This window comes from Osmerus eperlanus, chromosome 19 (genome assembly GCF_963692335.1).
Source record: "Osmerus eperlanus chromosome 19, fOsmEpe2.1, whole genome shotgun sequence".
Taxonomy (NCBI): domain Eukaryota; kingdom Metazoa; phylum Chordata; class Actinopteri; order Osmeriformes; family Osmeridae; genus Osmerus; species Osmerus eperlanus.
In genome coordinates, this window is record NC_085036.1 from 4,433,316 (window position 1) to 4,505,404 (window position 72,089).

At 41.2% G+C, this 72,089-nt stretch overlaps 3 protein-coding genes and 1 long non-coding RNA gene across 4 annotated transcripts; 3 read left to right on the forward strand and 1 right to left on the reverse strand.

The window, feature by feature from the left end:
• Positions 1–8,575: 8,575 nt before the first annotated feature.
• On the reverse strand, positions 8,576–15,409 carry ets2 (v-ets avian erythroblastosis virus E26 oncogene homolog 2). Its single transcript, XM_062485672.1, has 10 exons — positions 15,200–15,409; positions 14,158–14,227; positions 12,770–12,890; positions 12,233–12,352; positions 11,672–11,872; positions 11,456–11,530; positions 11,096–11,296; positions 10,657–10,908; positions 10,304–10,422; positions 8,576–10,166 (listed from the first exon to the last, which is right to left on the reverse strand). Exons 2-10 carry the CDS (start codon positions 14,218–14,220, stop codon positions 9,951–9,953), a joined length of 1,368 nt encoding a protein of 455 aa, XP_062341656.1. The 5' UTR covers positions 14,221–14,227; positions 15,200–15,409; the 3' UTR covers positions 8,576–9,950.
• A 10,769-nt stretch (positions 15,410–26,178) lies between these two features.
• Positions 26,179–28,817, forward strand: LOC134039546 (uncharacterized). Its single transcript, XM_062485458.1, has 3 exons — positions 26,179–26,752; positions 26,972–27,732; positions 27,893–28,817. Exons 2-3 carry the CDS (start codon positions 27,460–27,462, stop codon positions 28,670–28,672), a joined length of 1,053 nt encoding a protein of 350 aa, XP_062341442.1. The 5' UTR covers positions 26,179–26,752; positions 26,972–27,459; the 3' UTR covers positions 28,673–28,817.
• A 7,550-nt stretch (positions 28,818–36,367) lies between these two features.
• LOC134039602 (uncharacterized) lies at positions 36,368–40,362 on the forward strand. The gene is made up of 4 exons (XR_009932802.1): positions 36,368–36,581; positions 37,191–37,218; positions 39,820–39,896; positions 39,990–40,362. It is a non-coding gene; the product is annotated as an uncharacterized LOC134039602 (long non-coding RNA).
• A 6-nt stretch (positions 40,363–40,368) lies between these two features.
• Positions 40,369–42,230, forward strand: LOC134039601 (uncharacterized). Its single transcript, XM_062485565.1, has 4 exons — positions 40,369–40,941; positions 41,182–41,349; positions 41,591–41,686; positions 41,905–42,230. The coding sequence occupies exons 1-4, from the start codon at positions 40,444–40,446 to the stop codon at positions 42,214–42,216; spliced, it is 1,074 nt and encodes a 357-aa protein (XP_062341549.1). The 5' UTR covers positions 40,369–40,443; the 3' UTR covers positions 42,217–42,230.
• Positions 42,231–72,089: the final 29,859 nt, after the last annotated feature.

Below are 72,089 nucleotides of genomic sequence, written 5' to 3' on the forward strand. Positions count from 1 at the left end.
GTGAACGGTGTAGGAATTACAATACATTTTATATGTGGCCCCCCCCTTTTTAAGGGACCAAAAGTAATTGGACAATTGGCTGCTCAGCTGTTCCATGGCCAGGTGTATGTTATTCCCTCATGGGAGTTCGTTATTTCATTGACAAGGAGCAGATAAAAGGTCTAGAGTTCATTTCAAGTATGGTATTTGTGTTTGGAATCTGTTGCTGTCAACTCTCAATATGAAGTCCAAAGAGCTGTCACCATCAGTGAAGCAAGCCATCGTTAGGCTGAAAAATCAAAACAAACCTATCAGAGAGATAGCAAAAACATTAGGTGTGGCCAAATCAACTGTTTGGTACATTCTTAAAAAGAAAGAACGCACTGGTGAGCTCAGCAACACCAAAAGACCCGGAAGACCACGGAAAACAACTGTGGTGGATGACAGAAGAATTCTTTCCCTGGTGAAGAAAAACCCCTTCACAACAGTTGGCCAGATCAAGAACACTCTCCAGGAGGTAGGCGTATCTGTGTCAAAGTCAAAAATTAAGAGAAGACTTCACCAGAGTAAATACAGAGGGTTCACCACAAGATGTAAACCATTGGTGAGTCTCAAAAACAGGAAGACCAGATTAGAGTTTGCCAAAAAACATCTAAAAGACCCTGTACAGTTCTGGAACAACATCCTATGGACAGATGAGACCAAGATCAACTTGTACCTGAATGATGGGAAGAGAAGAGTATGGAGAAGGGAAGGAACTGCTCATGATCCAAAGCATACCACCTCATCAGTGAAGCATGGTGGAGGTAGTGTTATGGCGTGGGCATGTATGGCTGCCAATGGAACTGGTTCCCTTGTATTTATCGATGATGTGACTGCTGACAAAAGCAGTAGGATGAATTCTGAAGTGTTTCTGGCAATATTATCTGCTCAGATTCAGCCAAATGCTTCAGAACTCATAGGACGGCGCTTCACAGTGCAGATGGACAATGACCCGAAGCATACTGCGAAAGCAACCAAAGAGTTTTTTAAGGCAAAGAAGTGGAATGTTCTGCAATGGCCAAGTCAATCACCTGACCTAAATCCAATTGAGCATGCATTTCACTTGCTAAAGACAAAACTGAAGGGAAAATGCCCCAAGAACAAGCAGGAACTGAAGACAGTTGCAGTAGAGGCCTGGCAGAGCATCACCAGGGACGAAACCCAGCGTCTGGTGATGTCTATGGGTTCCAGACTTCAGGCTGTCATTGACTGCAAAGGATTTGCAACCAAGTATTAAAAGTGACAATTAGATTTATGATTATGGTAGTTTGTCCAATTATTTTTGGTCCCTTAAAAAGGGGGGGGCCACATATAAAATGTGTTGTAATTCCTACACCGTTCACCTGATTTGGATGTAAATTCCCTGAAATTAAAGCTGAAAGTCTGCAATTAAAGCACATTTTGATTGTTTCATTTCAAATCCATTGTGGTGGTATACAGAGCCAAAATGATGAAAATTGTGTCAATGTCCAAATATTTATGGACCTAACTGTATATGTCTCCTATATATGTGTCTTCTGTATTTGTGCAGCAGTACAAAAATGCTATTTAGCAAAATAAATTATTTAGCCTTCACATTGAATTATTTCTTCAAGTATTTTTACATTACTTTAAAAAAATGTTGAATTGTGCCTAAGACTTTAGCAGGGCATTGTGCATTCATAGAAGTTGCTTAACATTTGATACCACTCCTTTAAAAGTTGGAAATGCAGAGACTGCATTTAGCAAAGCAAGAGAAAAAACAGGAAGCAAGTGAAGAAAGTGGCTGTGCACAGCACACATTTACAATTTTATCTAGAGGTGTAAGATCTTTAGGATGCTCAGCTTCACACATTTAAATTGCAATGGTACTTTGAAGTATGGTGTACCTATTCCTTGCCTCACCAATAATTCTCTCTACATTAATTCACCGTGTGTACGTGTGGACTCCAATTCCACTTGACCAATTGCTTTTTCCCTTTAGTAGAATCTGGGGTCTTGAGCTCAGCATTGTACAAACCAACTGACCCTGCCACATCAATCAACTAAAATCACATCACTTGGGTTGAACTTATCCAAAAAAACACTGCTCACAGTCAAGTATTTGTCAGATCTTCTGCCTCCGCATCCTTTCAATATAAAATAAAAAAGTTCCTTGTGTTGTTCTACCAATAAGATATTTTATGGTATGATGATGCTTGTATTGTCTGTGCTGTTGCTTGTCTTTGGGCTTTTTAATGTAAATCTCAAAGCAGTCTATAATACATGCACATTTTTGAAATACCTATCTAAACACCATGGCTATTGATTGCTGAAGCTCTTGTCGATCTGGCCAAAACAACCACATTTTAGAGCCTAGAGCTAAATGTCTGTAGTATTTTGAAATGCTCTGCTGGCTGTTGGAATGGATATTTGGGTGTGCTCACAGCTTCGGCGAGCACAACCATTGTTCTCTCACATATATATTATTGTGAGAATGCTGTTAAGCATTCTCACTATTGTTTTCCTGTTTCTCTTTATTATTGATCCAACTTCTTAGTTCTTCCGTTGGTTTTTTGTCCTTTAACTAGTCCTACATACTTTCACATATTCCTACAATTTTGGTATCAAAACGTTCAGCTCCTTCAGGAGATGTGTGCTATGTATTTTGGTATTTCTTTCTTTTATATTTTTTAAGATATTAAGGTTTTAGTGCAAATTATTCTCCCTTTAAAAGTTATGGTAAATCCTTTCAAATCATTAAAAAAAGCTTCCTCCTCTTTCAAACTTAACTACTTCAGCATACTTTCAGATAGAGACACCATTCAACCTTCTCAAAATGTTCACAAGACATTCAGCTATTCCCAAATGATTCAGCTTTTTCAAATTTTCAGCCAATTTTGAATTATGACAGTTTCAAATACATGAACATTTTTGCTCCTTCTTGATTTTTATGAACGAGCAGCCAGCAGAGTGGCTGGTCTTTTTCTGATATTCAACTAAATTGTCAAACAAATTCCTCTAACGTAAGAGCTCACATTTACAGATTTTCAGCTATGAGCCTTGAAGCGAGAGCAGCCTTTCAAATTCTCTCACTAACTTCAATGGAGAGGTGGGTAAAATTCGTCAGAGAAAGCCGAAGGAACAAGATTTTGAAACTGCCGATAGAGTCGTATTTCTAACCACACATACATATAAAGGACATCTCTGGTTTCGGCAGAGTCTTGGGTCTCCGAAAATATCCTTATTTTTTGGATTGGACTTATAGTTTAGCGTCTAGGTTAACTTGTTTGAGGTGTGGATGCTAGGTAAATTTCTGTTATTCTCTCTGCCCAGCTCGTTAGCGATCACAGCTGCGCCATCACCGTGGCAACCAAATAGACACGCACCATGAAAGCAGAATTTGGTACACGTTTTTGAAACTGCCGGTAGAGTCGTATTTCTGACCGCACAGACATATAAATATCTCTGGTTTCGGCAGTCTTGGGTCTCGGAAAATATCCTTATTTTTTGGATTGGACATACAGTTTTGCGTCTAAGTTAACTAGTTTGAGGTGTGGATTCTAGATACATTTCTGTTATTCTCTCTTATAATCGAGCTAGCGCGATGGCTCTCCATAACTAAAAACGGTTCGACTTTTTTTCCACAATCGACCAAATTGGCCAAACAAGGTATGTACATTGAGCTTAAAGTGTACATAATCTAGCTAGATCGTTTTTATTTTTCCAAGTTTCACAGAAATCTGCAAAAATCGAGGCTCAAGACTGTCATAGCTGACCGTCACGAACAGCCAAACCGGGGTCACGTACCGTTAAGTGTTTGCTGCAGCTGGCGTTAATCCTACGAACAAACGCTTCGTAACTGGAAAGTTTTTACTTTTAATTGACGATATTGAACACAGATGTTAAGTAACTTGTCTTTACTCTAAATATCTTCTCAGTTTTCAATTTGAAGCAGTAAATCTAACACAGTAGGAATTCTCCCACGACATCCGCTCGCTCCGCTTCGACTAACAAATATGTTTTCTCAGTCCACCATACATTAGACGAGCTAATTTTCAGATTTCAGAGATTTCAGATTTGAAATATTATCTTTTGTTTTAAAGTTATGGCTATTCTAGTGACACTACGACTGTCATCATAGCTGCCACAGAACGGCGAAACCAGGTCATACTGTACAGTAGCTGGCTACGTTCTTCCTGCAATAACTATCATTCGTTACCTACAAACAAATGCTTCGTAACTGAAGAGTATTTACTTTTTATTGGCGATATTGACAACAGAGGTTAAGGAACTTTACTTACTGTAGAAAATCTCCCATTGCATCCTCTCTCTAGCTTCGCTTCGGCTAAAGTCAGATGGACGACGATGCATGCATTATTCACGCCTACGGTGTTAATACAGTCTGTACAAATACCACTTTGACATGCTTGCAAGAAATGATCCGCTGGTTAGATGTAGCATGATCTTATTTAATACCCACAATACTGTAGTTCATCTTTTTTTGCAGCAGCATTTTAATCTGAGTTCGAGTAGCTTTTGCAGTTGCACAACAAAGTTACGTAATGTGACGAGATTGAATTTAAAGTATAACAAACTCACCAGGGAAAACGGCAACATCGGCAACCTTGCACCATGGATTATTATTTTTATGTCATCTTTAAATTCAGTGTCTGAACAGGACTGGGTGTGCTGTGCAGGCACACATGATTAGGGATGGGTATCGAGAACCGGTTCTTGTTTAGAACCGGTTCCCAGTTCCTTGGAATCGTTAGGAAAATTCCTTATTGATTCTGTTAACGATTCTCTGTGCCGTTGCGCATGCGCAAACTTTGATAGTTTATTCAGACAGACTGCAGCAAACATGCCAACTAGGAAAAAGCGTTCTAAAGTTTTGTTGTATTTCACACGACAATATGACAACAACGCCACTTGTAACGCGTGTAAAAAGTCTATGTCGTCGAAGGAAGGAAATACTACAAATATGAAGAAGCACACACAGCATGGAATGAAGTTACTGGAACGTCATGTGTTCGATGCATGCAGCAGCGCAGCTAACGTTTGCGCTTCATCTCTAACTATCTAAGGTAGAGCTAAACTGCTCAAAAGTGATCACAACCACTTGTTACTGTGTGAAGCAATTTGCCTTTATTGTGTGTAGTCGATCTAGTTATCTTCTGTCCCGTCGTTTGAAGCATACATTTTAGCTCCGGCATTCGTCTCCCATTAGTATTGATCTTATTGATCATTTCACGTGGCGGCGTGTGTTATCAGCAAACGTTCGCGTGTCCCATTATTAAACTGAGCATAATGATTTTTTATCCATTATTAAACTTAGCATTTTAATTGTTTAACCTTTTAATAGTCCTGTTAAATGTGCTTGAAAACGCCTAAACAACATACCCAAAGTACATTGAAAGCTGTTGTTGAACCATTTGGAGTACATGCATGTAAATGGTCTCTTTTGAAAGGTGACACTGAAGTTATTTCCCCTGTTGTTAGGACCCCTGTAAGTCCTACTGGTGTTGAGTAATAGAAGCTTGAACACAAGGAAACTGAAAGTTTCTATCTCCGACTAGATTTTGTTTTGAAAACAGAGGCCTGAAGAGGCCTAGAGGTGGTAGGTATTAGCTCATTTCAATGAGTGAAACATACAGATGCATATAAATGAAATGTTCCCCTGAGCTGTAACAGTAAAAATGGACACCAGAGACAGCAGACAGTGAGCTCTCCAACTAGGCTACTTCTAACACATTAGCTACCATTTCACCAAAATACTATCATTCTACACCGAGTAGCCAAATATCAATTTAGCGGTTTGCACTAACTCATAGCAGAGATACCTCTGGAAAATGTATCTAGTATAATTATAACAAGCACACAGAACTGAGTGATGAACTGCTGGCGGCGGTGTATGGTCCAGGTGCGACCGGAGGATGAACGGCCGGAGGGGCGATGCTCGGTACGGCTCCGCGCTGCAAGAGAAGCCGTGTGTTGGTGAACCCCGTCTGTCTCTGGTCCATGTTAAAACTGTCCGCCGTGAAATGGTCAGTGCAGAGGTGGCTGTTGGAGTTTATCCGAAGCTTTCCATGAGCGTGGCTCTTCACAAAATCTATCCACCTATTTTTCCTTTCATTATCAATAGGGAACTTAAATGGCGTTGCAGCGCAGCTGGAGTTATTGCATCCAGGGAAGATGCAGTTGCGGGTGGTGGGAGACATCCTGAAGCTAGCTAGCTAGCTGATGTAGGCTACAATAACAGTACAGCAGGAGGAGCCATTCAGTGATCTGACGTAGATAGGGCGAAATGATGTAGATAGGGTGTTTTTTGGCTCCGCCCATTACAACCTGATCTGAAAACGGAAGAGAAACTGTTAGTCGGTTTAACTCCACATTTCAGTGTGACAAAGTTTTAGCGCTTTGCACATGCTTTCAGGAACTAATTTCACACGTATGTAATGTACTTAGAAGCAAAACATGGAATTTACTTTACAGGATCTTTAAACCCTCAACTTTTTCTGCTAGGACTTTTTTTTCAGCCATTTAATCAATTCTGCCTTTTTTTCCAGCAAGTTCAAGTCATTCCAGTGTTGTCCTTTTACCTTCAAATTCGTTCAACCCAGACTTCAGCAACTGGTTTTCTGCTAAATTTTCACATTGTCCTGCAGCTCATCTTTCTGAATTTTTCCCCTTTATGTTTTGCATTTTTCTTCTTCTTTCCTTCTGTTTTCTGCCTTCATCTTGCTCCACGTCCTTTCAAAAATACCTTTCACAGCAGTACCTTCCAACTGCCAGTACTTTTGCATTTTTCTTCTCTTTTCTGTACTTTTTCCCTTCATCTTGCTGCAGGTCCTTTCTAACATACATTTCAGGCCTTTTGAAACTCCAGCAAATAATTTTCTGCTAAATTTTCAAATTTTTATGCATTGTTTCTCTTTTTGCATTTTTCTTCTCTTTTCTGTAGTTTTATGCCTTCGTCCAGCTCCACCCCCTTTCAAAAATACCTTTCGGGCGCTTTGAAGCTTCAGCTTATAACTTTCTACTAAATTTTCACTATTTTCAGCTTTTTTAGCATGGTCAGCTATCCCCATTCAGGTTTTCAGCATTCTCACTGCTGTTTCGCAGGAACAGCCGTTTCTAGTTCTACATAACATTAAGTCATTTAGGAGACGCCCGTATCCAGAGCGACTTACAGTAAGTACAGGGACATGCTACACTTTCCTTTTGTATTTTGAATTGCACATTAGCAGCAACAAATGTAGGCTATGCTTTTAAATCTATGCAATCTTCATAAATAATAAGTAAGCATTTTTATATAAAATATACAGAAATGTCAGTTGTAAAAATTACAGTTAATAAACGGACCCATCTTCAACCGATGCAAGCAAGCACACCCTACAATTTCCCCAGAAATTGTACCCTCTCTTCGTTAAGATACAACTAATCAAAGAAAAAAGAAGCGTCATTTTCAGCCTCATGAGCATTGATAACAGGAAAGAGACATGTTTGAACCAGTCTGGAGGGATGACATCACAAATATTAACACTACTTGGCATATGTTTAAATTCCTTTCTTGCCTTGACTTTTTCATGATTATTTTCAAAAGCCAGTTAATCATATGTTATGGATCTAATAATGTCATTCAAACTAAGACTTTCCTCCCTGAGGCCATTGCATTCCCTCTTGTATCTTTCAATCAGCCTTGCATGATGTGTTGTCACACTGTTGTAGTTCCTCCTCAGCAGGCTCAGTTTCTGGCACTTAGGATAAATTGAGCATCCATAACATTTTGCTCTTCCACACTTCCTTTTCTGCATTCTGCAGTGCTGCTCATACCTTTCCATGTCATGCTCCTTTTTCCTTTTTTTGGTGGCTGGTGTGTGGGAGAAGATCCATGGGACCCAGTAAGGGGACAGCAGGTCATCCAATCTGGCACCTATCCAAAATCAAGAGGCTAAATGTTAATTACATAAGATTTGATTGACCATTCCAATTATGCAGTCCTATACTGCATTCTCATTCAATTGTGCAAACATTTCTACAATGTTTTTTTTATAACATTGGGCCTCTGGAGGTAGATTTGTGTCTTTATGTTGAGTGCAAAACTTTTTGCATTGCAAACAAACAAAACAATATGCAAACGAGAGCTTTAAAGTTTTTAAATGACCAGAAAAAATGTATTCCATCAAATATGACCTAATAAAGATTAAACAATATGCATGTCAATCAAACGTAAATATATTTCAAGCACCAAAACTGCTTTTTAAAGTTTGAGAGCAAAGAAAATGAACATTTGCACACAAAAACGACTTCCATTTAACAGCATTTAACTCCTTTGGTCAGGTCAGGCTGTCTAATGGTTTGCTCTTGGCGCCATTTAATTTTTGTTATGACCATTTGTGTCTTATTGTCGAGTGCAAAACCTTTTGCATTGCAAAAAGAAAGTCAATTTTTGCTGAATTTCACCACTTTTGCTTTGGTTGACATTTTCTGTAGGACTTAGGTTGCTAAGTGTTGTTAATTATTGCTAATTGCTTGCTAATACTTAAGTCTCTTTTTTGGGTTGAGGTTTTTTTTTAATAGATTCAACATCATATAAAAATAAAGCTTTTATTAAACTGTCATGAAGCCATGTTCAATTTGAAAACCACAGGCTCATTGGCAGTGGTATTAAAGAAAAGCTGTCAAATAATTAAATCTTTTAGACATGCCAGTAACATACACATTTTAACTTACAGTTGACAGGTCTGTGGGCTGTATTTATACATATTGCCATATGTATGTATGACAAGACACAATGTTCACGTGACATTTCAAACATCCCCACAAAAGCTTTTCACTCGCAATCTTGATATATAGTATTACGAAAGATACATTATCTAAAAGATGTAAACCTTGTTCTGAAATTCAAAAATAAACAGGGTGAACACTATCATTAACCATAGATAATGACCCTGCTAAAATAATTCTGTCCTCACACAAACAACTTTTAAAGCCGATTTGAACTTTCTGCACATATTCAGTGTATATTTGTTACAACAATAACAAAACAAATAGCAAAAAAACATACAACAAATTACAAACATGGTTAAGAATATATTATTTACAATACATCCACAAGTCGCTTTGGCCACATGGAATATATTTAACAATCAAGGCACAAATTGATCCCTTGATAGACCAGCTACAATCCAGACAAAATAAATTACTTATTCATTTGCTACACTCTTACATTCAATCTTTAAAGAATATGTGCCTTTTTTACACCTTACGCATATTGCATAATACGAGACATTAAACAAGCTATCTCAAATGCGGCAGCATATCTCGCATTCCACTTGAACAGTCACAGGCTTGTCAGCAAAAACAATGCATTATAAAGTACTCTGAAATAGTAAAAGGCAATATTAGCGTTTCCATAAAGTCAGAAATACACATTCCGCAAGTCCTTTCTAAGGGCATGAGGGCCACAATTCCAAAACAAGCTCCTTTGGTTATCCCCTATAATTCACAGTCAGTAAATATGTGCACATTTCAGAGGCTGTAAACTTTATACATACATGTACGAGGCTTTTGCAAAACAAATCTTATTACGTTACATTGATCTCCTGTCCACTGAGACTGCTATAAGATTGCAAATGGATACAAATCATATCCATTAAAATTACATCTTGCAAAGTGGCCCTAAAAAGGAATGCTGGATTTCTAAATTGGCCTCCCTTTAACCACAAAGCCCGCACAACTATGCATGCTGTCCTAAAGAGCCAAGAAAGGGACTGCCTCTCCAAAATAGACCACATTCTGTCTGTACCTCAGTGTAGTGACAATGAGTGCTCAACAGTCACCTGCTCAGAGACTACAAATGACAGCCAGTTGGGCTGTACCATTAGCAACATAATGTATGGGGATGCATGGGTTAATGAAGCAACTCCATATCCAACCCTTTCCCCTTTAATAAAAGTAGAGTTGATTCAGTCCTCAGTGTCAGGCTGGACTCCCAGTATGATATGGAGCTCCTCAGCAGAGTAGCCCAGGAGGTTGTGCAGGTCGCATACAAAGCGGTAGACATAACGTTTTCCCGAGGTCTTGTGGATAATGTGCTTGTCATAGTAGTAACGCAAGCCACGGCTCAACTTCTCGTAGTTCATCTTAGGTTTGTTTTTCCTTCGGCCCCAGCGACGAGCAACCTGGAGGAGAGGAGAAGGAAGGGTCAAGCCACACAATTTGTTTGGGCTGGTTAACTTGGGACATTTGCATTACTCCATCTAGTTAGGTGTACTACAAGAAACGGTTTATCAATGCATAAAGGACAGGAGAAACTCACCTCATCTGGGTCAATAAGTTTGAACTCCCAGCCATCTCCTGTCCAGCTAATGATGGACTGGCAGCTTTTGTCTGTCAAGAGCTCCAAGAGGAACTGCCAAAGCTGGATGGGACCACTTCCTATAAAAGAGACATGGTCAGAGGGTCAAAACGTGTTCAATTAGGTGTGTGATTAGGCAGCAAGATTTAATCAACCAAACTGTGTGAAAATGTCAAACTGAATCTAACAGAGAAACATATTGCAAGTTGGCAACTGGAGGCCTGAGGGTATTGGGATGGAATCCATTCCAATTGATGAGAATAATGGTAAATTTAAATCATTAATAATTAAAATAATCTGGCTCGTGAACTCACCAGTGAACCCTGCCAGGACGGCAGCTGGTATCACAGGCTTGCCCAGTTCCACCGGCTCATTCTTCTCTTGAATGTAGTCTTTGAAGGACAGGCCCTGCTTTCCCAGACTCAGGGGCGTGTTGTTGTACTCATCGTCAAAGCTGTCCTGAGATGGGACCCGCTGGGTGTCCGCCAGAGACGAATGACTACCCCAGGAGCGCAGCCCCTCGAAGCTGTCCACACTCTCCAAGGAACTCTGGTCTTTAGACGAGACTGCAGGGACAAACAGAAGCAACGTTTAATAGCAGGCTAATAAAAACACATTTTAAGTGTAAGCAAGCCAATAGTATGATTAAGAAGCATTGCTGACATGTGTACAGGCAACTTGTAAACAGGTATAAAAGAGTCATTCTCTAACAACTTGCTAACTGTAAACTTATAAAAAACTTGGCCTACTCACAAGATTTGGGAGTAGCGCTTGTCGTGGAGTATTCGGGGCTCCTAGTGATGTAGCTAACATTGACAGTGCTCAGCTGAGGCTTTGAGAACATGGAGAACTCCTGGTCTTGGAGCAACACGGGCGTCTTATCAGTATTCTCAAACAGTTCCCTCAGAAGACTGCCCGTGCACTCAGGCACCCGCATGGCACACTTGGTAAAGCCTGTGGAGGGCAAAACAGTAATATATGAACCAATTTAAAATGTATTTATGATGTTATTTTTGAAGTGGAAGGTAAATTGCTTTTTTTCATTTTGGCTTTGTGGACAGCTGTTTTTCATTTTCTGTTGATTTTGTAGTGTAGTGTATCGTGTTTACTTACCAGCAGAGCTCATCCAGTTATTAACTGATGGGACAATACTGCTGATAGTTTTACAAGAATCCTTTTCCTGGCAGTCTGAAGTGAAGTGAAGAAAATATGATTTATAAGTTATCTACATCAAGGTAACTAGTGCATATGGGTATTTTACATTTGAAGTGTTTCATATACAGATAGACCAAAACATACAAACAAACCAGGATTCATTCCTGTTTTTACCTTTCATCATCTGGTCCAGGTGCTCCCACAGGATGTCACCAACGAAGTCGGGAGCTAGCTCCAGGAAATTTTCCTTGCCCAGGTCACACAGCTCCTGACCATTCATGTCAAACTTGAAGAAGTTGACATTGGCCAGACTGAACTCACTGGCTGCCCAATGGAGCCACTGAAGTACATGTTGCTTGGTCCACTTGCGAGGGTCTGAGAGGTATAAGATATTTAGATAAATGACTAGATTAAATTCTGTGAAGACATACCTACCTAAATACAAATATATACATTTTGGGTGGAGAAATGACTTTCACAACAGTGAAACACAAGAATACATTGTAAAAGTATAACTATTTCAATTGAATCCTAAATAAAAATAAAACTGATGCAAAACAATATGCTTGACACAGTAGAAACCATAAAAAATTATTTTATTTTATCAAATTAACACAATGGAAATAAGCACAATGCGAGCCCTTTATATCAACTGGAAATACTATGTTCAGAGAGATATGGCGGAGAAAAGAAAGGTTATCATATTATGGAAAAACAGGTGAGGAGGTGACTCACTGTTGGAGATTCCGCAGCAGCCCTGCACCTTGGAGAATCCACTGAAACTGTCCTTGAGTGCCTGACTCATCACTGCCTTGCTGCATGGGGTCAACAGAGGCACAGAGCAGGGGCCAAGGTCTGGGAGAGGACCAAAGCAAATGTAAGTTTGTTCAGAAATAAACGTGTTATCTCAACTGGCATTGTTTTAAATGTGGCACTGTATTTACTGTGACACAGACGTTCAACTGGAATAAATACCATTCTACTAAGAGTAATAGGACTTTATCAAATCATGAAAAAAAAATCTGTATTACCTCTAGACTCAACGAGAACATAGCCATTGTATTATCTCACATATGTATCATAGTATCATAAGTGTCTGCTAATCATTGACCCTTGATATGCCATAGACTTTGTGTACACAATGTCTGGTGAGTAACTGACTAATAAATGACTAGTCCAAGTTATGAAGTGTTTTGGTTTGGCCTGGGGTGATAAGTGTATGGTGTCATAAGGGTGACATGGCGTTAGATACTAAGGTAGGGGGTGTGCTACCGTGTGTGAGGGAGTCCATCCCAGAAGGAACCTCCTGGAGTGATTGGTCTTCATCTGAAGGCAGGAAGTACCCCGAGAACAGGGACATGGGGTCGTCAAACAGGTCAAATGCTGTCTGTCGCTGTGGATGGAAAAAAGCAGAAAAACAGGCTTTAAAGGAATCCTTTTACAAACATGTACTCTAACTTTACCATATACTTCAGACATGTATAACCCCGTCCTGATGACCAGTTGTCAAAATAAGCCACAAACATATCCACATCACTTGTGAAAACCTCATTCACCTCTTCAGGGTCACACCACTGTTATCCTAGATAAAGGCAAAAGATAACCAAACAGGCGCGGAGAAAAAAAAACTTGGGCACTCCCTTTCTTTAGAAGTAATCTGTCATTGCTAGTCAAACACTTAAGTCCTTTCTCATTCCATGAACCGCTGGGAAGAGGACGCCCAAATATGGTCTTTCCTGTTCTGTAGACGCTCTCAAAGCTTCCCTTGAGGCAGCTGGCAGCGTTTCAGTGCAGAGGGTTCATGACACAGCGTGGGCGTCGTCTTGAAGAAGAAAAAAAAAGCATTCTCTCTTGTACTCCATCGCCTTCCCTTCACCCTCTATCCCTCCCTCTTTAAATCAGGTTAAGCAAACCAGCCTCTTCTTTAAAATTCGATTAACCAAGAGGGAGACATTTTTAGAACAGCTTTCTCTTTCCTTCTGCTCTGTCCTGTCTCTGTGTGTAACATACTCATGTTCTTGACATATTCCAGGTTTGAGCCTCACAATAAGCTTTTTAGAGATAATTGAGATTTGAATTAAGTAAAAAAAAATCAAGTTTCATTGGATAAAACTTTCTGCTCAGTGAATACAAAACTAACAATTGAACTGAAATTGGCTCCAACAATGCATGTGACAGTCCGGTGACAAGTCAGTGTGACAGAGTAGCAAAAAGTTCAGTAAATGTAGCCCTCAAGGTTTGAAAGCTGCTCGCTCGCTCTGTTGCCAAGGGGACTAATTGAATTAGATGGAGTATAAGAGGAACATACTGAGACTGTACTCATTCTATATCAAATGCTTTGTCAAATTTAGTCAGTCATCTTTGACAGTCTTGCTAAATCTTGTTTTCATGTTTTAGTCATTGTCAAATGTGTTCCAATTCAATGTACATATTGATAACTATCGGCTATCACTGCAGCCATTAAATATTGGTTTGTTTCCAACGGCACTCTGTTTGAAGGACACAGCTTGTCTATGGATTTGGGGTACAGCAACATGGACATAATACTACAACTCTACTATTAATAATGAACTTGTCATACAACAGTTGAGTGAAAGTACATATCTGGCTAAAGCCTGGTTAGGTTGCGATTCTTCAACTTGGTTGACGACTGGGCTCACCTTGAGGCTTGAGCGGAAGCCACTTGACAAGGGGGCTACCTGGTCCATGCTGAGGTCACACATCAGGAATCTAGAGGTGCATTCAACAGACAGGCCTGATTAGTAGTTCATGCTGAATGTAACAATGATGACATCACAGATGGTAATATACATTTACATTTAGTCATTTAGCAGACGCTCTTATCCAGAGCGACTTACAGTAAGTACAGGGACATTCCCCCGAGGCAAGTAGGGTGAAGTGCCTTGCCCATGGACACAACGCCATTTGACACGGCCGGGAATCGAACCAGCGACCTTCTGATTACTAGCCCGATTCTCTAACTGCTCAGCCACCTGACTCCACCTGAATATAGCTAGGTGTGACCTGAAATTTCATGAGATCCAGGTATGACATGGTCTCTCTATAATGTATCCATTGTCATTCCATTTTTAGTTATTCAGTAACCTAATCTGATTTAACATGAGGCACGTTAATGTACATAGTCTTACTTTCCAGATCATATTTTCAAGTCAAGAATGAACACATTTTATATTTCACACTATTTCTTATTACCTTGTGATATACATTATACACATTCATTATGTTGTTGTAGCCTACATCAAATTGTTGGGTCGATTAAAAAGCATTATTGTGATTATATTACAGCTACAGATAAGACGCATAATTCCCTCATTGGTCATTGGTCACAAGTTTAATGGATCCCCGAAATGACCCAACATACATCGTCACTGGTGGGTGGTCCTTCACTATTATATTAACACCCGAAAATCCAATGTGTTCAACATAGATAATCCAAATACCCCAAATTACATTTGTAAAATGTAGTGCTAAGTCTTTCATGAAAAGCTTGATTCTGTAATATAATATTTGCTTCCAATAAGATGTTGTGGTAGGCTAATATGTGTAGAAGTATAATGTTTACCCGCATATATATATTTCATAGGTTAAAATCCTGAACATGCATGAAAACCAAACCCGCCAATCGCAGTAAAACGCAAGGGCGACCAACAGCGAGTAACCGTGTCGAAATCAGAAACCTACCTGTTGAACTGATCGACTGCTTCAAATATACACACGGACAGGCAATTTAGGCTTCTTTGTAATCCTTTAGGTTTTGGAAATATCGGCTGTGATCTTGTGTTGTTTTATTCCCTTTCCCAATTTTCTGCACAATCAAAATAATCCAGTTTTATATCCTTGTGTTTATGTTTTGTCTGTGTGTACGTGTATGGAGTGTCTTGATAACTAAAAAGTGAGGTAAGACAGGGTTTTTTGCTCTTTTCATAGTGTGTTGAGACGTCGTTGGTAGGCGGGGCGAGCAATAGCCCATGCCCTTCTGTGTTTCATCACGCACAGTGGAAAATACATTGTATTCAATATGCGAAAACGACTCATACATTTGTAAACATACTCTTTATGTGCATGTATCAAACACAATATGTATTCTGCAACAGAAGCAAACAGTGCAGCTGGGAGTCACGACACCTATGATGAGGTGATCAATCATAACAATAAAAACTAGAGAGGGTACAATTTCTGGGTAATTTGTAGGGTGTGCTTGCTTGCGTCGGTTGCAGAGGGGTCCGTTTTTTAATGACATGTTTACAACTGATATTTCTGTATATTTGATATTAAATGCATACTTATTATTTATAAAGATTACATAGATTTAAAAGCATAATTTTTTTGCTGCTCATTTACAACTCAAAATACTAAGAGTGAAGTGTAGAATTAAATAGTTGTCTTCTCATTTCCCCTGCAAGAGGAAATTGTGATCGGCTATATACAGTAGCAGCCTCATAGTTGAATCAAAACGAATAGGCAGAACGGTGTAAACAATTACCTAATCTCTATGACTTAAACGTCCTTTTAAAGATCCTGTAAAGTGGAATTAAAAACGAGTTTCAAGTTCACCACACCACAAAATAATATGTTATTAACTACCCATCCAAATTCGAATGAAAAAAAACACCGACAAGTATGTTAAATTAGGCTTTGAAAGCGTAAGAAAATCAGCAGTCTTCTCTGTTCGAGACTGGGGGGGCGTGTCGCTTGAAGGAGCTGAACCTCGGCCCCCTCGCTGGAAGGCGCCGCCTCTCTCAAGTAAGCTACCTACGAACCTAACGGACGCTACGTCAAGCCGAACAAAACAGTATAGAATTAGAATGTATTTGTTCAATGAGTGAAACATACAGATGCATATGAATGAAATATTCCCCTGAGCTGTAACACAAGAGTAAACATTTACAGCAGAGACAGCAGACAGTGAGCTCTCCAACTACTTCTAGCACATTAGCTACCATTTCACCAAAATACCATCATTCTACACCGAGTAGCCTAATATCAAGTTAGCGGTTTGCACTAATTATAGCAGAGATACCTCTGGAAAAGTTATCTAGTATAATTATAACAAGCACACAGAACTGAGTGATGAACTGCAGGCGGCGGTGGATGGTCCAGGTGAGACCGGAGGATGAACGGCCGGGGGGGCGATGCTCGGTACGGCTCCGCGCTGCAAGAGAAGCCGTGTGTTGGTGAACCCCGTCTGTCTCTGGTCCATGTTAAAACTGTCCGCCGTGAAATGGTCAGTGGCGCAGAGGCGGCTGTTGGAGTTAATCCGAAGCTTTCCATGAGCGTGGCTCTTCACAAAATCTATCCACCTATTTTTCCTTTCATTATCAACAAGGAACTTAAATGGCGTTGCAGCGCAGCTGGAGTTCTTGCATCCAGGGAAGATGCAGTTGCGGGTGGTGGGAGACATCCTGAAGCTAGCTAGCTAGCTGATGTAAGCTACAATAACAGTACAGCAGGAGGAGACATTCAGTGATCTGACGTAGATGGGGCGAAATGACGTAGATAGGGCATTTTTTGGCTCCGCCCATTAAAACCTGATCTGAAAACGGAAGAGAAACTGTTCTTCGGTCTAACTCCACATTTCAGTGCGACAAAGTTTTAGCGCTTTGCACATGCTTTCAGGAACTCATTTCACACGTATATAATGTACTTAGAAGCAAAACATGGAATTTACTTTACAGGATCTTTAAGTTTTTCCCTTCTCGTGATATTTTCAGGCATTTAGCCTACTCATACGGCATTCATTTATTAATAAAGAACCCCCTCTGAAACTTATTCTAGCAACAACGTTCCCGGCAGTAGCTAGCTAGTGCTATCTCAGATGGAATTGCGATTCAAACAGTACCATCTGCTAACTGAAAATATGCCCACAAAAACGTAAATAAGCTTGACATTTATTTAGGGTGAAATCGCTAATTCATAAAAACCTTACTGGTAGCGATCATTGTCAGTAACAACGCAAAATGCGATCCATGTGTGGAGATAATTTAACTAGAGAGGGTACAATTTTCTGGGGAAATTGTAGGGTGTGCTTGCTTGCAGATGGTCCGTTTATTAACTGCTATTTTTACAACTGCTATTTCTGTATATTTTATATAAAAATGCCTACTTATTATTTATGAAGATCGCATAGATTTAAAAGCATAGCCTACATTTGTTGCTGCTCATGTACAATAAAAAATAAAAAAAGTGAAGTGTAGCATGTCCCTGTACTTACTGTAAGTCGCTCTGGATACAGGCGTCTGCTAAAATCAGGGCCGGATTAAGGCAATGGGCTTTAGGGGCTGCAGCCCTGGGCCTCGCGACCAGGGGGGCCTCAGGTTGCCCGATGTCGAGTGAGTCAACGGCACCGCGCATAACATTAGAAACATTCAGAGTGAAAACAAAAATAATGTGCGAAAATGGCCGGTCAAAGAAAGCACGATAATGTGGCCAAAATCCGCGATAGGACTGAGCTCGAATAGCTTCGGCGACTTTTTATAAAATGGCTGTCAATCAAAAGGAGATGCAGTCTTTCGACAGACCCTCCAATCATCACGCGGAAGCCCAGCGTCCAGGCCAGCCCACTCCTCCATTCACCCCCAGAGACGCTGAGCGTCCGTGGGCGGGACATAATCGCAGTATTTATCCAATGACCGTATAGTTTCGAAGCACTGAAAAAATCTGTTCGAAGCAGCCCCATTGAAATCCATTGAAGCTGGGCTTCAACATGGAAATGCACTGTGACGCTACTGGACTGTATGAGAAGGAAATCAGTCAGTCGACCTGCTACGTAGCTGATTCTGAACGAACTCGTCTTCGAGATGAACGTGTTCTTAACGCATTTAAAATGTTAACAAAATAGTAAATATTCGAGCATATTTTTTTTTTTATACTTTAGGGCAGTCTTAAAAAAATTGCCACTGCATACAACACTTTTTCTGCTCACGATCATTTCACTTTCTCTCAGCCTACTGCATTGATCGGTCCACCTACGTAAACACCTTCCCGTAATCAACGGCGGCACCACTATTTCGACCAGCGTAGTGCGCGTAGTGCAAGCGTAGAGTTCGGTGGAAAAAAAATCGAAGGTTCAGCCGAAACCGACTCCGTCAAAAAGCCCAATATTCGGCCGAAACCAAATCCTGGATTCGGTGCCTAGTCAATAGAGCATGACATACTGCGCCAACTGGACTTTGAAGAGCTCATTGATGAGTTTGCATTAAGAATGAGCAAAAATGGGCCTGTTAATATCACTGATGTGATGATGGTGAGTCACATGTTTAAACTGATCATATTTATAGAGTGGCTCTGTGGACTTTAAAGCACTGATGTGTCAGTGCACCTGGGGTTGGTTTGTGTGCGTGTCACGATGTGCGTCGGGGTGATATAGGGGCCTCATCCTGGTAATTAGCCCCAGGCCTCAAAATGTCTTAATCCGGCCCTGGCTAAAATGACTAAATGTACTGTAAATGTAGAATGACCTTAACCTATATGACTAAAAAGTCACCTTAAGTTTTTTCCTTCTACAGTACTTATATTTTCAAACATTTAGCCCACTCATATTGCATTCATTCATTAAGAACCACCTTTGAAACAAGCTGAACCCCCTTGAAACAAGCTTGTCTAAGTAACAACGTTCTCACCAGCAGTATTATTAGCTGGATGGAATCGCGATTGAAACAGTACCATCTCAGCTAACTGAAAATATTCCCCCAAAAAACGTAAATAAGCTTGACATTTATTTAGGCGGAAATGGCTAATTCGAAAGAAGTTTGCTGGAAGCGATCATTGTCAGTAACAATGCCAAATACGAGCATTTGATCTTAGACTAGAACCGTGCACGGTGGAGAAGCTGACCTCAGTAAATTGTGCTACTGTACGAGCAAGCTAGCCTAGCTGCTGTTGCTAGCCAAAATTAAGGGGATTGTTTGACTGCGCCGGAAATGAAAAACGTTTCTTTTGACATCAAGTTTAGGCTGTGGCATTGAAGACAGCGACGCACCACACAAACTTGAGTTTAAATACATTATTTAATGTGACATTACTTACTGTACATGCAAGTCTTGATTTGCTTAAATGTAACCTACATGTGCTGCTAGTACACCACGGCACGATACTCGCTGTGCAACAGCACATCTATGCACGTTGTATCCATTCGGCGTTGCTAACGTGTGCTGACGTTATGACGTAGGCTAGCACTGAGTACCCTTTGTTGACAAAAGGCTCTTTTTGCCACAAAAACTTAACCCATGTGTTGTCTTCGGGTCATTCTGACCCATCAGTCATTGTGACCCACCGTCATATTGCAACAACTTTACCGCATACAAAAACAAAGTGAAGCATTTTCTTTTAACCGTTGGGCTGTCTCAGACCCCCCACATTGCGAAGGTTAAAATATATATTTTTTTAATTTGTTTTCGTATTGTGTAAAATTGGGTAAACACAACGATGGTTCGTTATGAACCTTTGGGTCATGTGACCCAAAGGCAGGACAAGGGTAAGTTAAGCCTAAACCGTGCAACGGAACGTAAATAAAAATACAAGCAACTCAATCGCTACCAAGACGAAACTTTTGACACCGACGTTGTCTGTGTAGTCCAAATATTGACGGATCCTTAGGGGGGCAAAAATAAATAATAACTAGAAACGGCTGTTCCTGCGAAACAGCAGTGAGAATGCTGAAAACCTGAATGGGGATAGCTGACCATGCTAAAAAAGCTGAAAATTGTGAAAATTTAGTAGAAAGTTATAAGCTGAAGCTTCAAAGCGCCCGAAAGGTATTTTTGAAAGGGGGTGGAGCTGGACGAAGGCATAAAACTACAGAAAAGAGAAGAAAAATGCAAAAAGAGAAATAATTCAGAAGAATTTGAAAATTTTGTAGAAAGTCATTTGCTCAAGTTTCAAAAGGCCTGAAATGTATGTTAGAAAGGACCTGCAGCAAGATGAAGGGAAAAAGTACAGAAAAGAGAAGAAAAATGCAAAAGTACTGGCAGTTGGAAGGTACTGCTGTGAAAGGTATTTTTGAAAGGACGTGGAGCAAGATGAAGGCAGAAAACAGAAGAAAAGAAGAAAAATGCAAAACAAAAAGGGGAAAAATTCAGAAAGATGAGCTGCAGGACAATGTGAAAATTTAGCAGAAAACCAGTTGCTGAAGTCTGGGTTGAACAAATTTGAAGGTAAAAGGACAACACTGGAATGACTTGAACTTGCTGGAAAAAAGGCAGAATTGATTAAATGGCTGAAAAAAAGTCCTAGCAGAAAAAGTTGAAGGTTTAAAGAAGGAGATGGGAGATGAATTCTGTTCATATTTTGAATTCTTTTTCAATCCTTATAAAATGAAGTCACCTAAAGATGCTAAATAAGTAGAGAAAAGGGAAAAATTAGCAGAAATGTAGTTGCTGGAACTCTTTTCAAAGCTGGAAAGTACTTGTGGAAGGACAGTGGAACAGTTAAGAGCGTTGGCCAATCGGATTGGTTCCTTGTTTCTTGTAACGTAGCAACCATTGGTCATTGGCAACATTTCTAACCTAGAATCTAGGTTTCAGGTTCAAGGTGGAGGAGAAACTAATCATGTGTAGGGATGCGTATTGATAAGATTTTAACGATTCCGACTCCTTATCAATTCCTGCTTATCGATTCGATTCTTTATCGATTTTCTTATCGATTCTCCCCTCTACAGCCAACTAGGTCTGTGCGTCCTGCACCCCTCCACACACACACACTCGTTCTAAACTAATTTCTCAAACTGGCTTTGACTGGCTCTGAAATGAGCTAATACCTACCACCTCTAGGCCTCTTCAGGCCTCTGTTTTCAAAACAAAATCTAGTCGGAGATAGAAACTTTGTTTCCTTGTGTTCAAGCTTCTATTACTCAACACCAGTAGGACTTACAGGGGTCCTAACAACAGGGGAAATAACTTCAGTGTCACCTTTCAAAAGAGACCATTTACATGCATGTACTCCAAATGGTTCAACAACAGCTTTCAATGTACTTTGGGTATGTTGTTTGGGCGTTTTCAAGCACATTTAACAGGACTATTAAAAGGTTAAACGATTAAAATGCTAAGTTTAATAATGGATTAAAAATCATTATGCTCAGTTTAATAATGGGACACGCGAACGTTTGCTGATAACACACGCCGCCACGTGAAATGATCAATAAGATCAATACTAATGGGAGACGAATGCCGGAGCTAAAATGTATGCTTCAAACGACGGGACAGAAGATAACTAGATCGACTACACACAATAAAGGCAAATTGCTTCACACAGTAACAAGTGGTTGTGATCACTTTTGAGCAGTTTAGCTCTACCTTAGATAGTTATAGATGAAGTGCTAACGTTAGCTGCGCTGCTGCATGCATCGAACACATGACGTTCCAGTAACTTCATTTCATGCTGTGTGTTCAAATGCTTCTTCATATTTGTAGTATTTCCTTCCTTCGACGAAATAGACTTTTTACACGCGTTACAAGTGGCGTTGTTGTCATTTTGTTGTGTGAAATACAACCAAACTTTAGAACGCTTCTTCCTAGTTGGCATGTTTGCTGCAGTCTGTCTGAATAAACTATAAAAGTTCGCGCATTCGCAACGGCACAGAGAATCTTTAACAGAATCAATAAGGAATTTTGCTAACTATTGCAAGGAATCGATTCACTGGGAACCGGTTCTAAACAAGAACTGGTTCTCGATACCCATCCCTAATCATGTGTGCCTGCACAGCACACCCAGTCCTTAGGCCGTAAGGTGAACCCTGTTATCGTTTCAACCCGCTCCACAGTCTGGCATCTACACAATCTTTAGCTCATAAAAAAGAACGAGTCCTGCTAAGCTACCAAAAAAAAGTTTGTCGCTGAAATTCCAGTCGATTGTCGATGCGTCTATGTTTTATGCAGAACTAGTTTCTTCAGAGCGTAATATGATTTTGGTGGCACGGTTCGACACGTGATCCTTCTACACCAATAAGGTAGCTGCTTTTTGTCAACATGGATGGATATGGTTGTCAAAGAGGATGGGACCTTGCACGTTAGTGTTTCCTATGTTTATTTTGCCGTGGCGGCCTGCCACGACTACATTTCTGCCGCCATGGTATCAGAAATAGGGCTGTACAAAATTTTAGGACGTCTATGTGATTGTTAGAGTGCATGTCGGAGAAATTTTAGGACGTCTATGTGATTGTTAGAGTGCATGTCGGAGAATAGCATGGATACGCGCTTCACACCGAAGTTGAGATTGTATGTTGTATGTGGAAATAGTATGAAAATATGTGCAATATTACATTAGTTATTAAACTAGGCTATTACATTAACCTGGGGGGGGGACAGACTTATGTAATTGTTGTAACATTCATTCATTCATTCTTCCACAAATGAAAACACTGATCAACCATAAAAACAATCGTAATGAAAAATATGAAATATGATATATAAAACTGTACAAAACAGAATAAGGAATAACAGATTAAGGACACTCGGCCCTCACTGTCAGTGTCAGGACAGTTATCTCCCAGTTCCTCAGTTTCTTTTGTGTTGGCACAATTACAATAAATATTGGCCGGGTTTCCCAGATTCGTTAAGAAGCTCTTAAGCGCTAAGAGCTTCTTAGGAGCGTTCTAAGAGCGCTGTGAAAGAAGGACGTGTTTCCCAGAGTCGTTCTTAGCTTCTAACATTTCTAACAGATCTTACATTTCTAAGGAAATGTAAGATCAGCCTGACCCACTCTTAACAGCCTTCTTAGCGACCAAACGCTCACTGCAGCTGCATCAGGGAAAGTTATATCTGACACTCAAAGGAATACTAAAACCATGCGTGATGATAAATGTGCGCCCACAGCTGCAGAACAAGAAAAATAATAGCATAAGAAGAAAAATAAAGATATAAAAATAAATAATTGCCCATGTGTTCCTGTAGCACACAAATAAAATGAATCATCATTACTATCACTCATTATGTTTTCACACACATTCGGCATATGCATATGAGTTTACATTAGCTATAAAAACATCAACAACCCTGTGGTATTTCACAGATATCAGGGAAACTGACAGGTGTAATTGAACTCGGCTGGAACCTCATCAAGAGAGGCTCCACTTGCTAGTCTATATAAAGGCGTTGCTGAAGTCCACGCGTGTGAGACACCATGGCTGCAATACAGCATATTCTCGCTGCTAATCAACAGCGTCGCCGTGCGCGAAGCCAGACAGTTTATATAAATGCCTATGTGCGTCAGCACTTCTCCCCACTGAATGTGCTGTCGGACCGGGCTGTCCAGTCCAAGTACCGGCTTCCCCGTGTGGAGATCCAACGCCTCGTCAGAGGGCAACCCGATGCAATTTTGCCCTCAGCCCGGAGGTGCAGCTCCTGCAGAGCTTCCTGGAGGTGGTTGGGGACGGCACCGGCCTCAGCAAGGCATCGGTTTGAGTGTGGCAGCCGTGACACCGATCCTCCTGCGCCATGCCCGGACACACATCAGAATGCCCACCATACGGGACGAGGTCCGCCAGGTCCACCGTGGATTTCATGCCATGGCTGGGATCCCCCGAGTGATTGGTGTCGTGGATGGCACACTGATCCCAATCCATAATCCCTCCCTGGTGGATCCGTGCTGGATTGGGAGGAAACATTACGCTTCCTTCAACATAGGGTGCCACCCCCCTACTCCCAACATTAAACCCACTACCATCACACAACCCATACCAACTATCATGTAGGCTATAGGGCAAGATGGATAGCTCGGTCAGCAGGGAGCTGAAGAAGAGCGGCTACTGACTAATTTTCAAATTTTACATTTCAAATTGAATTTTGGTATCTATTTGCTGGGGCATGTTTTGAAAATTAAATCTCAAATGTCTATTTCTTTTTCATTTTAATTAAGTGAAAGATTGAGCACTCTTGAAGAAGAAAATTAAAATGCAAATAGGATGATTGATTACTAATTTCATTTATGAGTCAAATAAGGCAACCACATTCTTCAAATGCAAATGCATTTCTGGAAATGCATTTGAATTTTGGTAACGATTTGCTTCCATACACACCGCCCCCTACCGAACAAGATGGATAGCTCGGTCAGCAGCTATCACTCTGCTGCGCCGCTCAGAATGCTTTTTCGTTCATTTTGCATTTCTGCAAATGCATTTGAATTTGAATTGTGGTCACGATTTTACAGCCACGTTCTTAAAATGAAAATGCATTTCTGGAAATGCATTTGCATTTGAATTTTGGTAACGATTTGCTTCCATAGAATAATGCATGCATCGTGATTGTCGTCCATCTGTAGCCGAAGCTAAGCTAGAGAGAGGATGCAATGGGAGACTTTCTACAGTAAGCCATATCTACTGCTTCAAATTGAAAACGGAGACCATCTTTTGATTAAACACACCCTCCAGGAATTCGCGATGTTGCGATCCACCAATTCACGCAAATTCAACGATTCCCCGCGAATTCAGCGCGACGTTGCAATTTTAACCAATCACCGCAACTTTCCCGCAACTTTGACCAATCATCGTCGTCTCCCACAACTGGATCGGAAGTACATGCCACTGGCAGGAGGCGGCAGCAGCATTGACTGTTGACAGCACGAACGAATACTGAGTGTGAGGTGTCCTCTCACTCTCTCCCTTCTGCATTGAGTTTGAGACGTGTGCATCGAATGTCTCACATTTGCCCACAAGAATAACTGCCAAAGATTGCGAAAAGCAGTACCCTGGCATTCTTCACCAGAGAGAAATTATTTTGCACAATATGCAACATTGTCGTCGAACATAAAAGAAAATCTTCCATTGACAAGCACTTTGCAACAGCAAAACATATGGCGGGGATGGCAGAAACGCCGACAAGACGTCAGACGACGAGACAAATCACAATGACACAGGCTGTTGCATCCAGGTCAATTGCAAGCGCTGAAAGAGTCAAGGTAAGTTGTTTTGAATGTGCATGGTTACAGTGCGTGTCCACTGCAGCGATGCGAGCGACAAAATGTTTTCCATTCATTTTCAATGGAGCCTGGCGAATCGCTTGCGTGGTGTATTGTGGGTAGCGACTTTCTCAACTTTATGCAAATGAGGATTTTCGCTAGCGATGGCCAATCGGAGTGTTTTCTTGTTTCTCGTAACGTAGCAACCATGGTGAACATTTCTAGCTTTCTAGGTTTCAAGGTGGAGGAGAATACAGCTATGTATCGTACAGGACTGTTACCCAGTCCTGTACGATACATAGCTGTATTCGTACAGAGATGTTAATAAAAAAACGATGCATGGCGCAAGGTTGCCGAAGTTGTTGGTGCTTGTACTTTCAAATTCAGTCTAGTCACATTACGTAATTTCGTTCTGTGGTAACTAGCTAGCTAGCCTGGCTGGAACTCCCTATCGTATCGACAGATTAGCAGACTTTGAGTAATATAATAAAACGTTTTTTACACGTCAACGTTTATGTCTATTAAACATTTTTGTATTTTGTATACAAGTTGTATTTTGATCGATGTTGCGAGTACGTAAACCCAAGTCTGCACACTTAGCCATGACAACTACAACAGTGACTTTAGAGAACTACATTTTACATTAATCTGTTTGAAACGCCCCCGAGCGTGGTGAACTGTGGGAAGGCGAGCGATGGCAAGCGATTCGCGTCGCTGCAGTGGACACGCACTGTTAATGTTAACGTTGGTATAGCTTATCATGTAGCACTGGTGTGCTTTCTCGTTTGCATGTCAATATGATCTCTCTCTCGTTGTTGCCAGAGCTACATTACAGGCTTTCTGCTGTACTATTCAGAAATGTATTTTCTGTCTTGCTTTGTCTTGTGTTGCACTTGCTTGATGTTCAACTGTGTTAGGAAGGTTGTTGACTCGCTAGTTTGTCGTAAACAAAGTAAGCAAATGTCAATAGGTTTCGCCAAGTTTAGCCGCTAGCAAGACATCTCGTTAGCAATGTTAGCTAGCTTGTTAACACGCTTGGACATTGGTGCTAGTAATAAGTGCTCTAGCGTCAGCTTCTTTGTAATGTTTTTGTGATAGCTATAGGGTAGCTTGCCGACAACTTTCCTAACACAGTCAAACATCAAGCAAGTGCAAAACAAGACAAAGCAAGACAGAAAATAAGTTACTGAATAGTCCAGCAGAAAGTAGCCCCCTACCTGGCGGCTCCAGAAACTCCATAGTGTTATTCTAAAGGGAAAATAATGATAACAATAAACAAGAAAGAAACATAAAGGAACAGACAGTAATGCCGTATGAGTAAGACTAAACTAAGGGAAGGGTTAGTCAGTAAATCAATAGATATCTCTCTGTGTATGTGTTTGTGTGTGTGTGCAATCAAGAACATAGGCCTAACATTAAATTAAACAAGTAACATGTTTAAACATTGTGAAAGCTATAAATGAAAATATGATGAATGAGGTGTGTATGGTATTAGACAGGGTGATAATGAAAGGAAAATAATTAATTATATGTTTTTTTTCCCCTTATGCCCTTAGATTTGTGAAGATTGGCCTCATGCACAGTGGTAAACATTCCACTCTCCAAGAGTGACCATCCAGCATTAAGAAAATTCCTCAAAGAGAAGGTTGTCAATGGTGGAGCAATACCTGGGTGCCACCAACTCCAGGAAAAATACTTGGGTGACGTCTACCTGCAGGAGAAAGAAGCTCTCAAGACTAATTTAGCCAAAAAGCCTGTTGCAGTCATATTTGATGAAACTCCAGATATAGAGGGCAGATGTGTATTGAACATTCTAATTGCACCACTGGAGAAGGATGAGTCTGGAAGAATTTTGGCCTACCTCGCAGACACAGTGTTCTTTGAGGAGTGTAACCACTCCACTGTGTCTATGGCTGTTGTCAAGTGTCTTCAAGAGTACGGCATTGATAATGATGATGTCATGGTGTTTAACACTGATAATGCAGCATACATGAAGAAGGCCTATACAGCTGCGCTGCAGTCCCATATACCCAAATTCATTGTATGTAACGTGCATGGCTCATATCATGAATTTGATAGGCGGTGCCTTTCGGAGACCTTTTGACCAACTGAATACATTCATGCTTAGTTTCTCCCAAATGTTCTACCATGCTGGCTCCCACAAAAGAAGATATCTTCAATTCCTGACAAAAAAACTACCATCAGGAAGCAAAGCAACCATGGCTCCAAATCCATGTGCCACTCGATGGAACTCGTGGTTCACTACAGTGCAGTACCATTCAGAACACTTCGGACTGTACAAGGAATTCATTGAGAAGGAAATCAATGTAAGTGGCATTCTCTTTGCTCATAATGCAGTATTACAAATATACATTTCAAATGATAATTACCACCAAAGACACACAGACCAAAACATACACAGAGAGACAAACAAAATAATGATGTATAAATTAAATACTATGTGCTTTTTGGTTATTCTATTCATAGACTTGTGGCAAAACCACACCTGCATCAGTGGAGAGACTGCACGAGATGCTCCAGGACGCCAACATGGCTGAAAGTCTGCAGGTCCAGATCAGCATCACAGCAGATAAGTGCAAAGTAATCGTTGCACTTCTTGACATCTTCCAGAGCAGACACCCTATAGTCACCAAAGTTTTTGACTACCTGGAGGATCTGCATATGAAGTTGGAGGTCAACAAAGAACTCCACTACGAAGAATGCGCTCAATACTTCGAGGGACTTGACCTGTCTTTCGCCATCAAAATGCAGATTCTGAACAGAGTGGAACAGGCATACAACAATGCAGAGGACAAACTGAACAAATACATGTCAGATGGACAACCTGCCATTGAGTTCCTTAAAGAGGTCAGGGTGTTTGACCCTCGTCACATTGTATTTATGAGTGACTGTGTGGCCAGCTACAAATCCATCCCAGGCTTCAGTGCTGTGCCTAAAGATGAACTGGATGCCTACTTTATTCACCTTGGTCCAGCTGCACTCAGAGCTTCAGCGTGTGGAGTGGTCGATTTGGATGTGTTCTGGGATGGACTTCAGGAGAGACTGCCTGTACTCAGTGTCCTGGCATACAAATCGGTCATCGTAAACTCAGCAGACGCTGAGCGCAGTAACAGCATCTACAAGCTGGTGTTGTCCAGCCGAAGGAGATCAGCCACAAATGACAACCTCAAAGCCTTGGTCTTCCTATACCACAACCAGAGGCTTACCAGTGGAGCTTTTGAAATGGATGAGGAGGATGAAGATTGAGGAGGCCTTCGAAGAGGCCTAGGCATTTAAGCCTAGTGATCTTTCAGATTATACTTCTGGTGCATTTTATGTTGTTTAAAAAATTCAAGAGCACAGACAAAACTAAATGAAATTAACGTGTACCATTTAACTTTTCAATATATATTGATATCGAGTTTTGGAATTGTTGTATTGTTTCCTTTAACCCTCGTGCTGCCTTCGGGTCACATGACCCAAAGGTTCATAACGAACCATCGTTGTGTTTACCCAATTTTACCCAATACAAAAACAAATAAAAATAATTTTCTTTTAACCTTCGCAATGTGGGGGGTCTGAGACAGCCCAACGGTTAAAAGAAAATGCTTCACTTTGTTTTTGTATGCGGTAAAGTTGTTGCAATACGACGGTGGGTCACAATGACTGATGGGTCAGAACGACCCGAAGATAACACAAGGGTTAAACTAAGGTGAATGTACCTAGATAATTTGGATAGCACTTTCCATTTTTAACTGACTTTTTTGTATAGCTACTTAAAATGTTGTTGATCCATTAGGTATCCGTTTAATGTTGTGGATAAGTAAAGCCTATTTTGCTACATTTTGTAGTCCAGGGTTAGGGTTATTCCAGGTAGCGGGTTTAACAAACTCTGAGCCTAACCCTGAACTCTGAGTTGAGTTACTCTAAAATGGGAATTTCCAAAAACTTGATTCCAGAAAAGCTGATTTGAATTTGTTAACTCAACTCTGAGTACATCAACTGAGTTAAGCGCGGGCATGAGAACTATTAAAAGCCAACATCAATGGAGCTCCGATACTAGGATCCACCATGGCACCCGGCGACAAAAAACGTTGTCCTACTTCACCACACTTCAGATATGTTTTATTTCATGTTTATGGTCAATCTGAGCACATATTCCGGAAAAAAACACGGCTGTAGCAGCGTATACAATTGGCGTGGGAGACAAACTGCTCAATGCATATATTTGAATGTAATAGCCAGTCCATACATTGAACATTTAACCCCACTGTCCGTTAATATTACAGGAGAAAAAGTGGTGGCTAGCATGTTCAATGTTATATATAAAAACATACTACGAACAGGTATGACATTTTGCTTAGGCTGTACACTTGTGATAGTAGCCTCGACGTCACCTTGGTTTTAATCATATTCGACATGATACAAAGTAAATATCAATTGGTGCCTATTTCAACTTGTAGCAGTTTCCCCCAACCGAATGCTTTCATCACATTTCACATAGGTAGAAACGCAGAGTTTGGCATGGAAAACCTTCAAGCGAGCAGGTTAGTTTCACGGAGTAAGTTACCATGGAAATGACACCTGATTACGTATGGTAGGTGCTGGGCCTTTGTTATGGCAAACAGTTCAGACAGGAGGTAGGCTTCTATAAATATAAAAAACTTTTATTTAATTACATAATTCTCTAAATGCCGCACAACAACGTGCACAAGTGCTTTCGCTTCAAACAAACATACAGAAAAGGGCGAGACTAAAGCAGCGGCTTGTACCAGCATTCTGCAAACAGACATACATAGACAACATCATTAACATAACTACCAACTAACATAATGTTGCGTCTAGGGGCTACCCTACAACACTCACCCTCAATATCAATCGGCAAACATTTGCCTGCACCCGGGTGCTGCCGATAGGTATTCAGCCTCGGTGTATAGCGTCTGCAATTACCCTTGCCTCCCATTAAGTGGCCCAATTATGACCTGTGCAGGTAGCTCACCTTATATCCGTGTCCTACCTGACACCTGGCCTCATATGTTCCCCCCTGGCTACAGAAACGTACCAAAAGGTTTCGTTACCTCTCTTTCTGGAATGGAATCCTTGGAGTATGCCTCTTTTCAGGGTTAAACAACTCAAAGTTTTCACTATACCCGCTACCTGGAATATCTATATCTAATATATACTGCCCCTGGTTATCTTTTTAAAAACCATTTCTCAATGGTTTTATTCTTTAATGAATGTTTGTTTATTAATTACTTATTTTTCAACCAATAACTCAATTATAATTACAAAGAGGGAAATTCACAACTTTTTATCGCAACTTTCACTTGCTCCCGCAATTTCATTGCAACAAACACCTAAAAAACACCGCAACTTTCATCGCAACTTTTTGGAAAAGCTCCCGCGAAATCAGGAATTTTAGCCCGCAACAATCACAAAAAAGGCCTGCGAAATCCTAGGGGGACTGATTAAAGACAAGTTCCTTAACCTCTGTTGTCAATATCGCCAATAAAAAGTAAATACTCTTCAGTTACGAAGCATATGTTTGTAGCTAGGTAACGAATATTATGTCTGGAAAAATGTAGCTAGCTATGTGACCTGGTTTCGCCGTATGATGACAGTCGTAGTGTCACTAGAATGGCCATAACAAAAGATCATATTTCAAATCTGTCTGCTGTTCTACATTGCCTCAAAGCAGAGCGAGCGGATGTCGTGGGAGAATTCCTACTGTGTTAGATTTACTGCTTCAAATTGAAAACGGAGAAGATATTTAGAGTAAAGACAATTTACTTAACATCTGTGTTCAATATCGTCAATTAAAAGTAAAAACTTTCCAGTTACGAAGCGTTTGTTCGTAGGATTAACGCCAGCTGCAGCAAACACTTACCCCAGCCCCGGTTTGACTGTTCGTGACGGTCAGCTATGACAGTCTTGAGCCTCGATTTTTGCAGATTTCTGTGAAACTTGCTAAAATAAAAACGATCTAGCTAGATTATGTACACTTTAAGCTCAATGTACATACCTTGTTTGGTCAATTTGGTCGATTGTGGAAAAGAAGTCGAAACGTTTTTAGTTATGGAGAGCCATCGCGCTAGCTCGATTATAAGAGAGAATAACAGAAATGTAGCTAGAATCCACACCTCAAACAAGTTAACCTAGACGCAAAACTGTACGTCCAATACAAAAAATAACGATATTTTCCGTGACCCAAGACTCTGCCGAAACCAGAGATATCCTTTATATGTCTGTGCGGTCAGAAATACAACTCTACCGGCAGTTTCAAAATCTTGTTCTTTTTGCTTTCTCTGACGATTTTGTCACCAGATTTGCATTGGTCTCTATGGGGCGAGAGTTGGACTTTGTCTCGCTTTCGTGGGACTCTGAACAAATGTGTACGTCTGTTGGATTCAACAGACAACTGTCTACGACCAGCACAAAATTAGCTATCTTATCGATCCAAAAACGAAGCATGAAGAGCGAAAATTGTGGCAATGCTGGAAACTAGAAATATTTTTTCAACAACATCCGAAGCTCCCCTCCACTCTAAGCGTTTCAGTCTGCACTCTAGGGTTTCACGTACACACCCATGTAAATCTCTGAAACGGCTTGAAAAAGAAAGGTGAAAGGTGCCACGGAAGAAATAGAAGATAAATAATAAAAATAAGTTGAATAAAGATTCAAAGAACAATACGATAAAGAGAAACAGGAAAACAATAGTATGCGAGAGAACAATGGTTGTGCTCGCCGAAGGCGTGAGCACACCCAATAACAGCAAGCAATTTGGTGTAACATTTGTGTATATTGCCGCGCTTTAATACTGTTTGGGTTAGTAACAAGGGCGCAGTGTTGCACAGTGTTAGGTGTGTGATGCGTCTGGTAATGCACTTTGGCTGTTGGTCAAGTCCGGCTCGAGCATGCAATAAACTGGACTGGACTAATAGAAGCCGTCTCATGTATATCATTCAGCAAATTATAACATGGTGTCAGAAAGTGGTCCAATTCGTAATTTTGCCTGAGGAATTTATTTCGGATTCCGATTTCCTAGAGAGTGAGCTACAGTTAACAGGTACCGCGACGGAGAATAGCACAACAAAAAAGAGGCTAACTAGCTAACTGGAAATGGAACAGTTTAAGCTACTTTCGCCGTTGGTGTCAGGGTTTTTCCTGGGTCAAAATGGGTCTTTGGTGCTCCAAAAAAAAATATATATGTAGTTCTATATATATATTCTTTTTTTTCTTCTTTTTTCTAATCAATGTATTTATTCCCAGGTGTTTTGCATCAAAAGCAATAAAGTTAGGCTACTTAAAGACATCTTACACTCATAAGGTATGTTCTAAATGGCATAAATGCTGCCAATTAATAATTGACGTAACAACTTATTGTAAATGGTCAGTAGCCTAGCCTATTGATTAGGTAGGCCACTCTGAAGCATGTACACTGCCTGCTTCATTTGATCTTGATAGGCTAAGCATTCTGTAGCAAATATTAACAATAAACCCACTTTTTATTAATGAAAACTACTTCAACATAATAATGCACCTAAAATACAAACATGAGCAAGGGCAGCAATCGCTATCGAATCAACAGCCGTGTGCAATTTAGCTAGCAGGTGAAGAATACAAACAAAGAAAATCACCAGTTAACTTGATTTTAATTTGCAAGAACTATAGACTTATACAATAACAGGCTTAAATTAACTGACAACATAAGTTATACGACTTACAGTTCTCAAGGACGCACACCCGCAATGTCAACTGCAGTGTGAAGCGCGTGTCCGTGCAATTCTCCGACATGCACTCTAACGCCTGGGACACACTGCCTGCGATCGGCTGCGATCTGCTGCGACACGCCTGGAAGCGCCTCCTTTTTTCAAAGCGCCGCGATTGCCTGCGATCGCCTGCTATCTGCAGCGATCGTTTCGGCAGCTGGTCGAATTTTTTCGAAATCGGCTGCAGGATGATAAAATACACCATATTTGTTGATATATTTGAATAAAAAAACATGTTATTAAGATTTTACTCCATTAATTGTAGACTACGGTGAACATTTGTAAAGTTGTAGACTTTATAATTACACAATGTTGGTAACGAACGTCCTTTACATGTGGTTACCCTGATGAAAACGAATGAAAATAAAGGATTGATCCGTTGAGCTAGCATGCCCGTAGTTGTTTTGTTTGTTTGAGAGAAGCGAGTTGTCACGTGCTGCACACAACACACATGCGTGCAGACATAGCCTACCGAGAGAGAACCCCCAAGTCGATTTCTAAAATCAGCCATCAAATGAATTCTCTAAGTTGAAAAGCACAGGGAGTTGTTGTATGACCCCCCAGCAACAATTTTACAAGGACAACGTGGATAAGGATCAATGCTGGGATATAGCCAATGCCATGTTTATGTACCATGTCAGCGTAAAGGAAAGCTCAGAGTAGCAGAAAGGGTTGGTGACCGGCGCGGAGAAATGCGCGTCTGATGTGAACAGCTTTTGCTCAGTCGTAACCGATCGTGGCGCTGTGCGTCCAGGCGCTTTGCAGCCAGTGTGTCCCAGGCGTAACAATCACTGCTGATAGACGGCCTAAAATGTTGTACAGCCTGATTTCTGATAACCTGGCGGCAGAAATTTAGCCATAGAGGAAACACTGCACTATATATTATCATTCCAGGTTAAGAATACCAATGGAGGCTGCGTTTGAAATCGTAAATCAAACTTGTGTCAGCATTTTGAGTGGAAATTTCATTTGCATTTGTACAGGTGTATTCGTGCACGTCGGGCTGGCCCTCGCAGCGGAACGACAGTTTAGTGGCCACTCTGTCCATTCGCGCACCTCACAGTTGCGTATTGATCAGACAAGAAGACACGCTTATCAACTCGATTACTATTGATCAAAACAGAACGAGGGTTCGGCTGTAGCCTTCTTGAAACATACTATCGAGAACATATTCGCTGACATGCATTGCACGCGTGATGAACACAGCTTTTTTTTTTTCTTCATCGCAGACTTTTTTTGCCTTTGGCGCTCGGGATTTGTCATTGGCGCTTGGGAAAACGGCTTTGGCGTGCACCAAAATGTTCTCTATGCAGGAAAAACCCTGGGTGTTAACCGGCAACTTGGGGGAAAATTGGAGACGATGGGAACAGCGCTTCCAAATATACATGACCGCGAGTGGTGCAGACGGAAAGGACGAGAGGATCCAGGTGACTATTCTACTGCATGCACTGGGCGAAGACGCACTGGAGCAGTGCCGCTGCTAGCCATTATGGTGCCTTAAGCATAATTCCTTTATGATTTCTCGGGTTTTATTAACAAATATAACTCAATACTAATAACACAACAACAGCATCACAATGTAACACCTATTCAGAGGTGGTGGTTCTCTGCTGTGTATCTATCCCTAAATTGCTGGTTGAGGGTGGTTGATCTGTCACGGCCACAGCCGTGCCCCCTGTTAGGATAATTTCTTTATCAAGTAATGCACAGAGTCGTTGGATTTAAAGAAAGTACAATAGTTTAATGCTTGCCGGCAAGGAGACAAAGTCTGATTGCAATACAAAGTTTGTCTAGCTCCCCAGTCTTCAGGTAAGACCATTTATTGGTGAGAAGTCCCCTCCTCAGCTGTCAATATGATAGATCCCAGAGACAGAGTGCGCGTGCACATGGAAACTTACAGAGTTCTCTGACCCTAGGCTTGACCATATGATTTACTCAACACAGATATGGTTTATTGCACCTCTAGTATGATAATGGTCAACCTAGGTCAGTTTGTTTATGTAAGCCTAGTGTCATCTATAGATAATGTGGGGAGAGGGTTCTCTGCCGACAAAGGAATGCTAGCACCAGTATTTTCAGAATATAACCTTACATTCTAAATTTCTCCGACAGCTCCCCCCTGAATATACTGAAACATACAGGTGATAACATCAAACCATGGTTAATAAAAAGTTAAACATAAGTAAAAGAAATAAAGTCATCCAGTTGAATGGCAAGAATACATTCAGACATAACCGGAAAACCCTATATCACTTAATCCAGTGGTCATTTGACGTCTATGCACCTTATAGCAGCCATATTTCAAATGTCTTTAATAACACAACATGCCTGTAGTCAAGCTTTAATCAAAGAAATGACTACAGAAAAGTAACAGAATATAAAATAAGAGTATGAAACTATAAACTCACATCATCATAAAACAAAAATGTTTGTACTTCTTCAAGCATGTCGGCAATATCATCGTTTAACACTTCGTCAGATTTTCATTAAACGAATCATGGTGAATTCACTCAATATTTTTGATCTTCATACATAGGCATCATCATAGGTGTCATGAGCATGGTCAGTCATCCTGTCATAGTCATCATCAGCACGGTTCTGCAGCTGTTGGTACATAGTTTTAGTAAGGGCTTTGTCTATCAAACGGGCCACTAAGCCTCTAATGCACGGTATACAACCACAAGTAATGAGTATTTCCACTGCTACGGCCAAAGAAATCAGCAGTGAAGAGATGAATGTGCTCCACCGGCTGAACCAGCTCTCCATCATACGAGTAAATGGATCATCAATTCCAGAATTCTCTGCCAGTTCCTCTGAAAGAGATGTAAGACCCTCCAGAGCTTTTGTTATGCTCCCATCAGGAGCACTGTTATTAGGGATAAAAGTACAACAATGTGTACACTGTAAACCCAAATGTTCAAAGTAATTAAATATATTAAGTAGCGTAAACTTAATTTAAAAAAAACAATCCAACTTACTCAAATATGTTGAGTCTGTGTGACATTTTCTACCTTTTGAGTTAATTGAACTGTTATTTTTTGATTTACCTGAACTATGCGACCACTACAAGGCTACTCATTTATGACAATCACTATGCTAACACCAACGCTAACGCTAACCCAGAGGATGCATGCAATCACATACTGTATGCAACTTTAGTATGATCAAGAAAGACAACATATGAGGGAATAATTAAGACATCTGGTTTAGAAGCTCAGCAATAAAACTGTAATGATCCTGCCAAATGGGTCGAACAGTATAATTATCGACGCTCCGAAGCGGCAGGTGGCGCAATGCACTTAATGCGCTGCTCAACAAAGAAGACACGTTGAACAATGCAACCGTATTGAATGCAACGCGGGATTTGCAAAGCCAAACCAACCGTCCTCAGGCACCTAAAGTCCAAGGTAAGAAGGCGAGGAAAATGCAAGCTCAAATTGTTAAAATTATATTTGCAGTGTGATGCATTCGGTTTGGATGTTTGAATATGAGGTGTTTGGTAATGCATGTTGTTCATTTATGGAATTAACAATTAATTGACCATGCCGTGGCTGTTAGCTGTATTGACGTGTTAGCCAGATAATTGCTAGCTAGCTCACGTGTCCGACCTAAACCAGGAGTTGAGTCAGGAGATTTACAGACATGCTTGAAATATCTGCACAATTACTGTATAATGTTGATTGGTAAAATGTATACATTTATAGTTGGCTATTTTTGCAAAAACTGTTGATACCAAAGTAGGGCTGTCAACTTTTATTGAAAAGCATTAAGAAAAATTTATTGTTCGCGGCTTTAACAGGCCATTTGATTAAAAATAGCTAGGTTGTGGTCTTGCACTGCCAAGCTGTAGTTCGCCCACGTGCTGAATTTAAAACCTATGTACTAAGCAAACACTACTGAATTGGACTGTTTGCTAACAATTAGCACGTTTCCTCGCCTCACTAAATTAACTTTGAATATTTTTGATGGAGGCCCGACATGCTTTAAGTTTCTGACTTTTTTTTCTTGACTTCCAGGTTGCTGGCTCCATTATGATCTGGCAGTGTAAGTTGTGCTCAGCTTCTTTTAATTACAGAATACAATTATTTAAACATTATAGACTACAGCACAGCCACTTTTCAAGCGTTAGCCCCCTTCCATGTCTACATAATGATTGCATGTGTAGATTTAAAACGCTTAATGCACTGAGAACTCATTTGTCACGGTATCATACTGCACAACTTAGCAGTATTGCAGAGCAGAGTCAGGACCCTGTGTTATTTAAATGTCCTATATGCACATTTCAGCAACCTTTTTCGGAATCTGTTTTGTGTCATCTCAGAAAGCATTTAAAAAGTCATGAAAAAGTGGTGTGCCCATATAAGGATTGTGACTATAGCACAAATGTGTACTCTTCATTCAATTCCCATAAAAGTAGAGCACACCAATTAAGTCTTGCATCAAACCTTCGAAGTGAAATCATCATTGGTGATCCACAGAATCTCCAGGCCAGTATTTCTGAGGTCTCTAATGATTTGCATGAAGAATGTCAAGGCCAGAGTACAGAGGTGGGGGATGATGATCAGTGTGACACTGACAATCTAAAAAATCAACTCAAAATGAATGTATCTTCCTTATTCCTAAAGATGCAGGCTATCCTCCATGTCTCAAACACAGCTACACAGGAAATAGTAGACCACTTGAGTCAGATATTCTCCTTATCTCAGCCACTGATCAAGGAGGCAATTAGTGAGATATTGCAGAGAAATGGTCACAATATAGAAGAACCTACACTGGATGAAATTGTTAGTGCTGTCATAGACTCCAATGTTCTGTTTACTGCTACCTCTAAAGGTGCAGAGTTGTCTTCATCCAAGCGCAGAAAAACCTTTATTGAGCGCAACTATCCATGTGTAATGCCAGTAGAGTATCTGTTGGAGCAACCTGGACATACCATCATGTATGTTCCTATCCTTCAAATGATTCAGGAGTTGTTTAAGAACACAGACATTCTCAACAAGATAACTGAACAGAATACTGAGCCTGGCCAATATGTGTCATGCTCTAATGGCTCTCATTTTCTAGAAAATGAGTTACTGTCAGCAGGGGATCTCATCCTACCACTCCAAATATACATTGATGACCTTGAAATTGCCAACCCGCTTGGCACATCACGTAAAATTCACAAACTCTTTGCTGTTTACTGGGTCCTTGCCAATGTGCCACCAAAATACAGATCAGCATTACACACTATACAGCTAGCAATGCTAGTAAAAGTGACAGACCTCCATAAGTATGGATATGCAGCTGTATTCGCGCCATTGTTGCGTGATGTTCGTACTCTTGAACAGGATGGTGTGTTCATTGAAAAGGTTGGTCAGAATGTCAAAGGCACCATCTTTTGTGTTTCTGCGGATAATCTGGGGGCCCATGGATTGAGTGGCTTTGTGGAGTCATTTAGAGCTGGCTATGTTTGCAGATTCTGTATGGCCACAAGAGAACAGTTTCAAGCAACTGAAGTCAGAGAGAAAATGTTTTCTCAGAGAACCAAAGCCAACCATGACCTTCATGTACATCATGTTCAAGAAAGTGAAACTTTGAGCAGTCACTTTGGTGTTAAGCGTGGATGTGTCTTGCAAGAGTCCCTGAATTACTTCCATCCAATCACAGGATTTCCTCCAGATATCTTGCATGATCTTCTGGAAGGCATCGTTCCTGTGGAGCTTTCTCTTTGCATTAAGGAGCAGATCCGGCTCAAGTACTTCACTCTGGAGTCTTTGAACCAAAAGATTGTATCATTCCCATATCAGCACACTGATAAAGTGGATAAACCTCACCCAATTCCAAAGACATTTACGTCTCGAGGAACAATAGGTGGCAATGGGCATGAAAATGCCACACTGCTCCGTGTGCTTCCATTGCTTGTAGGTGGTGTAGTACCAGAGGGTGAAGGTGCATGGGCAGTTTTGATGGAATTGAAAGAGTTGGTGGAGTTAGCTCTGCGTCCATCGTATACGAATGCAACCTTAGACTATTTTGAGTGCAAAATCAGTGATCATAGGCAGGTACTACTAGAGGTCTTCCCTGAGGTTAAGCTTCGTCCTAAACATCATTATGTTGAGCATTATCCCACCCTAGTCAAGTGCTTTGGGCCCCTGCTGCATGTTTGGACCATGCGGTTTGAGGCCAAACACCGCTTTTTCAAAAGAGTAGTGCATGACACTCAAAACTTCAAAAATATTTTAAAGACAATGGCAGTTAGACACCAACAAATGATGGCATATCATCTTGCTGCACCATCATTTTTCAAGCCAAGAACACAAGCATCCAGAGTTGACTCTGTTCTGGTTTCAGCTCTACCAGAAGTAGCTATGGCACACATTAAAACACAAACAACTAGTGACACAATCTACCAAACATCAAAGGTGACCGTTGATGGCACAGACTATGTCTGTGGAATGTTTCTGTCTGTTGGAGTCAGTAGTGGACTATCCAAATTTAGCAAAATAGAACAGATCTACCTTGTGAATCACAATGTTTCTTTTCTTTGTTCTGATTATGAGTCCTGGTATGTAGAACATCTTAGGTACTATGAGCTGTCAGCCACTCGTACAAGACTGTCAATCCATCTTCAATCTGATCTCAATGATACTTTTCCACTCCCAGGATATAAGATAGATGGCTTGCTGCTGTTGACTCCCAAGCGCTTCATACAAGTGAAAGAGAACTCAGACTAGCCAATGGTGAGTAGTTCTTTATTAATAAATCATTGTATCTTTATTTATTACTCTAATCGAGCAGTTCATTATCATATCTTAATTGTCTTGTTTTGATAGCACAATGGCAGATGCGTCCCCACAACCCATGGTCCTTCGGGTTGTCCAGCCAGATCAAGCAAGAAAGATTAAACTGAGTACACGACCAGCCTCTGTTGATGCATTGATAAGGATTATAAAAGAACAGTTGCAAATAGACTTAGATTTTAGTTTACAATATGAAGATCTAGACTTTGATGGAAAACTTACATCCCTCTCCGATATCGAAGAGTTGCCACTAAAGGCTGTTGTGCATATCTCTGTTGATGAAGATACCAGCTCTCTTGCATCCACTGAAATACTTTCAAGTCTGTCATCTCCAGAACGTCTTAGCAGATGGCCTTCAGGTCCTTTTCCAATTCCCCTATTTTCATTTGACGTCGAGCTTAAACTTAACGAATTTGAGAAAAACAACAAACACCTGAAGTTGACTAGAGACTTAAAGCATGATATATTGGAAAAGCTTGCAGCTTCCATGTATGGCTTCAAGGCTTATCCAAGTGATAGAGACATCACAATGGCAGCTGAGGCTCTTGTGGCCAAGCATCCTTGCCTTCAGGAAGTAGGATCGGAAACTGGATGCAATGGATGGAAGAACAGCATCAAGTTTAAAATGGGCAACTACAGGACCAAGATGAGACGGGCTGGATGTCAGGAGGTCACTGTAAATGCTGGAAAAAGAAGTAGAGGAAATCCTGGCAAAGAACCTCCACACTCCAACATAAAAAGACCCAAACGAGCAGAGGTCAACTTTCTACCCAACTTTCCGCAAGGTGAAGATCCCTCAAGTCTTGAGCACTTGAGGCAGAAAATTGATGACGAAGTAAAGAAGACTGAGAAGAACCTACCCCTCATTAGAAAGATGATGCAGACCACGTTTGCCCTGCGGCGACAGAACATAGTGAATATGTATACAGGCCCACCAGTAAATGAGCTCATGGACCTTTGGCCTGCTCTCAAAATGGAGTCTGAGGTAATATGGATTACTCCTCTTTTTCCAGTTTTTCATTTGATGATAAAGTATGGCATATTCTGTGTAGTTTAAAGTGATAGTTGTGGTTCTTTCATATTGTGGCTATTAATGGACTCATCAGCTCCTTATGGAATGTATGGAGGAGCAAATAACAATTTGTGGGGAAGAAACTCACTTTTGAGTAATTTTGAACTGACTAATTGATATAGCTGTATTGTCCTTTTGCTCTGTTTTTTTTAGGTGTATGCAGAATTCCAACGGATTACAAACCAGAACCTGCCCAACACATTCTACACTGAGCTTGATCGCCATCTTCCTCGACTGATGACCTTATTCAGACAGAAGGCATCCAAGACTGGGAAGACGGCAGATGCTTTGGCTGAAATGTTCAAAGTCCATGATGCCCAGGTGAAGAGATTATACATTTCATAGATTGAAGCTCTAATGTTGTACATTTTAAATTATTCAAATTAGCTTTTCAGTTCTACAATTGGTCTACAGTCAATTGGCACTCACAATTCACATTGTTTTAGCTATTTGTGTGATTGCATTAAAGATGTGAACATGTGATGTGAATATTGTGGACATGTTCTGATTGGACGGTTTAAAAGCAGGTCAACATCTTCAACTTCTATTTTTATTGTTAAAGGAATTGCATGACATCCACACCACGCGTACCACTGTTCTCCATGCCCTCCCTGTGTATCTGCGTGAGGAAGTATCTGGATTTTTCAGAACCTGCACAGTGAGTCTCTGAATAATTAACAGTAGCACTTATATGGTGAACATTCATCAAAATACAAATGTTTTTGCACTTTCTGTTAATATGACTACATAACAGTATAATTTTGGCTTCGTAGAACATTGAATCTAGTTCATGACTAGCATACTTTAGTGCAGGAGATAATTTGTCAACCAAAAAAAAGAATGGATCAGTTTATAATGTATCTCTCATTCATACAGGAAGAGTCCGTTGAGCCAGAGTTTGGAGGTGTTGCGTTGGCCCTCCTTACAGTCATCAGTGACAATGACACAAGCCCAGTTCACTACCAGCCTGTGAAAATATCTGTCGTCATTGAAAATGACATTGTGGTCAGCCTCCCCAGACTTGCTGATGCCTTCCTGGTAATGTTTGGACTGATATATGCACTACACCTCAGCTATCCCATGGGATTGACCAACACTTTTGACTTCATTCAGAAGATTTTACTTGGTCTGGAAGATGGTAAACTGTCGCCCAAGCTGCAGACTCTCAAGAATGACTTGTTGATGTAGAAAAGTAGCTTGACCACAAAAACTTTGGGAGAGAGTTAGGGGAGGGAAGAGAAATTGAGAGGGGGGGGAGAGAGCGAGGGGAGAGGAAGAGAGCGAGGGGAGAGGAAGAGAGCGTGGGGAGAGGAAGAGAGCGTGGGGAGAGGAAGAGAGCGAGGGGAGAGGAAGAGAGCGTGGGGAGAGGAAGAGAGCGAGGGGAGAGGAAGAGAGCGAGGGGAGAGGAAGAGAGCGAGGGGAGAGGAAGAGAGCGTGGGGAGAGGAAGAGAGCGTGGGGAGAGGAAGAGAGCGAGGGGAGAGGAAGAGAGCTTGGGGAGAGGAAGAGAGCGAGGGGAGAGGAAGAGAGCGTGGGGAGAGGAAGAGAGCGTGGGGAGAGGAAGAGAGCGAGGGGAGAGGAAGAGAGCGTGGGGAGAGGAAGAGAGCGTGGGGAGAGGAAGAGAGCGTGGGGAGAGGAAGAGAGAGGAAGAGAGCGTGGGGAGAGGAAGAGAGCGTGGGGAGAGGAAGAGAGCGTGGGGAGAGGAAGAGTGAGGGTTGGGGAGAGTGAGGGGAAGGGTGAGTCTAGTTCAAAGGGCTTTCTTTTGTGAAAATTAATGCCTCTGCAGGTTTTCAGCTGGTTTGTTAATCAATTACCCAAGATTTTGTTTATAGTTGCAGTGCATTTGAGCCAAATAGTATACATTTTAGCATGTACATTTTTGTGATTATCTCTTTATTCTGTCTTTTAGCAATGTAGGAAAATGGGCATGGGAAAGAAAAAGACAATTACCAAAGTGAGTTATTGTACTCAATTTAAGTGAGGTATTAAGTTGCCCCAAAACTTTGGGAGAGGGTGAGGAGGGGGGGAGGGGAGAAGAGGAGTGAGGAGAGATTGAGGGGAGGATTAGAAATGGAGAAAGTTGGGTGAGGGGAGAGAGGAGTTCAAAGGGATTTCCTTTGTGAAAAATAATGCCTCTGCAGTGTAGAGCTTTTTTGATAAGTGTTTAACAAGATTTTGTTTAGATTTGCGCCAAAAGTATACATTCCCATTCCTTTTGCATTTTTTTGTACATTTTAGTGATTATTTCTCTTCTGTCTTTTAAATATTAGCGATGAAGAAAATGGGCAAGGGCAAGAAAATAATAGACATTTGAGTTGGTTGTACTCAATTTAAGTGAGGCAATAAGTTGCCACAAAGCTTTTAAGTTTGAGTTTAATCATTTTGAGTTTACTAAGTCAAAGTGTTTGACTTTTGTGTACAAAAAAAAATGCAATGGAGACTAAGAAAAATTGAGTCAAGTTTACATAACAGAGTGAATTTGTGTACTTATTTTTTCTAAGTTCTGTTAACTAATCCCTTTGGAGAGGTGAATGAAAACTTTGTGTCACAAGAACAGATATATTTGAGTTGACTAAATAAACACTTTAATTTAACTGTAATCAAAAGGTACATGTAGCATCAAATCCAAATATTTAAACTCTGAAAACATAACATTTAAGTTTATTAACTTAAAAAATGTAAGGCAATCAGTTGCCTTAGTTTTTTTGAGTTCTGCTAACTTATTTGGGTTTACAGTGTACCGAACATCTTACAGACACCTCCTCTCTGCTAACAACATGTCCGGGGCCATTCGGTTCTGCCATGCCATCAGAGAAGTGGGGCCCAGTTGCTCTGCAATACCTTTAACAGCATCTCTAGTATAGTTGACAAATCTCTGTTGGTTGTAATAAATATAGTTAATCCAATCAACATTCTTAGTAATGGTTGACCACCAGAACAGTAGGGATTCGAAGCCTGCTGCCACCTGATTTCTTGCCTTATATTCATCAGGAACTCCACGTGGTACCCCTATACCATCTATATAAATATGAGGATCAAATGCTCCTCCTGGCACCTGAGAACGCCACCTCCTGGTGATACCCTGCCCTGAGAACTGGTGAGATAAGGATCTAAAATCAGATGTGGGGAAGAGATGAAACGGCATGAGTAGTTGAGTCAGTGCACAGCTGCCATGCCACTTTGCTGGAAGTTGAGAGCACAGTTTCATGTCTCCACACAGCCACCACAAATCTGCTCTCATCGTGGTGTGATCAGTGAACCAGACTGCCAAGTAGTCACCGTGATTCTTAGTAATATCCATGGTGTGGCTACAATAAGTATGTGGGAGTGTCCCAACACCATAACCCTGTTCTGTTCGTAAGAAGCAGGTGTAATTTCCCTGATATACTGTCACTGATGGTGGGACATCCATTTTCTTAACTCAAGGGAACAATAAGGATATAGTTTTACATTGTGATTGTAGTGGTATATAAAGTATTTCAAAAAGTTGCAAAACACATTGTAAACCTGCTGGATCTTTCTCATCAGTCAGCTTAAAAGGCACTGTGCCAAGTTGTGGTCTTGCTTTTGCACAGGCAAGACAATTAGACTGACCATTCTGATGGGCTGTATACATAATCCACTCCAACCATTCGTTTCTATCAGTAAACCCCATTTCTAGTGCCAATTTGTCTTCATAGGTCATATTGGTTAAATATGGTCATGAAATGTCTAATTCTGATTGCAACTGAGTCAAACAGATGGAGAAGGACAGGAGACGGAAAGGTCCTGCCTAAGAGAGACATTCGAGTTCGGCTGAACCACGAATAGAAGACATTCTCTTTCTTGGAACTTGTTTGCGTGTGATGTTAATTTTAATTAAAAAAAGTTTACAGCCTTCCTAGTCGTAGGGATGTACTAAGGAATAATATTTAGGGGTGATGTAATAATTTTATTGAGAGTTATGTATATTTAGCATGTGCGTGTTGTGAATTTGTTTTGTCACACTAGATGACATTTGGTGATTTTATCCTTAAAAGGAAAGGAGTTTTGACCAAGTGATTGTCTAAGTGTGAAGTGTAGAGTAGATTAGCCGCATGATCTTTTACTCACTCTTTGTCAAGTGTGGAGTGGGATTTTGGTTATGCGAGTATAGGTTACAGATGGCTGATAACTCATGCATCATTGATAATTGTGATGGGAATTCAACTTGGTTCCATAGTGATTTAAAGGGTGCAGGCTTATTAGACATTTGTAGAGAGGTTTCGCAGGATGCAAATCACTTAAAATTGATTTACAAATATAGAAAGAGGAAGGAACTGTAAGGCAGAGTTTCTGGATACATGTACAGCGTGTGTCTCTGTAAGGTCAAGAGGTCATACAGCGAGGCCCCCTCTGAGCAGAATATAGCATGCAGTCCAGACTGAGGGGAGACAGTGAGGAAAATCATGTACAAATAAGGCTTATGTGATTAACGATCACTTCACCTGCTGAACGTTCTAGTGTATCAGTGTACTGACCACTGAAGACCCGTTAAGGAAGCAATTCTGTGTCATTCTATATATGTAATGTCCAACTCATGTATTTAAGCACATCTGAGAGACAGAGTTCTCACTCATGCCATCAGCTCGTCTTGAACTGATTGTTTGATCCGGGCTGCCCGACTAATAAACCCAAGTCAACTCCTTTCCTTTGTCGTGACTCCTTCCGGCCTGCCTTCTCCAGAATTTACATCTTATCACTATCCTTTGGTGGTGTAAATTTGGCCAAGTTAGCAGACATAGCTTGAGAGAAAATAGTAGGAGATTCACAATAACCCTGTGGAATTCTTGTATAGGTATAGCGTTTCTGTTCATAAGTAAACGCAAACCAAAATTGACTATTAGGATGTACTGGTATTGAAAAGAATGCATTACTAATGTCAACCACAGAAAATATTTTAGTTGTTACATTTACATTACATTTAGTCATTTAGCAGACGCTCTTATCCAGAGCGACTTACAGTACGTACAGGGACATTCTCCCCGAGGCAAGTAGGGTGAAGTGCCTTGCCCAAGGACACAAGGTCATTTGGCACGGCCGGGAATCGAACTGGCAACCTTCCCTAACCGCTCAGCCACCAGACTCCCCTAGTTGTCGGTCTTAAATCGTTTAACAGAGTGTATGGGTCTGGTACTGTTGGGGCCCGCGGTATCACTGCTTTGTTGACAGCCTGTAAATCTTGTACCATCCTCCACCCAGAAGAGGGAGGTGACTTCTTAAAGGTGACATGACATGAAAACTTCACTTTAGGAGGTTATTTAACATTAATATGAGTTCCCCTAGCCTGCCTTTGGTCCCCCAGTGGCTAGAATTTTCGATAGGTGTAAACCAAGCCCTGGGTGTTCTTCTCCGCCTTTGAGAAAATGAAGGCTCAATTGCTCTGTTTGAAAATCTCCTCTTTGTGACGTCACAAGGAGGAAGGTTACCTCCCCTCTCTCTGCTTTGCCCGCCCAGAGAATCTGGCCCGCCCATAAGAAACTGAGCTAAGACCGTGCAAGTGTTTTTATCCTCGAGAGACATCATGGCTTGCAAACGAACGAAGCATTAAATTTGCTCAGTTTGGATGTACAAATGAAAACTAAAATCTTTTTACAGTTCCTTCATCCGAGCCTCTGAAGACCCAGTGTCTTAATTTTATTTTCTCTGGAAATGCGCCTACACAACTTCTGTTGTAGGCGCATTTGTTTTGTATGTCTGCGCCAGACACTTCAGCCACGATTGTTTCCTCAACTTGAGCTAATACAAAACTGGCCTTGCTGAAATTAAATTCTGGATCAGTACTGACTCTCCTTCGTCCAGCTACTAACTTCGGACAAGTAAGTTAACTAACGCTATATCATTTTGTAGCTTTACTGTATATGGTTACCTAGCTTGCTACCCTTAGAATGTGACTGTAACATTAGCTCTGCAGCTAACAGCTGAGTTACTGTCGCTAATGGAAAGGTAGATAGCATCAAGTATGTGTGTGAATAAACATGCTGTAACGTGAGTGTTGTACACTTCTTTGTTATTTGTATAACCGTTCTGCTGTTGGTGTTATGGCGCGCGCGATATCCGCCTTTCCCCTCATTGAAATGACTGAGTGTGTACCTCTGCAAACCAGGGTTATCAGATGAGAATGGGCAAATTCGAGGCATCTTACAGCAACGGGGCAACAGCCATTGCGATACATCCATTGTAAACATTAGCGCATGGTGCCGCCCCTCCGCTCCTCATTAGCATTTAAAGCTACAGACACCAAAACAGCGCGTTCTGAGGAAAGCTCCTTGTGGGACTTCGAGTAGTGGCTGTAATTCTGAACCAAGGCTGAATTTCGGGAAAGAGACTTCTGATACAGTATTAGGGGACCACTAAGGCCTATATAAAAGCATCCAAAAACAGCATGTCATGTCACCTTTAACAGGAAAGAGCGGGGTATTGCATGGTGAATCTAAACAAGGAATTATAACACGCACTTTTAAAAGATCGTTAATGATTGGATCTATACCTTCCTCTGCTTCTGGTTTCAATGGGTATTGTCTCTGATGTGGTCTAAAGGTGGATTTTTCTGTTATCTCGATTGGTTGAATACCCTTTATTAGCCCCACTGCTGCTTTCCCTTTAGACCAGAGACATTCTGGAACCTCCTTTAACGTCTCTTCTTGTTCCTCTGTTAAAGTAAACATATGTCAATCACGTCTAGGTTTGTCTTTCCCATCCAAATGTGTTTCCACTTTTGCATGGGTTGTCCAGTTCAGAGTTCTCGAGAAAATGTCTTGATCGGGACTATAACTGTCCCCATTGCCTTGAGACTGCCAGTCAGTTACAGCAATCCCCCTTTCAACTAATTTGCCTATATCCTGCCAATTAGTTAGTCTGTTTCTTGAAGTCGAAACATGCGGTGTTCCCCCTGTACGAAACAATTTTCGTGCATCAGAAGGCAACACACAGTGGGCTGCGGAATTTCCCTTATCGTCCCAATAAAGCGTTGTAATGTGTACCTGAGACTGTGACAATTTAGATAGTTGTTCCTCATAATGTGATTCAGATCCTTTGGACATTTTGTAATATAATGTACAATGTAGCTTGTCTGAGTTCATCATCTTAGTTCCTGGAAGCACTCTCTCTCTGACTGTTTTGAGGAAGGATGACGTCACACTCCCGGGACCCGAATTCACTAAATCCAAGCTATACCAAGAATGCGGAACATCTTCTCTCTCGATCACATTACTGTCATGTATTCTTAATGCTTTGACACCTCTTTGGGTCGGCACCACTGCAATGTTAAGTGCTTGCATCATATCTCTCCCTAACAAATTACATGGGCAGGCATTAGACAGCACAAATTGGCATTGCACACTTCTTCCTGTCTCCGGGTCCTCTAGCCATGTTAATGCAGATAAGCCCTCTTTGTGTATCAGCCCGCTAGCTGATCGCACATAAACACAGGAATTAGTTTTCAAAACTCCAGGGACGTCACTTGGGTGAATTAAACTTCTAACCGCTCCAGAATCACACAAAAACTTCACCTCTGTCCCTTTTACAATCAGCACAATTTCTGGTCTCTCTTCCTTTTGTAACATCATATTTACATGTTCAATATTTAAAACCATCTCTTCTCCGTCCTCAACGCTGTCTTCCCAAGTCAATTGTTCGTTTGCTTTTTACACTTTTTAACTTCCCCAATCTCTCCATTAATTCATCTTCTTCACTCTCTAATCATGCTTGTTCATGTTCTCCTGGTGATAAATTCCACTTTCTTTTTGTACACTCTTTTGCCCAGTGTCCCATTTTTCCAAATATAAAGCAACAATTTGCTCTATTTTCAATACTTCTTCTGCCTCTTCCTCGGCCCCTGACTCCTTCTCTGCCTACATTACTGTCAAACACAAACATGCCTGTACCGTCTTCATCTAATGAAAACACTGTTGTTCTGGTTTTTGCCTTTTTCCTTTGTTTAATATGTTTTTCAGCATGACGGGCATATTCCTGGGTAGCATTTAAACGAGAAATGCGATGATCTACCATATGATTAGTAACAAACCCAGAGATTTGAGGCAGACATCCTTTTAGGAACGCATTCTTTAACTGCTGTTCATAAGGCGAGTCATTTTGCATATTTTGAGGGGGTGGTACGCCACTATGATTATCAAAGACCTCTTTAAATCGATGATAGTATTGATCTACATCCTCGTAGTCTTTCTGAACACACCTGTAAACTTCCGACGCAATCGGGCCTAGCTGGATCCCCCGGGCCAAATGCATGTCCATCATTACCAGTCCCCCTCCAATCACCACATATCATACACCAATATGTGCCGAGTATCTGTCTAACTGCTCTCTCTACTTCCAGCCCATTAAGTCGATAGCTTTCAATTAAGCCATTCACCCCGGCTACAAATTCTAGTACTTTAACTTTTGGATGGGGAATTCCTTCTGTAGCTCTCCGTACATCATCGGCTGTCCATGGTCTAAAAACATACATAGTTGCATCGCCGTCATCCCCAGGATTTGGATTTGGGACTTGAATCATAGGGAAGGTATCTAAATTCTCCCCTGCTTCTTTTTCTAATGGCAACATTTTTGGCGCTACCCCATACCTATGTTTTGGACCACTTCTAGTAGTAATGGTACCTGTCACGAGACGCAGTGGCGAGGCTTGCATTAACATACGACCGAAAGGACTAGTATGTTGCAAGTCTGGGTATAACACGTTGGGTGCTGGGGCAGTCGGGACGTTATCAACCCCATGGTTATAAGCTGGGGGTTGAAGTAGGGGCTGCTGCGGAGGCATGTCAAGTCTTGCTCCGAGATCCCTATCTTGTCTAGATGTTACTGCATTTATATCCTCAGAATCCTCTAAAGCCAATGTATTTCTTTATTTCTTTGGCTTTCTGTTATGTGCTTCCTGTAACCATTTTCTTGCCTGCTCTAAGCCATGTTTTTTTATCAATTTTCTGATTTCCTCTTCCTTTCGCTCGGATATCTCTAACTAATGCGGAACAGCTATCCACACTCAGTTTACCATTAAATCCGAATTTGGTTCTCCATACTTAAATATTTCACATTTTCCTGTCCTCGAAATTGCATAAATTCAGCATCTTCAGTGCTCTCAACATACTTACAACGTGTACAACAATTACCCATGGTTAAATTCACAACAAGACCGCGGTTTACACAATTATACACTTAGTCCTCATAGACTATTTAGTACTATTTTCCCTTTTACGTACGCACGGAGTAATTTATTACCTGTAGCCTACTCACAGGCTGTGGACCGGCCCATGTACTTCAACGGCTTTCTACAGAACTTAGCAAAATAGGCTACTAACGATGCTTCCCGGTACCCCCGGCGCCATATGTTAGTAAACGTGACTCCTGTGATTAGCTTGCACCATCTCACAACTTGGACCTGAATTAAGCAAATGCAAGAGATAGAATTGCACGTCTAATTTATCTTTAACTTAAATATCGAGAGTCCAAATTCTGCATTGTACACTGAAAAGTCCTATCTTATGTTCACACATATCTGAGTCCTGGTCTCCCAGGCCTTGTCAACCTGTTCGTTTGGCTAGGATTTAATAATGCATGTTTGTAAGGCACGTGTCTACCACCAGACCCAGATATATCAAAACAAACACATTTCAGCAACAATAAACGCACTAATGCAGAACTCTACCCTCTAATGGCATTCAAACCCTTTTAACATGTGTAAATTACAATTCCCAATTCATTAGCAATAACAATCAGTTAGGCTATTATGTCAATTTCAACCAATATACATTTACAGGTCAGAATCCATTGTGAGTTTAGTGCACAACTTCACAGCGGAGTATTTCATCCGACTATATATTAACCAGTGATTAGTCTTTAACGACCTCACTGCGCGAGTTTTTCTTGATTTTAGAAAATATTAGTAAAAATAAAACACTAATCTTGTTCTTACCTTGAAATCCAATGAGACTGTGCCTCAGGCTATTCTTTTAATCTCGTCACTCTTTCCAACTTCCAGTGGGACCGGCCTTTTGTGAAACAGCAATGCAAGGTCTTTGTATCAGGAATTTAAGAAACCCCTGCCGTGCACGGATTCGGTCCCGACCCTGGACGGCGGAAAAAGCTGTTGAGATCCTGCTCCGAAGGACCAATTTGTTACGATAATTTCTTTATCAAGTAATGCACAGAGTCGTTGGATTTAAAGAAAGTACAATAGTTTAATGCTTGCCAGCAAGGAGGCAAAGTCTGATTGCAATACAAAGTTTGTCTAGCTCCCCAGTCTTCAGGTAAGACCATTTATTGGTGATAAGTAGGGATGGGACGTATGGCACTGACGCATCGATGCTTGTGTCGCAAAACCAATACGCACAGTTTCGAAAAAGTGTTTTGGAGCTTGTATCAAATTACGAAACCACGTGATAGATGACGTTCAATGCTTCAAACGTCACAAACTGGTTCGAAGTTTTGCCGCTCTTCTGAACCAGAGCCATAGAAGGAACGAAGCCACCGCTTCTTGTTAAAGACAAATCTCACATTGCCAGAGAAGCAGCACCAGGCATCGCTCGAGTTTCTTCCATCAGTCATTATTATTTAGCCAAATCCGTATTGTAATAATTATAAATCCGTGCACTTGAGTGTTGTGTTATTTTATTGAAATGAAACGTAACATGATAGGACTAGGTAGGTCTATACAGTGCCCAGAAAACAACTGTTGATGATTCGTCAACATTGTCAACAGTAATAATAATTAGTAAAAATAAAGTCCCTCCAGTTCACAATAGGCCTACATATCACAAATGTTAAGAATAAGAAAAAATCTGTGTAATCTAGTTTAATTGATATAAAAACCGTATTGTATAAAGTCCGTCCACCCGCATCAACAGGTAACGGCTTTTTCGGTGGTGTAGCTGGTTAAAGCGTTGTACGACAACGTATTGATAATGCGAGGCTGGTTACCCGAGTTCGCGCCCCAGTGCAGGGAACCTCGGAAGATATTCTTTAACTTTTACTGTGAGAAAATGATATAATTCTAACGGCCTTCAGATGTATCACAACATTTTAATGTGTGAGCACTAATATCAGATAAAAATTAACACATGTAGCCTTAATTAAAATATTAAATAACGTAGGGTAGTCTACCGTCGGAGACAACCACTACGCCTCATTCAGCCAGTTTAAACGGCTGCTATATGACGCTGTTCATTTTCAATACGCCGATAGTTCGGCTCTTTGGGCCGGCACAATCCGGAAGAAACCACCAAAGCTTCACAAGGCATCGTTCGCCCATCCCTAGTGATAAGTCCCCTCCTCAGCTGTGGATGCACATGGAAACTTACAGAGTTCTCTGACCCTAGGCTTGACCATATGATTTACTCAACACATATGGTTTATTGCACCTCTAGTATGATAATGGTCAACCTAGGTCAGTTTGTTTACGTAAGCCTAGTGTCATCTATAGATCATGTGGGGAGAGGGTTCTCTGCCGGCAAAGGAATGCTAGCACCAGTATTTTAAGAATATAACCTTACATTCTAAATTTCTACGACACTTGTTGTTTTTGGTTTTTCCCTGTCCGAGTGTTTCCCTGTCATTGTCTTCACCTGTGTCTCGTTCTCGTTAGCGTCATTGTGTCCACCTGTGTGTCGTTTGGTTCTGTGTATTTAGGTTTCTGTTTTGTGTCCAGTCTTTGTCTTGTCATTACTACCTGTCCGTGTGAGTACCCAAGCTGTTTTCCTGTTTTTTGACAATAAATCCTCTGTTCACGCAATGCCTTGCAACTCTCCTGCGTTTGGGTCCTACCCCTCCACACACCCTGACAGAATGACAAGACCACAAATGGACCCAGCAGAGAACCCTTTCCTAGGGACCCGACTTGCCTTTGGTGGACCCCGAAGCCTGCAGCAGAGGGCCCACCCCAAGTCCTGGTTCCTACCCCGGCTCCAGCCCCAGCCTGAACCCCGACTCCAGCCTTGGTCCTGCCCTGGGCCCCGCCTCGATCCTGCCCTGTGCCCCTGCCTCATCCTGGGGTTGTGCCGCCCAGCGCACGGACAACCGATGTTGTGCCGCCCAGCACCCAGACACCGAGGCTGTTCCTGCCGGGGAGTCTCGGCCGCCTGCCACCGGTACCCAGCCCCGTTCCTGCCCTGTGCCCCAGCCTCGTTCCTTCACTGTGCCCCAGCCTCGTTCCTTCCCTGTGCCCCAGCCTCGTTCCTTCCCTGTGCCCCAGCCTCGTTCCTTCCCTGTGCCCCAGCCTCGTTCCTTCCCTGTGCCCCTGCCTTCTCCGCCCGAGGACTCCTGGCCGCCGCCTCCTCCGCCCGAGGACTCCAGGCCGCCGCCTCCTCCGCCCGAGGACTCCTGGCCGCCGCCTCCTCGTCCGCGCTCCCAGACGCCTCCTCGTCCGCGCTCCCAGGCGCCTCCTCGTCCGCGCTCCCAGGCGCCTCCTCGTCCGCGCCCCAGTGCCCGAGCTCCAGCCCCCAGGCCGTCTCCCGGACCTGCCCCGACCATCTGCCCTGCCTCCGTGCTGCCCCCCGGACCTGCCCCGACCCTCTGCCCTGCCTCCGGGTCGTCCCCCGGACCTGCTCCGACCCCCTGCCCTGCCTTGTGGGACGTTGGGGGTACAACCCCCCTGTTGTTTTTGGTTTTGCCCTGTCCTAGTGTTTCCCTGTCATTGTCTTCACCTGTGTCTCGTTCTCGTTAGCGTCATTGTGTCCACCTGTGTGTCGTTTGGTTCTGTGTATTTAGGTTTCTGTATTGTGTCCAGTCTTTAGGGCTGTCCCCACTCTTCTGGTCGATATGCTCTTGGTCGACTAAGATTTTTTTTTAGTCGAGCTGCCATATGGCAGTGTGAGATCTGATTCCCGCTTGTGTCATCATTGCTGAATTAACTAAATGTTCTACAGAAATTGTAGAATATATTATTTAAGACAAATAAAGCAACTCTAAAAATATAATATAGCTGCAAGCAGCGATGCGGGTTCCTCCGCAAAATATTATAAACATGTACACTGTTGAAGATGGAGAGTTGGACAACGAGAGCAAAACTACTTGTTTACATGTCTACTACATGTTTGGCCAACAACAATAGGCTGAATGGGGATTTGAACTCATGAGCATAAGGTCACAAGTCAGGCTGTCTATCCTCTCTGCTACACACCAACTGTTGAACTTGTATGAGTAGAAAGGGCAGAGTATGAGCTTTGGTCAGCTTTGGGACAAAGGTTAAGAAACGGTTGACGTTTCAAGGTAAAATTGCAAAGATATTGTGGCAATGTGGACATTTACATAAATACACTTCTTTCAGCCATTTTGTATTGCATTCCTTATTCAATTTCACCCTATAGAAAGACATATATTCTACAAATCTGTAACAAATGTCAAGTCAATTGGATCTATGGTTCATGAGGAGAAGGTTTTGAAGGTTGTACCAAATTTGGACAGTACAGCAAAATCTATCATGTCGGACCTTATGGGTTCTTGAGGCTTTTTTGTTCCCCATGAGAAATAAGGCATGTATACCAATTTTCAGGCATTTTGGAATAATGGGGCGCTGGGGAAATCACGTAGACTTTGGGCGTGGCTTATAGCGCCACCTATGGGCGTACATGGGCCATTAGCGGTCTGGGAGTAGTGAGTGACCTGGTGTATCATTGGGCCAAATTTGAAAAAATCGGGTCAAGGACTTTTTGAGCTATTGAGCCATTTAGCGGAGAAGAGGAAAAATAATAATAAGAATACTAACAAAAACAATAGGTTTCTTCCTACCGGAGGAACCCTAATAATAAGAATACTAACAAAAACAATAGGTTACCTCCTACCGAAGGAACCCTAATAATTTAAAAGAAAAGGTGTTACTGTTTTCGCTTTCGTTAATCTGCGCTTTGTTTTGGTATTTTGCACACGGCACGAGCACAATTGGCTGCCGAACTACAAACTCTGCCATAGCCTACTTTGTTGGTGTTATTAGTCAAAATGGCAAATAAATCTGTGGTATGGCAGCATTTCATTAAAGTACATTTACATTTATAAAGTACTGGTTGACTCGAAAAAAGTTGAATGCAAACTCTGCCAACAACGGTTTATTTTTCATAGTTCGACATCGAATATGATGTAGCCTACTTCCTGAAAATGTAAGTTGGCCTAGCCCTACTTCACTCATGCTAACGCGCTGGGTTGAAAAATGAATATGCTTATTATAAGAATCACATCCAAATCGAATGGCATTATCTTCTCCGGCCAAGACAACAACATCTTTCTCTGTTGCACCGTTCCCCACTCAGCTTCTACGTAAGTTCGCATACTGCAAGTTTTCAGGCAGTGATAAGCGCGCTCTGATGATTTGCATGTTAAACAAACAAAATATTTTTAATTTGTAATACATTGTAAGAGATACATTCGGTTACAACAGGACTGGTGATACGAGTCTTATTATTAGTAGGCTATTAGCGGCTGAATCTGCAATGTCCAGCAGCCATCGAATCAGATCGGGAAAACTTTTTTTTTTTTGTGAAAAAAAAAGCGTTTCAAATTTCTATTTGTCGATTTTCAGACGTTTTAGTCGAGTCTTGGTCGACCAAAGAAAATCTTAGTCGACCAAAGAAAATCTTAGTCGGGGACAGCCCTACCAGTCTTTGTCTTGTCATTACTACCTGTCTGTGTGAGTACCCTAGCTGTTTTCCCGTTTTTTACAATAAATCCTCTGTTCACGCAATGCCTCGCAACTCTCCTGCATTTGGGTCCTACCCCTCCACACACCCTGACATGATCAGGCTTGGCAGGGACAGACTGGGAGTAAAAATAGGCCCTGGACTTTGATCCAGACCGGCCCACCAGATCCGACCACCATATACCACCACAGCTGCCCTGCCAATGCATGCACTTTCTGTGTTTGATGTGATGCTAGTTACGGATTTCCAGACTTAAGCCGTTTTTCAATTGGTTAAACCTTGTCTAGTGAAGGTGATGTCTTTTTGTCTCTTAATTTTTCAGCCCCACCCTTACGTTTTCCAAATTATAAACTTTAAAACTGAAAGCATGCAGCCAAGGAGCTCGCCATCTTTATTACTCATTTAAAAACTATTTGATAAATCCAATATAAAAGCATCATAGAACGTAAAGTAACAGCTAGCTGGCGTCAGTTACTTGTAAAATGCATAGATAATGTTTAACAGTAAAATATCAATTTAGCTTGCACCTAAGTTATAACATATTGGAGTTTGCTAAAATTAGCAATAATGTCAGCTAGCTAGTTCGAAGTGTATACATAGGCTAACCATTACATTAGCAGCTATGGATGGGACTTTACAGGAGTTTTCATGTTCGACTATTAATAACGTTATTGAACAATTAATCGATTATTTGCTAAGGCATGACGTCACCCCCCCCCCCCCCCCATGGTTTTCCCCCCACCCATCACCCCCACACGCATTAATGTCAAACACGCACACAACAGGACTGATATTTTAAAAAAAAATTGCTTTATTAAAGAAAATACGCCATTTTGTAGTCAAGTTTGGTTTTCACAGCGCATTATGCCATCCGATGGATTTTAACAGGTAGTGATTGCAACGCATCACTGCCTGGCTACAGCATAGACTTTTTGAAAAAGGAATAAATAATAATAACATTGGAAAATAATTTTAAGTGTAATAAAAAATAAAAGAAATAAACACGGTCTAATGGCTTACATCCATCCTTTTAAACGTCAGGCTTCTCGACGCTGGCGGAAGCATAATTATTTGACAATTGAGTTTTATTGAGGGGAGGTGGATGGTCGTTGAGGTAGCTATCCAATTCTGCATCTACATCATTTGGACAAGCCGTGTAATTGTCACCCAAAAGCACAGCTATGGCACTTGCAGTAGCACTTCTCCGCGGCAGTGCTCCTGCGTTCTCAGTTGCATTAATCTGTTCAACAGTAGTGGTGGCCATGATATCCAGTAATGCATTCTTCAAAGTCAACTTTTGTGAAGGCTTGAGAAATCCCAAATGTTTGTGGCGAGGTTCTAAGATCATAGCAATCATTGCGGGCGACGTTGAAGGGAAGTTGTCCGTATTGACCTGCAGAGGCAGAAAAAAAGAACATTGGAGCCGATCTATCAATAGCCTATGCACAAATAGCTAGTAGTTCTAAGGAACGTCAAACACATATGTATTATTAAACAGACGTACCTTCATTCGTTTGGCCAGCTGAGACCGCATTTTGGCCTTGAACGCTTCTATTTTGGAGTGGCCTCCATCACTCTTAAGATGAACATTTATCAGGCTGAAGGTGATTGGGTATGTGCTTGAGATTGAGACCTCCGTCTCTGAAGACAACACAGTTGTAGCACACTTAAGTGCCTTCAATACTGGTAAGGAGTCTTCCATTAGCTGCCAGTGTGGGTCTTTCATGTCGAGAGTTCTGGCATTTTGGATATCTGGATTTTAGTCACTGTACGATCGGACAGCCCCATTTGTTGTTCCATTAACCGCTCAAACATATCACAGACCGAATTCCATCGCGTTTTGCGCGACTGGATGAGGCGGTGCTTTGGCAGTTGTAGTTGTCCTTGCTTTTGGTAGCAGGTGTGCTGTGGTTGAAATGTTTCACTATCCTCCCAGCTGCTGCGATGACCCTATACAAGTCAAGAGCAAAGCCATCATTGATGGCTAATTAAGAATATATTGTGCTTAGTAAAGTTATGCATTGTGCTTATTAAAGTTCTGTCTTATGAACTGAGAAGTGTGCTCAGACTTTTTCGGTTTCGACCACAGAGTGTGGGAAAAAGGCTGTATTTTGTGTCTCTATCTTTTCATTTTCAGAAACAATCTTGAAACCGGGTGGAGACGGCACCCGAGCAGGTGGGACGCGTAGGCAAGAACAACTCCCTGCTGCACAGGAGAACAAGCTCAACCCTCTTCTTGTGTTTTTTTTTTTACTGCACTGTATAATATATGCTGGGGCAGGGACAGATAGCCAGTTGGACTTCGTGAACCAACCCAAACTCTGTTGTGGGTAGGAAAACGTAGACAACCCCAGAGCTCTGTACTTGTTGATTTCCAACTGCTGCATTAAAGCTGATATTATCGGACCTCTGCGACTCCAGAGTCCAGAAGGTTCCGGCCTGACCGACAGATCGGGAGAGAGACCCATAAACCGGTACGAGGAGGCAGACGTAATCGTTGGGCGCGCCTCAATATAAAAAAGGTAAGCAGACACATCTTTAAAAAGTACTGCTATTCGGAACTGAGAACCAAATTTAGACGATTACTATGTTTCATCGTACCTAGTCAAACAGTGGTGGGAAATCAACCGTTTTTATGTTTCAAAAGGGTTAAAGTCCCTGAGGTTAAGTGTCCTCAAAAAGGTCAGAGTCCCTGAGGTTAAGTGTCTTCAAAACAGTTACAGTCCCTGAGGTTAAGTGTCCTCAAAATAGTTAAAGTCCCTGAGGTTAAGTGTCCTCAAAATAGTTTGTCCCTGAGGTTAAGTGTCCTCAAAAGGGTTACAGTCCCTGAGGTTAAGTGTCCTCAAAAAGGTTACAGTCCCTGAGGTTAAGTGTCCTCAAAAAGGTTACAGTCCCTGAGGTTAAGTGTCCTCAAAAGGGTTAGAGTCCCTGAGGTTAAGTGTCCTCAAAATAGTCCCTAAACAAGTAATATGTTGTGGAGTCAGATTGTGTTGAATAAAAATAGAGAGGAGTGTGGTGTGTTTTTTTTTTTCTTTGACCAAGAAGTTACAGAAATCCCGAGGAGAGATGGAGAAAGGTGGGGGCTAAAAGAGTCCCGAGATCTTACAAAGGTGATCCCAGAGGGTATACCCCTGGTTTATAAATTGGTTCTAATACAATTGGAAGAGTTATACTAGAGCAAAATTAAGTGAATAGACGGTAAACACTAACCAGCTGTGTTGGTCAAAGAATGGTTTGAGGAAATGTATGTGAAAAATTATGAGGAAGCAATTGGAAAGTTACATAAAAGATTGGTTTAGAGAGGATCATGGAAGGTTATGAAATGAAACAAGAACGTTTTGTGTATGTGAAGAGATGATAGGTTTAAACACTTGAAGAGGAAACTATGAATATACTTTGAAGGTATATGGGATAACATTTCAAAATAGTAAATAGAAACAAAAATAGAAAATAAAATCTAAAAATAAAATCTACGGTTTTTAAGAGTTTTGATAAAGGTATTAGATGTAATTTGGTTAAAAATTAGCAAGAGAAAAAACTAAATGTATTTTTATTTGGAGTTTAATTTTAATTTGGTTTTAAGTTTTATTTGAGAGTTTTATCAGAGCCTGGCATACTGTTTGGGATAAACAGTTAGGCTGTGATAATGTTGTATTAATAAATGGTATTAGTGCATGAAGAGGGTTATTATAACATTCAGTTCTGAAATAATTTGGGAAGACTCATGAAGTCTGATAAATTGTGGTTATGATGGTTTGAACTAATTGGATCGTTTTGAACTGCAGCAAAATGAGTTATAAAGTTCTACCTATCTGACCTTTATAGAAAATATAGTTGGGAAAAATGTTTGGTTAATAGCTACATTAAGAACATTATTTGGTCTATATGTCATTTAAGAAGCATACGGATTCTGGTTTGCTTTTATCGTATCTTTTATAAAAAGAGGTGTGATTTGGTAAAATATTGAATCTAAAACAATATAGGTCTTAAACTTAACTGTTTTAAAAGACAGAAAAGGTTTTTTGGAGTGAAAGAAATTAGACTAACAGTTGATTTTTCTAAAGAAGGGAACAAAGAAACAGATTGTCATTTCTAGGCATGACAAGTAGAAGTTGAATATCAAATTATGATGTATTGTCTTATTAGATGCTGTTACATGTGTTTGCTCAACAATAAGAAAACTGAAGGGTCAACACTGCCTGGTAATTATAGATATGTTTACAGTGGATTGAAGTCTTTCCCAGTCCTGTACCAGATGCATTAACAACATTTGAATTGAATTATGAAAAATCATAATTCCACAACTTAAACGTAATGCTCACTAGGAAAGAGATGTCTTCTGCTAAATTATGTTCCAGGTGAAGCAGTAAACCAAACGAGGAGATTGGGTATTGATTAATGTGATGTCCTCACTGCAGTGTAGCAACTGTAGCTATACATCTAGCTAACTCTGATGCAAAATGACAAGTCGTAGTGAGTGTTTACTTGCTGTTTACTGGTTTCCAATATCATCTTACATGACAGAGTAAAAACTGTAACAAAGTAAGTACCTCTGCACAGTGGTGTCTGGTTGGTCTGCGCCCATCCTGAGCTCTCTGCAGGCCCCAATGAAATTTGTACCACAATCTGACCTTAGTTGTTTGGCTGGTCCTCTTATGGCAAAGAAGCGCCTCAAGGCGTTAATGCAGCTTGAAGCGTCCATTGAGGCAATCACCTCGATGTGAACTGCCCTAGAGCTCATACAACAGAACAATATGGCCCACCGCTTGCTCTCAGACTGCGCCCCTCTTGTACGTCTGGTAGTGATGTGCCATGGTCCGAAGACATCCAACCCCACATACGTGAAGGGAGGGCAGGCCTTGAGACACTCTGGTGGCAGATCTGCCATTTGTTGCTCCTGCATCCGCCCTCTGAGTCTGCGACAAGTCACGCATTTGTGAAGAGTTGAGTTTATGAGCCCTTTACCTCCCAGGATCCAGAGTCCTGCAGCTCTCACGGCGTCTTCAGTTAGATGGCGACCCTGATGTTTTACTTGAGCATGGTGGTGTCTGATGAGCAGCAAGAACACATGGTTTTCTTTTGAGGGGGGAATAACAGGGTTCTTTTTTTCAATCTCCACGTCTGCGTTTTTCAGGCGGCCTCCGAGGCAGATGAGGTCATTCCGCAAGATAGGGTTGAGAGGACGTAGGTAGCTGTTTAGAGGAGCTGGCTTGTCTCTTTCTAAAGCTTCAAACTCTTTCTCAAATGCTTTCCTCTGCACAGCTCTGATGATGACTTCTCTTGCTTGGTAAAGCTCATCCGGAGAGAGAGGCATTTCACATTTATGCCATCCTTTACACTTATCCATGATGTTAGAGGACTTGTAAGATCTCGCAACATGGATTAAGAGTGCCACAGCTCGCTGTAGTGTGTCAAAATTGGAGAACCTCTCAAAACGCTCTATGCTGAGACCTTTTCCATGTAGATGGGTGACGTAGCATTTCACATCCGGACGAATCTCTGCATCTACTTCTGGTGAGACTAAACTGAATGACTGAATAGGTTCAGGTTGAATGGAAGGCTTACGCAAAAAGGTAGGTCCGCTGAACCACATTGTTTGTGTGAGGCGTGATACTGGAACAGACCTCGATGCAAGATCGGCCGGATTCTCCTCTGTGCGTACGTAGTGCCATTGTTCAGGATTAGTGGTCTGGCGAATACGCTGGACTCGATTGTGGACATATACATAAAACCGTCTGGATTGGTTGTTAATGTATCCAAGGACCACTTTGCTATCCGTGTAGAACTTAGTGGAATCTAGCTTTAAGTCTAGTTCAACTTGAATCAGTTCAGCCATTTCCACAGCCAAAACTGCTGCACATAGCTCAAGTCTCGGTATGGTTGGCTTAGATTGAGGAGCGAGTTTAGACTTCCCCATGACAAATCCAATGTCAACACTGTCTTCTTGGAGGGTCTTCAAATAGGCTACAGCACCAATGGCCTTGGTAGAAGCATCACAGAACACACAGAGTTCTACTCGTTCGGCCTTGATTAGAGAGATCCCTGTGTACATCCTTGGTATATGGAAATGCTTCAACTCTTGAAGGGAGTTTCGCCAAGCCTCCCACTTGCCTAATTTATCTTCAGGTAATGGGGTGTCCCACTCTGATGTCTCAGAATTCAGCTCTCTGAGGAGGGCTCTTCCTTGGATTGTGACCGGAACCAACAAACCCAAGGGGTCAAAAACACTGTTCACCATGGAGAGAACTCCACGGCGGGTGAACGGCTTAATGTCAGTTGACGCAGAGAAGGTGAATGTGTCCCTTGCTATCTCCCACAGGAGGCCTAAGCTGCGTTGAGTTAACGACTCATCTCCACTGAGGTCTACATCTTTCCCAGCTGCCACACAGTCCTTACTTGGGAAGGCCGCCAAGACAGCCTGACTGTTCGATGCAAACTTGTGTAGCCTGAGGTTGGAGCCAGCAAGTGAAGCTTGAGTCCTACGCAGCAGGTCAATGGCTTCAGCGTCAGTTGGGACAGAACAAAGACCGTCATCAACGTAAAAGTGGCGCTCGACGAAGGTGACGGTGTCTACTCCGTGTCTTTGCACACCCTCTCTGATGGCTCTTCTAAGCCCGTAGATAGCCACTGCTCGAGATGAGCTATTCCCTTCATTCTGTAGTTTATGACTTCATTCATCACATCATTGTCCTTGAACCATAAAATTCTGATATAGTTCCTGTGCTTTTCCTCTACGAGGAAGCAGTAAAACATCTGCTGTATATCTGCCATGACAGCAACCTTTTCCTTTCGGAACCGCAGGAGTACTCCCAGAAGGGAGTTGTTAAGATCAGGACCAGACAAGAGCACATCGTTCAAGGAGATTCCGGAGTGTTGGGCACTTGAATCAAACACCACCCTGATTTGGCCAGGTTTTTGTGGGTGAAATACTGCAAAGCTTGGTAAGTACCAGCACTCTTCGGCTTCCGTTAGTCCTGGCGCCACCTCAGCATGGTCATTTTCCAGCAGTTTACCCATGAATGCGGATGTGGCTTTGCGTGTATTGGACAGCTCCTATTAGGATCACTGGAAGTGCTTGACTCTGCTGGGGAGACATTGGTCTTATGAAATGCAATGGGGTTCTTGGTGCTTTTAAAATGGGAACTTTCAGCCTTCAAAGGAGGCTCCCTTGCATTTAAAAAGGCAAAGCTGGGATCATTCCTTTTCTTTGCCTCATAGCACATGAACCTAGTAAAGAACTCAAATGGTGGAAACCGTCCTCCATTTCCTTCTTTATACCTTGAACCCGCAGAGATCCATTTTTCCTGAAGTCCATAAGGCAGCTTGGCTACTATAGGTTCAATGCCGCGTGCAGTATCCAAGTAGGACAAACCTGGAAGGTAGCCGTCTTCCTTAGCACACTGCACTTCCATCAGCAGATCTGCTAGCTCCCTTAGTTTCAGATTTTCTTTCGCCGAAAGCCTAGAAAATTTGTCGAGTCGAGTGAAGAGGGCCTTTTCAACTACCTCTGTCGCTGCGTAACATTCCTGAAGACGTTCCAAGGCTTTCCTGAGTGCTATGTCTGGACTTGCTATGTGCACTGAACGTAAGCGTTTCACTTGGTTGCTGGATTCTTTGCCAAGCCATCGAGTCATTAAGTCCAGCTCCTCGGTAACAGTGAGACCCAGGCCTTGGGTAGCATTTTTATATGAAGACTGCCAGGCACGATCATTTTCAGGTTGATCATCAAACTCATACAAGCTTGCAATCACCAGGTCACGTTGAGCTAAATATTGTGCGAGATGTTCAGTTGTGCGCACACTTTGTTCAGTTTTCAGCTGAGGGAAGAAGTGCGGAGCAGAAACATTCAAGTCAGTGTGAAATGTTTTTGAATTGACCTGAGCATCCTTTATGTCAAATAAGTCTGACAGTTTGACTGCTGGTGGAACATAAGCATAGTCTGGGCCATCTACTACTAAGTCCACATTACCAGTGTTGTTAGCCTGCGGTGGTCCCTGTGAAGAAACAGGAACCTGCCGGTATGAAGAAAAGGGGTTGTTTGGACTGAAACAGTTAGTGGCAGCTGTAGCAGGCTGAAATGTCTGAGTGCTAGCCTTCGTAGCTGCTCGCTCTGGGGAGCTTGGACGTATTTGCTTGTCTGCTCTAGTTTATCTTCTTCTGATGGGCCCGTTTCATCCAACAGAATACATCTCTCCATTGTGTGAGCTGATTCCCAAACGGCTACTTCGGCGTCAGCAGCTGCTGCTTCACGGCACATGGCGAGTGTCTCAAGCTCAGTCTCTCTTCTTATTCTCTCCAACTGTGATTCAGCTTCTTTAGCTGCTTTGTCTATTTTAGCTTTAGCTTCTTGTCCTGCATATGTAGCGCGTACTTTAGCAGCTGCTGCTTTTGCACGTGCGTGGATTAGCGCACTGTTTGATGATGTAGCTGAACGAGAACTTCTTCCACTCGCTACAGAAGCCTTAGCACTTTTTGTGTCCATCTTGCCACGAAGTTCAACACTAACTTCTCTGTCTTTTTACTGTGATGTCCTCACTGCAGTGTAGCAACTGTAGCTATACATCTAGCTAACTCTGATGCAAAATGACAAGTCGTAGTGAGCGTTTACTTGCTGTTTACTGGTTTCCAATATCATCTTATATGACAGAGTAAAAACTGTAACAAAGGAATAAAGTTTGATTGTTTTAGCATAAATCTCGTAATGGAATACAACTGTAAATATATGTAAATAAGACGTAACTATGTGTAGTCTTTCCTTTTTAAACAGTATTTTAACATTAACTTATTAACAACAATGAATTTGTACTTACGACATTGCCTCTAGTGCTAACAATCGTGACGTGCATACATTTGTGTTTACTTTCCACTCAACAGGAAAATGTCAGTTTCTAACCCCAAAACTCCCGAGACAGCTTGTCAAAAAGTCCTTTCAACATTTTGCCTTAATGGCAACACAATTAAAGTTATCAATGAAAGGAGGGATCTTATGAAAACTTTAAAATATCCTGTCTAATTTCTGGTTTTTCTATTTGTTTCGAATTTAGTTTATTTTATTACAATTTATTGTAATAAAATATTACAATCGGGGGTCAGATGGCTGAGCGGTTAGGGAGTCGGGCTATTAATCAGAAGGTTGTTGGTTCGATTCCCCGGCTATGCCAAATGACGTTGTGTCCTTGGGCAAGGCACTTCACCCTACTTGCCTCGGGGAGAATGTCCCTGTACTTACTGTAAGTCGCTCTGGATAAGAGCGTCTGCTAAATGACTAAATGTACAAATGTAAATGTACAATTCAAAAAGCTTGGCTAAAGTTGTATGTATGTGGTGAAGGGGGCCTGTGAGTATGTCCAGGTCTGCCGTGGATACATGGATGTCGAATGTCCACTCTGCGGAGTGACGGTGGGTTTTCCCCTATAACATCATTAGGGTTTTCCCACTGTGTTCAGTGTGTCCTCACCACTTGGCCATAACGCTGCATAGTTTCATCATTATTGTTGATTTGTATGTCAACATTGTGTAATCAGTAATGGGATATTTTAAATTTGTGTTTGGTGTCACGCCCTAAATGGGTGTGAAAGGAGGGATTTATTTGAACTTAAAAAATATCCACTTTAAATCCTCAAATGGGTTCTTGATTTCAATATCTGTGTTTAATCATTGGTGTTCGACTGTTCGCATCTCAGTTACTGCTTGATCATGGGAGATAAGGTGATGCTGGGACTGTAACTCTTTTCTGCTTCAGGATGAGTCAGACCGGCGGGTCTGACTTCCTTTGGATATACAACCCCTGTTCTAAGGCCCCATTCCCCTGGAGACCCTGTCCCCCCCTTTCTCACTGGATGATTTACCCCTTCCCCTTGGAGACCCTGCCCCGATACATCATCAGATGTTCGCGGAAGCCTGTTGTACATTTATGGACAGGACCATTCAAGGTAATTGAGAGAACCTCGCACGCCCTAAGGGTGCTGGGGAAAGGAAGTACGTGGTACCACTGGAGCATGTGTTGTGCTGCTCCAGAACCCAGTCGTACGTTGCAGGAGTTGGTGGAGAAGGGCCAGGAGGGCCAGTGAACCGTTTGCTATTGCTACGAATGTGAGAGTCCGGAAAAGAGGGTTACGACTAGGTCAAGAGTGATACTGCTTGACCACACTAGAATTGTACTGGACTAAGAAGGTTTCCGCTATTTTACTGTGAGTGTGCTATATCAATATCAACATGATTGTTGCTCTATCCCGTGTATCAGGTCCCTGTGCAACCGGATCATTGTCTCGGCTGTGGAGAACCCAAAGACGGGGTTCCAAATGCCATTGCTGGGGCTGGCTGACCAGGACGAGGAGGAGGTGGTTGGTCCGGGCTATGTTGATTGATCTCTGGTGTTTTCAGAGATCAAAAGAGGGATTAAAGAATATATTGTGCTTAGTAAAGTTATGCATTGTGCTTATTAAAGTTCTGTCTTATGAACTGAGAAGTGTGCTCAGGCTTAAACATTGAGTTTCGACCACAGAGTGAGGGAAAAAGGCTGTATTTTGTGTCTCTATATCTTCATTTTCAGAAGCAATCTTGAAACCGGGTGGAGACGGCACCCGAGCAGGTGGGACGCGTAGGCAAGAACAACTCCCTGCTGCACAGGAGAACAAGCTCAACCCTCTTCTTGTGTTTTTGTTTTACTGCACTGTATAATATATGCTGGGGCAGGGACAGATAGCCAGTTGGACTTCGTGAACCAACCCAAACTATGTTGTGGGTAGGAAAACGTAGACAACCCCAGAGCTCTGTACTTGTTGATTTCCAACTGCTGCATTAAAGCTGATATTATCGGACCTCTGCGACTCCAGACCACTCTTTCTAGAACACAGACTTGTGTCATTGAATACCATCATTACACATTGGAATGTCTTGGACACTCACATTCACATTTAGTCATTTAGCAGACGCTCTTCTCCAGAGCGACTTACAGTAAGTACAGGGACATTCCCCCGAGGCAAGTAGGGTGAAGTGCCTTGCCCAAGGACACAACGTCATTTGGCAGAGCCGGGGATCGAACCAGCAACCTTCTGATTACTAGTTAGTTTCCCTAACCACTCAGCCACCTGACTCCCAAACCTTGTAGCCCACAGTCGCTCTCAGCACAGAGTACTTAGAAAAGCTAAAAGGTGAGACACAGAAAGACGACACCCCACAACTTCTGCAAAACACACACAGACAAGGCTGGCCACACCACAAGAAACAGGTGGACATGAGAATGGCACAATACTGGCGGAATACTACCAGGAGTCATCAGACCCCCCGAGAAGTTCAAAGACTTTCCAATTAGTCAACATTAAAGGCCATATGGCAGGTTTATGGAGTAATAAGCCCCCGTTCAAGTGTTGAGCATTAGCTGCACGGTCTGTAGAGATATTGGGACGAAGCTGCAATACAGTACATAACAGAAAGTGTTTCATTCTGCAGAAATTGTGTAAATGTTTAATGTAACAAATACTTTTTTTTTATAACACCTCAATTGTTATCATTTGTATAATATTACAGCTCATCTTCGTTGGTGTGGGACCCACAGTGAGATTGTGGTAATCCCCCCCCCCCCCCCCCCCACTACTCTGATGTACTATGGTTGTGACTGTGTTTGTTAATATTGTTTGTTTTGTTCATTCATACTGTCAATCATAATAGTGTAGCGCCTCTCTAGCTTAGTTGAGCTGAAGTGAGAGGTGGCTAACCTGAATTATTTTAACTAACAAAAATACACTTGGGGTTTCACTAATGAACTTGACAATATTAATCCAGTATATCAACAATCATTAATTTACTCTTAAACTTAGTAGTTATTACTAATCTACGCCAGTGTCCAATAGGAAAAAAAATCAGTACACCCAGATTAAAATTGGTAATTGGTAACCAGCTGTGTGTTTAAGAAAAAAAAAGGTTAGGAAGTATAGGCCTGTGAAATTTCAAAGTAGAGGTTTTAAGTTTGCAACGCGTGTGTTCATTTTTTGTTTTAATTGCAAGTTATGTTTTTTGAGGTTAAAAGGAGTATGAGTAACTAATGGTGTCTACTATTCAAGCTATATACAAATTACAAAAATCAAAATTTAAATTATTTTTCGGTTTGAATATTTGTAATTTGTGTGCAGTTGGGGTATATTTTCATTGAAAGTTGTGAAGTCGGAATTTAATTGTTTTTAGAAAAGAAAAGGGGTAATTGTGTCTTTATTTTCCGTCGTTGGTTATTGTTCGTTTATGGATTGTAATTCTAAAAAATGAATGGTCTGGAGGCAGAATTGACCAGTCCAAACATCGATTGCATGAAACAAAAGTATGGTAACGATAGTTTATTGCAAATGCAAATATGGATTGATAAATGTGGATTTTCGAGTGTGGGGTCGTTTTGTTTTAAGGACCTTATTGAATTGCGAAATAAGTTCGTGGAGAGAAATAGATACACAATTTTTTTAAAGTGGAGAAAAGAATAGATTTTAGCCTGATTGGAGAGCTTTTTCTGATTGGATGGAGATAGGTAGAGAGATAAAGAAATATTAGGACAGAATAGTGTGGGGAATTTTTCATCTATTTCCCCACAGATTCACGATTGAGATTTTCTGGCTGTTCCGCAAACAAATTTCGCCTCATCCGCAGCCAGGGGTGTTGCGGCAGGGTGCGCAGGCGCATGAGGTTTTGCGGGAATGCGAGAACAGAATATGAACAGGTCAGACATTTGCCATTTCTCTATCTTCTGACAGCCGGTTATATCTAGGAAAAGTCAAGAAAGTAGGATCCTGGAATTTGAGCAGAATGTACGTGAATGTCCGGAGATGTGTCATCATTGTTAAAAGTTTTCTGGAGGCGAACTCTCGCAAAATCAGAGGGGTTCGTGACCGGAAGTTGAGTTCCGAACTGGTGACGTACAATGTTTATCGGTTATGACACTGTTGGTAGAGGAGAGACGATTAACTTGTTATATTGTTTTACAACTTTGTGTTAACCGTTATATATTTGATGTTAGACTTTACATCGGTCTGATTACCGCCAGAAGGCATTTGTTTTTGAAGACGGAGACATTCTGTTTTGAAAATGCTAATGTTAATTCTTTGACTGAATTCTTCACTTGAAAAGAGGCGCATGCGCTTGAGCCTAGCGGAAGTTGATTCTTTCATTGAAGCTCATTCTGCGTGCAGTGGCCCACACCCGTTATGAGTAAAAAAAAATTTTTTTTAAATCATTTTAGAAAGAATTTGACGTTGAATTGAGAAATATATTGGTTGGAAAACAGATGTGTTTCTGTTTCTTTGTCAAACTTAAGAAAATATTGTGAGTTGCCATACTCTTGATTTGGAAATTATGTACAGACCGATTTTTCTATATTATGAGCTTGATTCGTTATTGAATAATGCGCTGGAAATTTAGTTTTTGGGTAGGATAATTGGTAAAAGGCCAGTTTTGGCAACAAAAGCGGTATTCATTTTAAGAATTACAATCCCGGGGTTATTGAAACTTTTATAGAAAGTTATGTGTTCAAACGGAAATGTTATGTTGTTTAAGGAATATTTTTGTTTATGTATTGAATTTATCTGGAAATGTTTGATGGTTTTTATTTTTTATTTTGTGGGAGTTCACAGATGTTACTGTTGTTTAAAGAAATATGTAAAGGGTTATGAAGAAGTGATTAGAAAGATTGAGCCAGTCCGAGGGACTGAAGTGTATACAAGGGGAACTAGTTCGAGAGACTGAATTGCGATTGTTGTTAAGGGCAAAGGTGCTACATATGTGTGTTTATTGCTGCTGAGATGATTTGTTGAAATGTGTTGGGTTTGGTGGTATTCATATTTACCTATTTAAATGGACTTGAAGTTGAAGCTTTGTCCAACCAGAATGCTAATACATGGGTAAATTGTCATTCTCTGACGAGTGATATTAGGTGCATATGTAGATTTTGGAGCCTAATTTTTATGTTGAAATTAAAATAGTACTAATGGTTGTAATTGTAAAGAAAATCCAGGCTGTGACTTTGTTGGCTAATGGCTAATGGTGAAAACGTGGAGGAAGTGCATTTTGCTCTGTCCTGAGACAAAGGAGAGTCCAGGAAGTTGAATTTGCAACTATGGCAACGACATTGGCTAACAAACTAACAGACCGACAGGGTACAGGCTAGTAAAGGAATTGCAGCTTGATATTTGAGATCCAGGATGAGTAACCGCATGACACATGCGCAGATGGAAATTGAGAAATTGACTAAAGACGCAAATTTAGAGAAATAGATACATTTGGAGCAAATTTTACATATTAACTTGGTTATTTTTGGAAATATGTTGGGTGATGAGTATTTTGAGACATTTGCTAACAAGGTTTTTGTTTGTTTGAGGACATTTTACATGAGTTTCAGAAATTCCGAGGAAAGGTGGGGCTAAAAAAGTCCTGTTACGTTGAGTTTTACAAAGGTGATCCCAGAGGGTGTAATTCTGCATAATTATGTGAGTATTAATGGTGAAAGATGTGTCCGTTTAGATGAATTCGAAGTTTGGTGGTTTACGAATGTATGATTAACATTTGTTCTAATTCCTAGCCAAACAGGGAGGTAGAAGCCTTTCAGACCAGAACTTGTATTTACGAGCGGAAAATCTGTGGTGTGTGATGGTATCCATAAAAATGCAGAAATTGGACCCCTGGTTCATAAATTAGTTCTAATTGGATTGGAAAAGTTATACTCTAGCAAAATTAAGTGAATAGATGGTAAACGCCAACCATCTGTGTTGTTTAAAAGAGAAAAAAAAAAAGTTGAGAGTTTTCGCTTTGTTCCAGAGCGCGCTGATAGACATTTATTTGAGTTGATTCATTGAGTACTAACAAAGAGTAATTGAGATAGCTGGTAAATATGGGAATATTCAAAGGTGTATACATTACATGCTTTGATAAGACTTTTGAGGAGTTAAAGAATAAGGTTTTGTTTTACGGGTTTATGTTAAATTGTGAATTTAAAGGTTTAAAAAGAAAAAGGGAGAGTTTATATTTTCTTTTGTCTTAAGGGCATTGTTTGATTGATGTGATTGCGAGTCGTAGCATAATTCTAGCATGAATTACTTATTCGAACATGGATTTAATGAAACAAGAGAACGTTTTGTGGATGTGAAGAGATGATTGGTTTAAACATTTTGATGTTCTGAAAAGGGAACTATGCATATGCTTTGAAGAGGTATATGGGCAGACGTTTTAAATCAAAATAGTAAAATCTAGAGGTTTTTAAGAGTTTTGATAAAGGTATTAGATGCAATGTGGTTGTGAAATAAGAGAAAATGATTACAATGTACTTTTGTTTGGAGTTTGACTGTAATTTGATTTTAAGTTTTCTTTGAGAGTTTTATCAGGGCATGGTACAATGTTTTGGGATAAACAGTTAGGCTGTGATGAGGTTGTTTTATTATGGTATTAGTTCATAAAGAGGGTTATTATAACTTGGTTTTGAAATAATTTGGGACTCATTAAGTCTGATAAATTGTGGTTATGATGGTTTGTGCTAAGTAGCTTGTTCTGGACTGCAGCCAAAGCAAGTTATGAAGTTCTACCGATCTAACCTATATATAAATATAGATGGGGTATAAGTTTGGCTAATGGTTACATTAAGAATATTTTATGGTCTATGTTTCATTTTGGAATCATACAGATTAAATTCTGGTTTAGGGTAGTGATGCTAGTTTTCTACATGTCTTGGAAAAAGAGATATTTGATTTGGTGAATTTAAATACAGAAAACTTTTTTTTAAAGGGAATCTAAAATATAAAGGTATTCATTTGAACTGTTCCTAAAGTTTTTTTTTTAAAGAAAAGATAATAAGAGACTAAAAGATGGGGTAATTTGGTTGTTTTCTAAAATAGTTTTATTTTATACAAATTGGTTCAAAAGTTGTTTGCTTCAGTGTAAGCTTGTTAATTCATAAAAGGGAAAAGAGTTAAAATATTTACTGATAGTTAAATACATCATTGGTGTTACATATGATTTTGGGAAAGGTATGGAAACAGGAAGTTTCTTATTTTCACTTATAGAACAACTTGCTGTATGCAAATGTGGAATTCACTCTAACAATTATGATTATTCCACAGGGAAAATGCTAGTGCTGATACTATCTGGAGCAGTTTCTAGATTGCCTGCATGCATTGATGAACTAACTAGAGTATGTTTTTGATGTTGATATGTTTACAGGAAGTGATGAGATGATGTTGCTATGTCCGGATGAGCCTAACTTGACAAATTTGGGCTTACAGGACTCTTTTGAGGAAAATTGTTGTGTGACCTTGATACAACATTTGTTATAGATTCTTTAAGGGAAGCGCAGGCTTCTTAGAGAGGAAGAGATGACGTTTAGGAATTTATGACTGACTGATGACTGACTGATCCAAACAGAGAGTGACTATGGGGGT

Excerpts from the sequence above, each read along its gene's own strand:
- ets2 (XM_062485672.1), bottom strand. The coding sequence starts at position 14,220 with ATGTGTGACCTCAGCATGGACCAGGTAGCCCCCTTGTCAAGTGGCTTC. Across the intron at positions 12,353-12,769 it reads GATGGACTCCCTCACACACG|ACCTTGGCCCCTGCTCTGTG; the intron begins GTAGCACACCCC and ends GTCCTCTCCCAG. Across the intron at positions 11,873-12,232 it reads CTGCTGCGGAATCTCCAACA|ACCCTCGCAAGTGGACCAAG; the intron begins GTGAGTCACCTC and ends TATACCTCTCAG.
- LOC134039546 (XM_062485458.1), top strand. The coding sequence starts at position 27,460 with ATGGCTCATATCATGAATTTGATAGGCGGTGCCTTTCGGAGACCTTTT. Across the intron at positions 27,733-27,892 it reads TCATTGAGAAGGAAATCAAT|ACTTGTGGCAAAACCACACC; the intron begins GTAAGTGGCATT and ends TTCTATTCATAG.
- LOC134039601 (XM_062485565.1), top strand. The coding sequence starts at position 40,444 with ATGTATGGCTTCAAGGCTTATCCAAGTGATAGAGACATCACAATGGCA. Across the intron at positions 41,350-41,590 it reads TCAAAGTCCATGATGCCCAG|GAATTGCATGACATCCACAC; the intron begins GTGAAGAGATTA and ends TTATTGTTAAAG. Across the intron at positions 41,687-41,904 it reads GATTTTTCAGAACCTGCACA|GAAGAGTCCGTTGAGCCAGA; the intron begins GTGAGTCTCTGA and ends TCATTCATACAG.